Source organism: Cyprinus carpio, chromosome A9 (genome assembly GCF_018340385.1).
Source record: "Cyprinus carpio isolate SPL01 chromosome A9, ASM1834038v1, whole genome shotgun sequence".
Lineage (NCBI taxonomy): Eukaryota > Metazoa > Chordata > Actinopteri > Cypriniformes > Cyprinidae > Cyprinus > Cyprinus carpio.
In genome coordinates this window covers 17,766,099-17,827,877 of record NC_056580.1, presented here as the reverse complement: position 1 = coordinate 17,827,877, position 61,779 = coordinate 17,766,099, and the positions used below count along the sequence as shown (strand labels likewise).

At 39.6% G+C, this 61,779-nt stretch overlaps 3 protein-coding genes and 1 long non-coding RNA gene across 5 annotated transcripts; all 4 read left to right on the top strand.

Moving 5' to 3' along the window:
- The first annotated feature begins 17,940 nt into the window (after positions 1 to 17,940).
- On the top strand, positions 17,941 to 21,918 carry LOC122146197 (paraneoplastic antigen Ma1 homolog). Its single transcript, XM_042764448.1, has 2 exons — positions 17,941 to 20,948; positions 21,505 to 21,918. The coding sequence occupies exons 1-2, from the start codon at positions 19,461 to 19,463 to the stop codon at positions 21,916 to 21,918; spliced, it is 1,902 nt and encodes a 633-aa protein (XP_042620382.1). The 5' UTR covers positions 17,941 to 19,460.
- Positions 21,919 to 24,692: 2,774 nt separating this feature from the next.
- LOC122146137 lies at positions 24,693 to 26,785 on the top strand. Its single transcript, XR_006160838.1, has 2 exons — positions 24,693 to 26,267; positions 26,383 to 26,785. It is a non-coding gene; the product is annotated as an uncharacterized LOC122146137 (long non-coding RNA).
- Positions 26,786 to 37,284: 10,499 nt separating this feature from the next.
- Positions 37,285 to 40,572, top strand: LOC109100091 (G-protein coupled receptor 183-A-like). Its single transcript, XM_042763857.1, has 2 exons — positions 37,285 to 37,435; positions 38,478 to 40,572. The coding sequence occupies exon 2, from the start codon at positions 38,495 to 38,497 to the stop codon at positions 39,608 to 39,610; it is 1,116 nt and encodes a 371-aa protein (XP_042619791.1). The 5' UTR covers positions 37,285 to 37,435; positions 38,478 to 38,494; the 3' UTR covers positions 39,611 to 40,572.
- Positions 40,573 to 48,142: 7,570 nt separating this feature from the next.
- LOC109100092 (N-arachidonyl glycine receptor-like) lies at positions 48,143 to 52,175 on the top strand. Of its 2 annotated transcripts, none has more exons than XM_042763856.1 (2): positions 48,143 to 48,293; positions 50,276 to 52,175. In XM_042763856.1, the coding sequence occupies exon 2, from the start codon at positions 50,286 to 50,288 to the stop codon at positions 51,270 to 51,272; it is 987 nt and encodes a 328-aa protein (XP_042619790.1). In that variant the 5' UTR covers positions 48,143 to 48,293; positions 50,276 to 50,285; the 3' UTR covers positions 51,273 to 52,175. The 2 variants fall into 2 exon arrangements, with proteins under 2 accessions (XP_042619790.1, XP_042619789.1); XM_042763855.1 differs by lacking the exon at positions 48,143 to 48,293 and adding an exon at positions 49,204 to 49,339.
- Positions 52,176 to 61,779: the final 9,604 nt, after the last annotated feature.

Below are 61,779 nucleotides of genomic sequence, written 5' to 3'. Positions count from 1 at the left end.
TGCACCAGAATGAAAATTATGGGCCAAAACAGAAACTGAAAATTCTGGAACGCTTGGCTGAAAACGAAAATGCTTTGTAATGATTATTTATTATTTTATTAAATAATATAAAGTCATTTTGTAAGACTTTTTAAATTATACTGAATGGAAAAAAAGAATAATAATGTATAGTCCTACAAAGCTATTATTATCAGAGCATATGAGCAGAGCGTCACTGAAGGTAGCATCATTTTACCAGCATTGCCCAGTACAGCTGTATACCATGCTACATCACAATAGCGCTGCTGCAAACAGGAGCAAGTATACTGCATAGAAATATCCTGTCCGCATTATTTGAGTGGACTTTGCTTTCCCTGTGAGCATGAGCGGTTCACGAGCACTTCATAGAGCGGAATACAGAGCGGAGCATCAAACCGCGCAGTGATGAGGAGAGTGACACATGTGCGCTGAACACTGCCGGGCAGGGCGTGCGCCATATATATTATTATTAGTATTATTATTATTATTATTATTATGTAGCCTATTTTCAGCCTTTTTTCTCTTTCGGCCGAAACATTTTCGGCTGCCAAATTTTTTTATTTATTTATTTTTGCTGATTTTATTATTCTACCATAGTATAATAAGAGATCGATACCTGGCGTCCGTGTATCGATACAGTACTGCCGCAGAAAATATCGCGATACTATGCTATATCGACCCCCACCCCCACCCTCACGTCCATATTGATAATTTCCAAGTTTTGCGCTGAAACGACCATATGACCAATTTTCTGTTGTACATTCATTTCATAAATGAGGCCCAATGTGTATTATAAATGGACTTAATCCCAAATAATATTCTGATCACATAATGTTAAAAAATCTTTCATTATATTATATCCTACTTATCTGAATACTTATTTTATTGTATTAGATTTTTTTTTTTAAATGTATTACTTGCATTTGAAAATAATGCCAAGTGATTAAAATATTATCATTTCAGTATGTTGAAACATGAAATTGAATTGTATTTGTTTCTACCTCTAAGCTTCAGCAAAGTTCAACTTGCCGCAGGGAAACAATGTGGTTCTTAAAGACTCTGCAAGATTTATTTTTGATGAGGTTGTGAGAACATCTAAGGTGTCCTTCAAAATTTTGGATGGTGATAATGATAAATCAGGTAAGAAACTCAAGACCTGCTGCCATGTTCATAAATGTATCATCTTAAACATCTTTTTTTTCACAATACATAATGATAGCATCTGCCTTTTTAATGTTCATATTGTCTTGTGTGCTGTATGTGATTCAGATAATGTTCCACAAGCTGAGACCGATTTCTCTGAGCCCTCATGCCCTGAGTCATTTTCATCAGTGGATTCAGAAAGTTCAGATTCCACAGTGATTCCACAATCTTCAAAGGCATGCAAAAAGCGATTCTTAGAAGAACCTTCTGACTGCAATGCGTCAAAGATGTCAGTTATTTACCCTCTCTTGCTTAAGTTTTGTCCATAAATTATATACGTTTTCATACCTTATCAATAATCTTACCAACATTAGTATATCAAAGACTGGTTTATTTGCATTCATCCTTTATTTTTCTTTATATATACAGCTAGTTCATGCAGTGCTGCACTCAAAACCAAGAGGCTCTGATATATTGAAGGAGTACGAACAAACAAAGAGCCTGTCTGACAAGACACGAAAGAAGCTGGTAAACATTCTTGTGACTTATATGGTAGAGAAGTATGGGTAAGTGACCAATAGAATAATCATTAGTTTAGTTTATATATTGCACTGGTATTTGATCATAGTTACATTTTAAATGTAATGTTAAAAAAAAAAGAAGAAAAAAAAATCTCTCATGTTGTTGTGTAGGAGGATTCCACTAGTCAGTATCCGTGTAAGCTATGCTCTATGAATCATTACTCTATTCCCCAATTTGAAGGATAAGTGCTCACCGACTGATTATGTAAGTATAGTACATTGAAACTGTACTCTCTTTCTTTATTTCAGCACATATCAAATGCATGAATCAATCAAATTATTTATTATACTGAAATGATTTATCTCAGATGGAATCTGCAGACTTTTCTGGCATTGTCTGCACATTTTCTTCTAGAAAAATAGGCAGAATTCTGTGGAAGGAATGTAAAATTGTCAAATGTGTAAAGCTTAGAATACTGTTATTGGTAGCTGTAAGTATCATTAAGTATAAATATTTTATAGTTTGGGTAGTCCATTGTGTATAGTGGGTCATGCATAGAACTTCTGTAAACAATATATTATTCTCCAAAATTGTGTGCATGCGATACCGCCTGCACTTGATACATTGATGCAGACTTATTGATGCTAAACGTTTGTTAGACAGGAATATTACTATGATCCACGGAGGGACCAGGGTTACATTGCCTACAGATTGAAAACTGTTCAGCGCAACTCTGTAAATAACTTGAAGGGGGCATCAAAGGTGGTTTGCCAAGATGGTCCAAAGACTTTGCGCAAGACATCTTCAGCAACCGAGCAGCTGTCAGGTGACGAATGCACAGAAGCTATATCCATGGTGAAGCATTCAACGGACACACCAGTTATTAAGGGTAAAATGAGGACAACATTCAAGTACAGGCAGAGTTTGATACATTATCCAGACAAATCTTCACTCATCCTTGATTACTTTCCCCGATTTTTGGATACACCAGGCTTGGTAAGAAATATTAAAATGTTGATTTTAATTGTATGTGTAATTGTAATGTTCGTTATTGACATGATTTATTTGTGTGATAAATAGACCAAGACTTTACTATGCTTTTTGGAAATGACATCTCAAGCAAATTTATTGCAAAATAGCCAACATTCTATAAGCAAAGAATAATTGCTGACTGCAAAAACCTGCACCCTGGTGCACATGTGGATGACCTTCTGTCTGCTCTGGAGGAGTCTGATTATGGTAAGTATAAAGGTTTATTTATTTTATTTTATTTTATTTTTATAACTGGTTTAAGGTTTAACTGTATACTCTATTCTGCTAGGATGGGACAGTGATATGGCAGCTATTCTCTTGCTCATTCATCTCTTGCCTCCAACTGTAAAAGGAAGGAAGACTGGGAAAATCAGTGCAACTGAAGCGGCTGATCATATTGTAAAGTTTATAAAGTTACAATAAAGTTGTTGTTAGATTTACTCATTTAGTATTGTAACTTAGTTGGTGTAATCTGTAAGTGTATCTGTGTAGTCGTCATATACAGGTTCAAAAATATAGGACTAGGCAGAAACCTTCATCTCTTCACATCTCACATTAAAATCTTCTTACATCTTTTTTCTACAATTAAAGGGCAAAACAAAGCTTTCATTAACACATTACAATAAGATTTTATTTGTTACTGATGTAATGTAAATACACTGAATAATACTTGCACTTCATTTGTTAATTTTGGTTAATGTAAATCTCTACATAATACATTTTACAAATGTTATTTGTTTGTTTCTCATACGTCACACCTCTGAGCATGAGAATTTTATTTGCGAATTTGAACATGAAAGATCTGTCAGGTGTTATACAAAATATTGTTTAAAATCTCTCATCATATGCTCTTAGGTGGGGACGAATATCAATACATTTCTTGAGCGAGTTGGATCTACACAGTCCTTACTCCTCTGTGTTGAAGAAAAGAGGAGTGTCATTCAGAAGTTTTAAATCATCCATAGCCTTGTGCAACTTCTACACGTTCATTAAAACAACAGTGTATGGCATTGATGAGGGCACTGCCAAGGAAAGTCCAAGGGTCAAGGAAATGACCCTTGGAAATGGTCTCATGCTTCCTTTGCAAGGTACACCTCAGAAGTTGTTCAAGTTTGTTTCAGCATCTGAAGTTTCATCATGGTTTGTACCCAGGGCGTTCATTACGGTTGAAATGTGGCGAACCTGGATGTTCATCTGTGTTTTATACATATTATAGGTTCAAGAAACATATTTTGGGAGTCCACAGAGACTGTGTAGCCTCAGGTACTGCTGAGAATTTTGGCAGTAGTATCAGTGTTCCTGTTTCTGATACCCTAAGTGAGGATCCTCCAGTCACTTTTCAGACTCCTGTTGAAAATCGGCCAGTAACTGATATGTGTAGTGCTATTGTTGCTCAAGTACAAGCAGCTGGAGTCTCTGAAAACACTGTTCAATGTTTAGTTGGTTCAATGGAAGAACTTGTAAGTGATGTTCATGCTCAAGCAAGAGACACTGTTCTAAAATGTCTTTCATCAGAGGTACCTGGGCAAACTCTAGACAAAGTTAAAGACTGTTTTAACCAGCTATAATATCCTTTCTCTTGCCTTAATACTGAAACAAAGAGGTAGAGACACTTTGAGAAAAAATTGAAAATTGTGGAACCAGTGGAATATGTTCTTGGTGTGTGTCATGATGTGTGCAAAGATAAAACTACAGGATTATACAGTCAAGTTCCTGTCAATGACAAATGTATCTATGTGCCCATTTTAGGAACTCCCGAGTCTATGTTTACAAATTCTGAACTTTGCCACTTTTTCCAGCAGGTTAAAAGTCATCAAGATGGTATTTACAAAGACATTAATGATGGTTCTTACTTCAAAAAGCACATGTTATTTGGTCAAAAAGAGCATGCTCTATAAATACAGTTATATTACTGCGATGATCCACTCGGATCCAAAAAAGGAATACACAAACTTGGCTGTGTTTATTTTATTTTAAGAAATTTGCCCCCCAAGATCAAATCTGTTTTAATGAACATCCATCTTGGCCTTTTCCATTCAGAAGACTTGAAAAAATATGGCTTTGAACCAATCTTACAGCCTCTGGTAGATTATCTAAAAATTCTTGAGTTGAAGGGAATAAATGTTCCCTTCTCAGATACTATGTTACAGGGTTCTGTCATTCAGGTTACTGGTGACAATTTCGCTTTACATGGACTGCTTGGCATGGTTGAGTCGTTCAGTGCAACCTACCGTTGTCTGTTTTGCTTAACTGACAAAACAAAGCTGCAGTCTTTAGTGAGGATGATCCAGATTTGATCAAACAAAAAAAGTACACACAATCAAAAAAATTCAATTCACTCTCACAAGATCCCACTCTTGCACTACTGTTTGGCCTTAAGAGAAGTTGTCCACTCAATTCATTACAGTTTTTTCATTCTTCAGAGAATTATGCTGTTGAAATTACGCAGGTTGTGCAGTACGAGTTAAAACTGCTTTTTCAGTACTTTGTTAAAAACTGCATTTCATTGGAAACACTTTCGGAAAGGATTCAGAGCTTCAACTATGGATACAGTAAAAGAAAGAACAGACCAAGTGGAGTTAAAATTGATGATGGCAGCAAGGACCTTGGCCTCAATGCTATTCAATCATTGCCAGTCAGCCTTCTGTGCAATACCCCCTTGATCTTTGGAGATCTAGTTGACACGGACAATAGTTACTGGAATCTGATACTACTTTTGATTCAGATAGTGAACATTGTATTCTCACCAGTTGTAACACAGGGTATGACTTATTTTTTGAAGCATTTCATTTCTGATCATCATAATCTTTTTAAGTCCATGTTTCCTGAAAGAAGATTGATTCCAAAGCACCATCTAATGATCCATTATCCTAGATGCATTAGGAAAGTGGGTCCACTTATACACTTATGTCCACTTATGTGGTGCATGAGGTACGAAGGGAAGCATAACTTTTTCAAGAAGTCCATGAAGAACTTTAAAAACATAACCAAAACATTTGCCAAGAAACATCAACATCAGTTAGCTTTTCATTGGGAAAGTTTTTATTTTAAAAGATTTCAGTTTGGTCCTTTTAATGAAGTCTCTACTTGCACTCTGGAGGGTAATGAGCTTTTAACTGAAACTTGGAATGTACCCACTCTCTCCACTACAACCTGGATAAAAAACTATGGAACTGAATACCAAGTTGGAATGTATATTTGCTCTACTGTTGAAAATGAAATACCTGTTTTTAATAAGATTATCAGTATTATTGCAAAAGATGGGCAAGCTTTTCTTTTGGCCAGTAATGTAATTACAGTGTGTTTGGATGAGCAGGTGCATGCATTCTTTATTGAGGAGGTGGGTAATATTTTCACTCTCATTTGTGTGGATGATTTGATATACTATAGACCTTATGACAGGCAGTTTTGATATGACAGTGATGAGAGAACTTACATTGTTCCCTGTTGTGTTTTTGTTTCAGATTGGAATTAACTGCAAATTGTAAAGATTTTTTAAATGCAGTGAAATGCGGCTGAATAAAGAAAATTATAAATTTTTCAAACATAATAAACACTTTTCTCTCACTTCCGCTGACTGTCATACACTGAAGCAGTTCCAGCGGATGCTGCAGCAACGTATGCGCAGTGCGTGCTCCTCTGAGAAATGCTAGTCTCGCAACTTTAATTATAGAAGCAAAGGAAGCAAAGTTTCCTTACATTAGCAAAGGAAAACCAGTCTCCTCTTGGTTTATATCGGAATCCTCTGACATTTTTCTTTACAAATACTTGGTTTGTAATACTAATTTGTGACAGGCGTTTTGTTTTGTTCACTCTCCGCATTCGTCACTAAACACGCAACGTGGATGTCATACCTCATCCGCTGGAACTGCTTCTCTGGCTGCATCCGAAAACTGAAAAATGCTGCCTTCGGAGGGCACATTCCAAGGTAGGAAGGCATCAAGGCACGTCCAAATTCAATGTTAGTTTCAGTTCCTGTCTCCTGAGATGCCTTCATCTGGCCGATTTTTGAAGGCAGCATAGATGTATTCTTCGCTGCCTTTGATATCCCACAATCCTGTGCGTTCCATTCCGTGACGATGGCATCTGAAAGTTGTGGTTGGTGGTCAGTTTGTGAGTAAATGTTTTTAAATGTTTTTGATCAACGTTTTCCACTTTTTATGTCATTTCTAGCGAGAAATTAACCCTCTGGAGTCGATTAACGCGTATACGCGTTTTGGGGTATTTTCTCCTGATAACCCCAAAAAGAACTTAAATTACACTTTCAGTTTTAATCATACAGATAAGAGCAATACATCAATCGAATCTGTAAAGGGTCTACTTTTTTTTGTATACAGACATAATAACAACAAAACTTTGTGCACTTATAAAATAAAGATAACAAACAAGGTGTGCTGTCTGCATCCTTTGTCTGCGCTGATCTTCAGTTACAAATGCGTCATTAAAATTAACTGTAACTCAGTGAATACTCAACGAAGAGACATGAGAGAGATATCTATTGAAAGCCTGACATGTCTACTTTTAAACTAAACAAGTGCTGCTGAAAACAAATATTCTGTGATAAAGTAATCCATATGAAAACAACGCGATGTCAGTTTTTCACGTCTCCCTTCATTATCTTCTAAAGGCCAATTTATACTTCTGCGTCGGGTGCGCGTAGTAGGTACGGCGTAGCATACGCATTGACGTGTACCATACGTCGTACCCTTCGCCGTACCCTGACGCGCACCTCCTCAAAAATGTAACTACACGTCGCGACGACGCGGACTGCAAGATCTGTGATTGGTCGGCTTGGTAGTATCACGTTTCCTCCTACGCTTTTCCGGAATGATCTTCTGCACTCTGGACCGCCCGCCATTTTTAAATTCCGAAATTCAGTGAAGAGCCAACATGGAAATGGACCAAGTGACCGAGCGATTAATTGAAGAAGTGAGGAAATACAGCCATCTGTATGACTCCTCTTCGGGAGATTACAAAGACTGCCAGATGGCAGCGAATTCGTGGACTGTAAACACAGTGGAACCCGCTCGCGTCAACTAGCGTTTCGGCGGTGTAACTGCAGAGCAAAACAGACATACGCAGAAGTATAAATGCTCACGACGGCGTCGCCTACGTGCATAGCCTACGACGTACACTACGGCGTACACTCAACGCAGAAGTATAAATTGGCCTTAATGCGACCACGCCCCCGCGCCGAGCGTGCTTTTGAGATTCAAATGTTTCACTGAAGCGCGTGGCTTTTGAATACGCCCACACAACAGAAGACAACGCAGCGAGACTGTTCTTCAAGTTTTTTTTTATTTTACTGTTTGCTTCGTGATGAGAGGAATAAGACATAATTCATGTGATGTGGTTGAGGATTTGAGATTTGGATTTCCTCAGAAAAAAAGAATGAAGCACTTTATTCAGCAGAGATCATAAACATGAGTAAGTCTCTTTTTATTTATTTATATACTTGTACTAGTTTTCACATAACAATTAAACACAATACAATAAATACATTTCCAAAACAACAATTCCAAAGGAATTTGTCTTACTAAAAGTATAATTAAGTGAAATATTATGAAGTTTCAATAACAATATACACTACTATCCAATTCAAAAGCTTGATGTAAATAATATAAATGTACCAATAAATGTAACTGTAACAAATGTAAGAAACATTGCTGTTCTTTCAATTTATCCCCCTAAAAAACCTGAAAAAAATATTCTCAGCTCTTTTCAACATTAATAAAAATAATAATAACAATAATAATAATAATAATAATAATAATAATAATAATAACAATAATAACAAATATTTTTTTTTTTTTTTTTTTTTTTTGTAGAAAATCAGATTGTTAAAAGGATTTCTGAAGGATTGTGTGACTGGAGTAATGATGCAAAAAATTCAGTTTGAAAGTCAGCTTTGATTGTTCCTAATAAACTGTTTAACTGCACTCACAAGTGAATATTGAATTATGTTGTGGGATAATTAAATATATTCTAAATAAACTACAAACATAAAATTATATACATTTATTTTCTCCTCACATTCTTTCTTGTAACTCATCCCTCTCAGTGACACAGCTGACTGAATGGCTCATTATGCAGCTCATTATGCAGGCCTTTGTCTTCTCAGGTGTGAATTCATGATAGTTGACGCCTACTCGCATATGACTTTTACCAACAAAAAGTGTCTTAGAAAATTTAAATCAATATATTGTTTTCTGTAAGTGAGTAAACAAGATGATTTTCACATCATTTAGAAAAAAAAAAAAACTAGGCTACAAGCTCCAGTTCTCAAAAGTCCTGTGAACCAATGTTCTGTATGTGTTTTATTGCCTTATTCAAGTGATTTAACATTTTTAGTTTTTCACTAACCACGCATAAAAAATTTTTTTCTCAAAAACACAATCATGTACATACATGCTGCTCACATATTATTATAGCCCAGTTTGTGCTGATTACAGTGAGATTAGACTTTAGCCATTTAGATATTTATAAGAAACTGAAAAAAGCACAAATGTCAGGGCATGACAAAACTTCTCCAGGCCCCAAAAATACCCTTAGACTCCAGAGGGTTAATATTGCAGTAATGAAATATCCCCTTAGTTATCACCAAAGCTCTCTATATTTTGCTGTAGATCATTAAACCGTTACTCTGCCTCAGAAGCCTGTCCAAAATCAGTTTCATGAGGTGCCTTTGTGCAAAAACACTGCCTGCAAAGTAATTGCCTGATATGGCAGCGAGGCAGCAAGTCACCTGCCTAAGTTTTCAGATGCAGCCAGTGTATCACAGTCAGTGGAAGTGAGAGAAAGGTGTTTATTATTTTTGAAATAGGCAGTGGTGTAGTCTACGTGATACGCAGGTAGAAAGGTCAAGGATTTGCAAATACCCACTTAAAAAAAGCATGCGGATACGTAACAACATCGTTTTGACCTTTCACACGTTCATTCATAAATCCACCGTGTCTGTGTGGCTAAGCACAGACTTGTTGATATTCACTCTGTGTTTCTTTTGACGACTATTGCTATTGTGAAACTCTTGCGCAGCATTGAGTGTGCGTGCTTGAAATTAACTAATGTGAATCACTAAATGAGATATGAAATGATTACACTCTTTCAGTGTTTTCGTAAGCCTGCCCCTGAAGCTACTGCTGCTTCGGGTGACACTGCAAACAGATGACAGGAACATTAACATTATAGAAACGACAGAAAATGAGCCAGATAAGGCTGATATTATACTTCTTAGTACAGAAAAAGAGGCTGATGCTATCGTAGCGTTACGTCACAGTAGCATATACGACTGTAACAGCAGAGGATTGTTGGCATATAAGAACAATGAGTGATTTCAACATACAAAAATTTATATTAAGTCAACTATAACAGTATTGCCTGATTTTATTCTATACACATATTTATTGGATGGAAATCCTGCCCTCAATTAAATTGAGTTCATCCAATTAATTAACTTTTTGAGTGTGGGAAGGCTAGTTTTTGTTCAGAAGGGGGGGGGGTTGGGTGGGGGGGGGGGGGGGTGGGGTCTTTTGGGGGCTCAAACCCCTGCCCTTTTTCAAAATTATCCAAAAGTGCCCCTCTCAGACAAATAGCAATGATTTTATGGTCAATAAAACAAAACAAATTTGAATTACAATTAAAATGACAATGTGTGCAAAATGGTAACTAATCGCTCAAAAGTTGGAAAATTCCCATTTATTTTTACATATATGTCAATCTGAGGCATTGCTTTGTCACGTGCGTGTTTTGCTTGACTGTCTGATATTCCACAGTCTGTTCGGAAACCTTCTTTCAGTGAGTGCCTATGGGTCGCCGGAAGGAAAAAACAAACTAAACAATACTTAAACTTTTTTTTTTTCATCAATAATCAAAGCTAGTGTGTCCATCCGGGGAGAGGGATCTGAGCTCGGAGTCCGGCCCAGCCCAAAGTGCTCCCCAAAAAGCAATTAGAACAGGACAGCAGCCAGATACGCACATTTACGACTCCCCAAAAATTGTTGTGGCAGTGTCTAGGAAGAGAATTTGACTTCCGTGGAAGCGTCCAATTGAAAGAGAGAGATGACAACTCCTGCTGGAGATGCGATTATTGCGGCAGTAGGGAAGATAGAAAAGGCTCCTGCGGGAGCTGACACTGCTGTGGTAGTGGGGAAATATGGAAGAGCTCCTGTGGGAGCAGGCACTGCTACGGCAGTGGGGATATATGGATGGAGGCTCCTGCGGGAGCATCTCCTGCTGCGGCAGTGGGAGAGAGAGAGAGAGAGAGATGAAGGGTCCTGCGGGAGCAGACACTGCTGCGGAAGTGAATAAATACAGAAAAGGCTCCTGCGGGAGCGGCTACTGCTGTGGTAGTAGGGAAATACAGAAAAGGCTTCTGCAGAAGCAGGAACTGCTGCGGCATCTGAAAAGAGAAATTGGCTTCTGCGGAAGCAGGTGCTGCTGCGGCATCTGAAAAGAAAACTCCTGTGGGAGTGGGAACTGCTATGGCATCTGAAAAGAGAAAATAGGTTCTGCAGAAGCGAGCACTGCTGCAGCAGATTAAAATATAGACAAAGGCTCCTACTGGAGTAGGAACTGCTGCGGCAGTGGGAAAATAATGGAATAGCTCATGCGGGAGTGGGGACTGCTGCGGCAGTGAAGAAATATGGAAGAGCTCCTGCGGGAGCAGATACTGCTGCAGCATCTGAAAAGAAAACTCCTGTGGGAACTGCTACGGCATCTGAAAAGAGAAATTGGCTTCTGCGGAAGTGGCCGCTGCTGTGGCATTTGAAAAGAAAAAATGGCTTCTGCGGAAGCGAGCACCGCTGCAGATTCAAATAAAGATAAAGGCTCCTGCAAAAGCAGGAACTGCTGCGGCAGTGAGGGAATTTACGCAAGGCTCCTGTGGGAGCGGGAACGGGAACTGCTGTGGCCGTGGGGAAATATGGAAAAGCTCCTGTGGCAGCGGGCACTGCTGCGGCAGTGGGGAAATATGGAAGAGCTCCTGCGGGAGAGCGGGCACTGCTGCGGCGGTGGGGAATATGGGAAGAGCTCCTGTGGGAGCGGGCACTGCTGCGGCAGTGGGGAATACAGAAAAAAAGGACGCCTGTGGGAGCAGACACTGATGCGGCAGTGAGGGAATTTACGCAAGGCTCCTGTGGGAGCGGGAACGGGAACTGCTGTGGCCGTGGGGAAATATGGAAAAGCTCCTGTGGCAGCGGGCACTGCTGCGGCAGTGGGGAAATATGGAAGAGCTCCTGCGGGAGCGGGCACTGCTGCGGCGGTGGGGAAATATGGAAGAGCTCCTGTGGGAGCGGGCACTGCTGCGGCAGTGGGGAATACAGAAAAAAAGGACGCCTGTGGGAGCAGACACTGATGCGGCAGTGGGGAAATACAGGAAAGGCTCCGGTGGGAGCGGATAGTGCTGCGGCAGTGGGGAATACAGAAGAAAAGGGCTCCCGCAGGAGCAGACACTGCTGCGGCAGTGAGGAAATATGGAAGAGCTCCTGTGGGAGCAGGCACTGCTGCGGCGGTGGGGAAATATGGAAGAGCTCCTGCGGGAGCAGGCACTGCTGCGGCAGTGGGAAATACAGAAAGGCTCCTGCGGGAGCGGGCACTGCTGCGGCAGTGGGGAAATATAGAAGAGCTCCTGCAGGAGCAGGAACTGCTGCAGTGGGGAAATGGAGAAAAAGGCTCCTGCGGGAGGGGGAACTGCTGTGGCAGTGTGGGAATTAGGTAAGGCTCCTTCGGGAGTGGGAACTGTGTGGGAATTAGGTAAGGCTCCTTCGGGAGTGGGAGCTGTAGTGGCAGTGGGGAAAATGGAAAAGCTCCTGCTGGAGCGGGCACTGCTGCGGCAGTGTGGGAATTAGGTAAGGATCCTGCGGGAGCTGGAATTGTTGCGGCAGTGTAGGAATTAGGTAAGGCTCCTACAGGAGCAGCATTGGCAGTGGGGAAATCTGGAAAAGCTCCTGCTGGAGCGGGCACTGCTGCGGCAGTGTGGGAATTAAGTAAGGATCCTGCGGGAGCTGGAAGTGCTGCGGCAGCGTGGGAATTAGGCAAGGCTTCTGCGGGAGCTGGAACTGCTGCGGTAGTGGGAAAAATAGGGAAAAGGTTCCTGCAGGAGCAGAGACTGCTGCTGCAGTGGGGAAATATGGAAAAGCTTCTGCAGGAGCGGGGACTGCTGTGGCAGTGGGGAAAACGGAAAGGCTCCTGTGGGAGAGGGCATTGCTGCGGCAGTGTGGAAATTAGGCAAGGCTCCTGCGGGAGTGGGAACTGCTGCGACAGTGTGGGAATTGGCTGGGGCCCCTGCGGGAGTGGGGTGCTGCTGGGACAGCTGGAGTGGGGATGGGACATTATAGATGGATTAGGTGATGTTAAAGGGGGTTAGCTATAGTTGTTCAGGAGTTTGAGTGAACAGGGATGGATTGGCGTTAAAGGGGTCAGCTGATGAGGGTTCGGTAAGCTTCTGATATGGAATCGGTCTGACCGCACGTAGATCTTGAAGGCCTCTGCCTTTTGACAAAATCTGTGTACTGATGTTGCTGGCTACGGGGGGTAGTTTTAAGGCGAGAGTGTTGGGAGGGATGGGTAGGGGCATAGTGGAGAATGGGGAGAAGGAGGGGCGAGCATGCAGTGGGGAGGAGGAAGGATAGCTGCCGGAGCAACTTGCAGGGGCGTGTTCACGCTTGGGATCAGTGTTAATTTAGTCAACGAAGATGAAAAATATTCATTAACTGACATATTTTCATCCCAAGATAAAGACAGACTAAATAAAAAATGCCTGTCAAGATTAGCGCTGCTTGGGATGGCTCCGGGGGCAGGGGGGGTTAAGGAGAGGAGGGATGGTGAGTGTCGGTGCCTGAGCCATTAGCGGAGGCATGCTCACGCTTGGGATGGCTCAGGGAGGGAGAGCTGAGGGGGTGGGGGGGTAGGGGGAGGGGAATAGCGGGCTTCAGGGCCTGCGCCAGGAGAGTTCAGAGGGATAGGTGGGGTGTGGGAGCGGAGAGGGAGGGGGGAGCATGAGAGGAGGAGGTAAGATAACTGCTGGAGCCGCCTGCGGAGGCATGCTCATGCTTGGGATGGCCCCGGGAGTGGAAGAAAGAGTGGAAAAGAGAGGGGAATGGCAGGCATCGGGGGCCTGCGCCATTAGCAGAGGCATGCTCACACATGGGACAGCTCTGGGAGTGGAAGAGAGAGGGAAAAAAGAGAGGGGAATGGCAGGCATCGGGGCCTAAGCCAAGGGTGATCAGAGGGATGGGTAGGGCAGAACATAGAGAAGGAAGGGGAGCATGAGAGGAGGAGGAAAGATAGCTGCTGGAGCTGCCTGCGGAGACGTGCTCACGCTTGGGACGGCTCCGGAAGTGGAAGAAGAGAGGGGGAAAGAGAGGGAAAATGGCGGGCATCGGGGCCTGCACCATTAATGGAGGCGGCCTCACACTGGGGTTAGACTGTGGGGCTGCAGGCCATGAGTAGGGGAGGGGGTTGTCGGAAAAGGGGTGTGGATGGGTCTGCAGCGATATCGGAGGCATGCTCACGCTAGTGTCTGCTGCGGGATCTGGAGGCCACTGAAAAGAAAAAGGGGTAAGTAGCAGCAGAAGGAAGGTCTGAGATGTGAGGGCCTGTGTTGCAAGCGGAAGCAGCCTCACACTTGCTTCACGTCCTGTAGGCCACAGGAAGGGAATCCTGAAGACCCTGTGTGCAGCCTACACTGCTAGCGAAGGCAGCCTCACGCTAGCGTTTACTACGCGAGCTGGAGGCCACTGAACAGAAAAATGGTTATTAGTAGCATGAGGGAGCGGAAGAGACGAGGGCATGTTTACAAATGGAGGCAGCCTCATGTTTGCTTCAGCTCTTGTAGCTGTAGGCCGTGGGAAGGGGTTGGGGTGTGTAATGTCTTGAAGAACCTGTGTAGCCTGCACTGCTAGCAGAGGCAACCTTATGCTTATGTCTGCTACGTGAGCAGGAGGACACTGAAAAGAAAAAAGAGGGTTAGAAGTAACAGGATGGAAATACTGGGATGTGCAGGCCGGTGTTGCAAGTAGAAGCAGCTTCATGCTTGCTTCAGCTGCTGTAGTTGTTGGCTGTGGGAAAGTAGAAGGGTTAGTAACATTTGACGGGGCAAGCTAAAAATGCCTGGGTAGCCTACTGTGTTGCCGGTTTAGCAATTGGTTGCCTGATTTGATAATTCCTCCACATTAATACGTTCCTGTTGAAAAGCATATGTTCCTCTTGTTTTGGCCTTCCGGCCTTTTTAAACGCTCTCCAGAGTGGATAAATTTGAGAATGCTGTTTTCACGTTGTAGTATGGACTGTGGAAACAGAGGCTTTTGAAAACGATGAAGCATGTTTAGTCTTGTAACATATTGTACCAATAGACATGTTTATAGCAGTAACGTTAATTTGCAGTTATGTGCTATTCACTTTCACACTGTTTCTAAAGATATTTACTTTGTACTCTTTTCATATTACAGTCCTAAAAAGACAACAGAAAATTTACTCACAATTGTTATCCTGCGGAAAACACGAGGGCAGTTGCGTTTTAGATCAATTCTGAGTGAGCACGCCAGTAAATGTTGAAATATTTCCATAAATAAATTGATCCTGCCAGAAGAATTGCATGAAACTTATGTCTGTATCATCTCGGTGAGGTTTATACATGCACAGTAAGGCAAATGTAATGCCTTCAGACATTTCAGTGTGGATGACGACTCTGAAAATTATTAAATTGCAACACACGGTCTGCGCCGCTAGTGGAGGCTGGCTCAAACTGCAGGAAGCGAGTGAGGCTTTACTGCAGTGAGATCTGGAGCGCGGCCCGGGCTCGTTGAATGCCTGCTGCTGCCGCAAGCGCTCGAGGAGAGCAGGGTCTTTGAGCGGGACAATGGTGGTGTCGAGTGTGGCGAGCTCGGGGCTTTGCACGGTCTATTGGCCACAGCGTGTGGCTGGTCGAGAAGAGCAGCTGTCGCGATAACGCCTGGTGCTCGGCAACCATGTTTGGCGGGGTAGGAGTTATCATGGGGCCAGCAAATGCGGCAGATCTAAAAAATCCCCGGTATAGATCTCTTCGATGGACGGAATATTGGGTCTGTGATAACATGGCAACAGAGCGAACCAAATGCTGAAAGTCGAGAGATAACGCAGAAAGGACATACTTGATTATTTATAGGTGTTTCCTCTTGAGCTGATTGGTAAATGGTGTAATCACTAATGATGAACTGGCCATGTTAATTATCCATGCATGCTCCTCCCGAAATTGGTTTATGAAACATCACTTATTCATAAATCAGTTGAAAATTACATGGACAGACAAGCTTACATTGTGAAGCGATCTGGATCTGCGATTTGTCTCATTTTATAAATCAAATAACATTGCTGAAAAATTGATGCTAAATGAATACAATAGCACTGCACAAAACTGTGCAGCGCCAAAAGTCGCAATAATGGTAATCAGTATTCAATTCCCTTATATTTACGTATGGTAGACCGTTTACTACAAACCCGATTCCAAAAAAGTTGGGACACTGTACAAATTGTGAGTAAAAAAGGAATGGAATAATTTGCAAATCTCATAAACTTATATTTTATTCACAATAGAATATAGATAACATATCAAATGTTGAAAGTGAGACATTTTGAAATGTCATGCCAAATATTGGCTCATTTTGGATTTCATGAGAGCTACACATTCCAAAAAAGTTGGGACAGGTTGCAATAAGAAGCCGGAAAAGTTAAATGTACATATAAGGAACATCTGGAGGACAAATTTGCAACTTATTAGGTCAATTGGCAACATGATTGGGTATAAAAAGAGCCTCTCAGAGTGGCAGTGTCTCTCAGAAGTCAAGATGGGCAGAGGATCACCAATTCCCCCAATGCTGCGGCGAAAAATATTGGAGCAATATCAGAAAGGAGTTCCTCAGAGAAAAATTGCAAAGAGTGTGAAGTTATTATCATCTACAGTGCATAATATCATCCAAAGATTCAGAGAATCTGGAACAATCTCTGTGCGTAATGTTCAAGGCCGGAAAACCATACTGGATGCCCGTGATCTTCGGGCCCTTAGACGGCACTGCATCACATACAGGAATGCTACTGTAATGAAAATCACAACATGGGCTCAGGAATACTTCCAGAAAACATTGTCGGTGAACACAATCCACCGTGCCATTCGCCGTTGCCAGCTAAAACTCTATAGGTCAAAAAAGAAGCCATATCTAAATATGATCCAGAAGCGCAGGCGTTTTCTCTGAGCCAAGGCTCATTTAAAATGGACTGTGGCAAAGTGAAAAACTGTTCTGTGGTCAGACGAATCAAAATTTGGGACTGGGGCGCCATGTCATCCGGACTAAAGAGGACAAGGACAACCCAAGTTGTTATCAGCGCTCAGTTCAGAAGCCTGCATCTCTGATGGTATGGGGTTGCATGAGTGCGTGTGGCATGGGCAGCTTACACATCTGGAAAGGCACCATCAATGCTGAAAGGTATATCCAAGTTCTAGAACAACATATGCTCCCATCCAGACGTCGTCTCTTTCAGGGAAGACCTTGCATTTTCCAACATGACAATGCCAGACCACATACTGCATCAATTGCAACATCATGGCTGCGTAGAAAAAGGATCTGGGTACTGAAATGGCCAGCCTGCAGTCCAGATCTTTCACCCATAGAAAACATTTGGTGCATCATAAAGAGGAAGATGCGACCAAGATGACCTAAGACAGTTGAGCAACTAGAAGCCTGTACTAGACAAGAATGGGACAACATTCCTATTCCTAAACTTGAGCAACTTGTCTCCTCAGTCCCCAGACGTTTGCAGACTGTTATAAAAAGAAGAGGGGATGCCACACAGTGGTAAACATGGCCTTCTCCCAACTTTTCTGAGAAGTGTTGATGCCATGAAATTTAAAATCAACTTTTTTTTCGCTTAAAATTATACATTTTCTCAGTTTAAACATTTGATATGTCATCTACAGTATGTTGTATTTTGAATAAAATATTGAAATTTGAAACTTCCACATCATTTGAAGTGAAGATAATGGGTAGACGCTCAGTCTATGCTAATTCTGGGTTTATCACCAGGTTCACTCAGGTGTGTCGGCCAGAACACCACTTAAGGCAAAATATTCCAGAGTATGAAATGAAGAGCGGAGAGATAATTCTTATTATTCTGTTTATTCCTTAAACATTCAAGTATGAGTGAGGTTAAAGGTGAGTGTAATTTCGAGTGTGGTTTCTATAAAGAGAGAACAAATATGTAACCCAGTTAGGGTTATTATTTTGAGTTAATAACAGAATGGGTTAATGATGGATAAAATAAGCAAGTTATTATTGAGTAAATAATATCTAAATGCATGAGAAGGGTTAATTTGGAATACATAAGATGGGAGTACATAATTTATGCTTATGTACATGTGTTATTTTGTGTTTCAGTTGAGAACTACATTTTAAAGCACTGTTTCTTTAAGAAATACGGTGATTCTTAAAGTTTGTATGTAATGCACTTGCAGAAAATGTGCTTTTGCCTAGCAAGTTAGTATTATTTTTTGCTGATAGGTTGTTGTTTTGTTTGTTCCCACCCTCACGTGTGAGAGTGTGATTCTGATTGGACGAGATGAAAAAAAGGTGAACAGAGAGGGACGCACGAGAGTGTTGTTCAGAGGGTGGAGAAGAAAATGTACATGTAAACGCTGGATAAGTCGTTGAAACTTACATTTCTTCATATCGGAGAGTCTAAGGACATTCATGAAAGTGTATGCACGTTACTCTGCACGAGTATAAGCCGGTTTTCTTTTGTAGTGTTGAGTTCAGTCGTTATTGTGAGAATACACGATAGATAATCGGACATTCAGGTACACTGGACTGCATTAAAGTTTATTTTGTTTCATCTAACGAGTCTTGCTGGATCAACAAAGACCCAGATAGCATTCTAAATCCCCGAGTGATTTAGAATACCTCTGGCGCCGTGGGACGTGATCAGCTCAACAGCGTCATGTGAGAGAGAGAGAGAGAGAGAGAGAGAGAGAGAGCGCGTGTTCGAGCTTCGGAGGAGTCTAACGAGAACGCTGAGTAATCAAGGAATTCAGGTGATCTTATTTAATTTTATTTGCTCATTAGAGTGAAGTGGCCATTTGTTGTTTCAAGGCCTCAACGATCTCTAGCAACGTCCAGGCCTGCAACGGGGAGGGGTTGGGACTTGTGAGGTGTGTATGTATGTGCGCGCACGTGTCTATGTGAGTGGCCACTCAAACGTTAAAACTGGTACTGTTTCAACTATTGTTTGTGAAACGAGTATTTATTGATATTATGTTTATTTGAGATATTAAGGAAGTGTTGAACTGTCATAATTGGTTATTTAAAGTGATTGCATATTTTCTTCAAAGGGAAAAAAAGACACAAGACAAGTGTATGGTTTAATTTGAAGTTTATTGAACATTTGACATTTAAACATATATTTTCACATTTATTTATTTTGTTTTACTGTGTATAAATAAACCTAAAGGTTAATTTTGTTATACTTACCCATTTGTGTTGATTGAAGTCATTATACAGTGACATTTCCTAGCTGACATAGGGGAGGATAGCATTAGTGCATAGTCGAGAGACACTTTAAGAACCCGGTGCGCTGCTCTGGTTATAATCAGAGCATAGGGGCGCTACACAATTTGGGGGCTCGTCCGGGATCATTATTCTCTCCCTAAAATCCTGAATATTAAGATTAAGCATTCAGTAGAAGAAAAGGGGACTTACTGACTATTCTTTCAAAGAATCAAAATGGCGTTCAAGAGTGATTCACTTTTGTCTGTTGAACTTTCAAACTGGTGCAAGGAAGCTGTAATTGAGGAAAGCCATGCTATCATGTTAATGGGAGTACCTGCAACAACTGATGTGGCATGTATAGAAGAAGCTGTCGAAACTATAAAAGCAGTAGGCAGAGTGAGAGTTAGAGACTCTAAAAAGGGACAAAGCCCAGATACTGTGTTGATATTGTGTGAATGCCGTGAAGTAATAGATCCTACCCGCATTCCAGCTGAGTTGCTAAGAGCCGAAGGGGGAGAGACGTGGAGGGTCATTGTAGCACCTGTTGATGTACCTGCATTCGGGTTTTCTGAGAAATTGGCAAAATTTCTGCATCAGGAAGGAAAATCCATGACTGACTTGGAATCTTTATTCCATTCAACCAGTTCCAGTGCTGGTTCACCCGAGTCCATTATACGTGCAGTCGGGGACCTCCTGGAAAAAACAAAGCCTTCTGGAGACTCAAATGCTTATAGGCGATTGCGTATGTTTTCTGGTACTATTCCTACCCCGTCGGGAGAAGAAAATCTTGAGAATTGGATGGAACAGGCCAGATTAATGACAGCTGAATGTGAGTGTTCGGAAAAAGAAAAGCGGCGACGGATAATGGAGAGTTTGAAAGGCCCTGCTCTTGACATAGTGAAGGCGGTAAGGTTTTCAAGTCCTGAGGCTAGTGCTTCACAGTACCTTGAGGCTCTAGAAAATACCTTTGGAACCTCTGAATCAGGGGAAGACCTTTACTTTGCTTTTAGGTTACTGAGACAATTCCCTAGAGAATCTCTGTCTGACTTCCTGAGACGAATAGAGAAATCATTGACAAAGGTGGTGCAAAAAGGCGGGTTGATGTCTCACATGATGGATAAGGCGAGGATTGAACAGCTAATCAGAGGTGCTGCTTTCGACTCAGACCTGATGTTATTACAGCTGAGGCTACGAGAACGGAAAGACCACCCTCCGACTTTCTTGGAGTTATTGAATGAGTTGAAGACAGCTGAAGAGAATGAACTTGCACGTCGTAGAATCGGAACGTCAGTGAAATCAATAAATCTGAAAACCGATGATAATCCGGAATCGGAAGTAGTAAAGCAACTCCGAGCTGAACTGCAGGAGCTAAAAGCCAATATGAGAGATGATTCAGCTAAAGTTCCTGTTGCATCCATGAGGATAGATACTAAAGAAAAACTGGAAAAACAAAGAGTGGATACTCATGGGGAGTCTGAAGTGAAAGAGTTAAAGAAACAAATTCACAAGTTGAATAAACAATTAGAGGTGATGAGTATCAGTTCAACTGCTAATGCTGTTCAAACTAAAACTAGGCTGGATTACAGAGCAATGCCTTCGCGACACAATGAGAAACAGATGAAGCCTAAGGAGGATTTCTTCTGTTACCGTTGCGGGGAAGATGGACATATAGCCACTAAGTGTAACGCACCAGAGAATACTGGCAAAGTTATAAAAAAGCTGGTGAGATCCCCTCCGAAGGGCTAAAACAGAAGGGAGCAGAGCAAAGGAAGACCCTGCTGCTTCTCGTGGTCCAGATTGTTTCTCCAAGAAGGGACTAACTGATGTCAGAGAGAAGGAATGTGTGCCTATGGGTCTAGTGGGACCAGTCTCAACCATTTCAGCGGAATTGAATGGATGTCCATGCAGTGCTTTACTTGACAGTGGTTCTCAAGTTACCATTGTTTTTGAACAGTGGCATGCCAAGTACTTACCACAGATTCCCATTCAACCTTTGACTGGATTGTCTATCTGGGGACTAAGTGCCTGTAACTATCCATATAAGGGATACATTCTAGTGGATGTATCATTTCCTGAGTCACTTATTGGAGTGAAAGAAACAGTACCTGTCTTAGCATTGGTGTGTCCAGAACCACAAGGTCCTCAACAGGTTCCTGTAATCATTGGAACCAATGCAAGTTTTTTTCAAAGACTGATTTCACTTGGCAAGGAGTCAGGAGTATCGGATTCTGCACATTCTCTAAGAATTCAGTCAACTGTTTCAATACCTTGCGTCCAGCATAAGAAATGGAAAGAGGAAGTGACCGACTCAGTTGAAGGGATTGTTACATGGATGGGACCTGGATTCCTAACAATACCTCAGAAGGGTGAAAAGTATGCTGACTGTAAAGTTGGACTCAAGGAACAGGTGAGAGAAGATATTCTCCTAGTAGAAGCCACGGATGAGAACTTATTACCTGCTGGAGTATTTGTCCCATCGTCTGTCCTGTATTCATCTGATATAGACGTGGATAACTTCAAATTGCTTGTGTGCAATGAGACTGCAAAAGATAAAAGCATTCCTCCAGTGACCGTGATGGCAAATGTTTTCCATACCGACATAGTTACGGTTGCGCAGGGAGATCAGACCGCTGTCAGGAAGCTGAATCCGAATATCTTTAACTTTGACGATTCTCCAATACCGCGTAATTAGGAGGAAAGATTAAGAAAAAAGCTGTCTGAGCAAGGAAACGTGTTTTCTATATCAGAATGGGATGTGGGAAAAGCAAAAGATGTGACTCATACTATCAGGCTGAATGATTGCACGCCTTTCAGGGAGAGGTCTAGGCGTATTGCCCCAGCAGACATCGATGATGTGCGCCGTCATCTGAAGGATTTGCTTGCTGCCGGTATAATAAAGGAATCAAGGAGTCCCTATGCATCACCCATAGTCATAGCTCGTAAGAAGAGTGGTGCTATTAGAATGTGCATTGATTATAGAACTCTGAATTCCAGAACCGTACCGGATCAATATACAACTCCCAGGATAGAGGACGCTCTGGATTGTTTGTCGAGGAGCAAGTGGTTTTCCGTCTTGGACTTAAGGAGTGGTTACTATCAAATTGAAATGGCTGCTGAAGATAAGGAAAAGACGGCATTCATTTGTCCTCTTGGATTCTACCAATTCGAGCGGATGCCGCAAGGGATATCTGGAGCTCCAGCAATGTTCCAACGACTGATGGAGAGGGCAGTTGGAGATATGCACTTGCTACAAGTTATAGTGTATCTAGATGATCTTATTGTTTTCGAAAGAACGCTGGAGGAGCATGAAGAAAGGTTGATGAAAGTGCTGGATCGATTGGAAGAGTTCGGGCTCAAAGTGTCTGTTGACAAGTGTCAATTTTGCCAGCCGGCTGTAAAGTATGTGGGGCATATTGTGTCTGCAGATGGCGTAACCCCAGACCCGGAAAAAGTGAAGGCTGTAAATGAATGGAAGATACCTCATGATCTAAAGTCATTGAGATCGTTTCTTGGATTCTGTGGATTCTATCGCAGATTCATTAAGAATTACTCCAAGATAGTACGGCCATTAACGGAACTGACCAAAGGGTATGCACCAGTGAGGAGTAAACAGAAAGTGGCAACTAAAGTCAAATATTACCAAGAGCTGGAACCCTTTGGAGAGCGGTGGACTGAGGAGTGTACAGAAGCCTTCCATACCATTATCCATTGTCTTACTCATACACCAGTGCTAGCCTACGCAGATCCATCTAAGCAGTACATATTGCACGTGGATGCCAGCTTACAAGGTCTGGGTGCCGTGTTAAATCAGGAGTACCCTGAGGGGTTGAGACCAATTGCATTTGCCAGTAGGAAGTTGAGTACCGCTGAGCAAGCAACGATATCCCATTCATCAGTTGGAGTTCCTGGCTCTGAAATGGGGCTGTCGTTGACAAATTCCATGACTACCTGTATGGAACAAAATTCACAGTAAGGACGGACAACAACCCCCTTACATATGTTCTATCAAGTGCAAAGCTCAATGCTACTGGACATAGGTGGTTGGCGTCCTTAGCCACTTATGATTTCAGCCTCCAGTATAAACCTGGTAGTCAGAATACGGATGCTGATGTACTGTCACGTTATCCTTTGGATGCTGGTCAGACCACAGAATGGATAGATATTCCTAGATCGGGAGTAAAAGCTATCTGTACACGTGCTACTAGTACTTATCTGTCTGATGAGTCAACTGATAGATTGGTAGACCAGCTGGGGGTCGATTCTGAAAGTATTCCTGATTTGTATGTTTGCCCAATACACTTGGGTACGAACAGTCAATCTTCATTGTCTAACTCTGATTTGAGGTTAGCGCAAGAACAAGATCCTGTCATTGGTCCAGTGATCCTAGATGTAATGAAAGGGAAACTTCCCAATGCTTCAAAGAGTTCTAATGTTTTGGAGACATTATTGAGGCAACAGGGTAAGAAGTTGGCCATTCGTCATCAGCTCTTGTACAGAGTAACAAAGAACTCTTTTGGGAAAGAGAAAGAGCAGTTAGTCTTACCGGACAAATACCGAAATGAGGTCTTGAATTCTCTTCACGATGAGTCAGGTCACCTAGGGATTGAGCGAACCACTGAATTGTGTAAAGACAGATTCTATTGGCCACATATGACTAGGGAAGTGGAGAAATATGTGAAGAATTGTGGAAGATGTATTGTGAGGAAAACTCTGCCACAAAAATCAGCCTACCTGAATCATATTACAAGTAGTGGGCCAATGGACCTTGTTTGCATTGACTTCCTGTCAATTGAACCAGATTCAAAGGGAGTTGCCAATGTTCTTGTAGTGACCGACCACTTTACCCGTTATGCGCAAGCGTATCCTGCTAGAGATCAGAAGGCATTAACGGTTGCCAAAATTTTAGTAGAGAAGTTCTTTGTACATTACGGTTTGCCTGCCAGAATTCACTCTGACCAGGGCCGTGATTTTGAGAGCCGACTAATCAAGGAGTTACTTGGAATCCTTGGGATCCGAAAGACGAGAACGTCACCCTACCATCCTCAAGGAGATCCCCAACCAGAGCGCTTCAACCGCACTCTTCTCTCCATGTTGGGTACGCTGGATACTGCCAAGAAAGAAAGGTGGAGCCAGAGTGTGAGTCAGTTAGTACATGTATATAACTGTACTAGAAGTGAAGTAACGGGATATTCTCCTTACTATCTCATGTTTGGAAGAGAAGCTCGTCTACCGATAGATGTGCACTTTGGAAATCCTGCAGATGGAAAGAGAGAAGCAAATCATCAAAAGTATGTGGAGAGGATGAAAGAGGACTTAAGACATGCATATAAGTTATCTTTGCAAAATGCACAGAAAACTCAGCAGAGGAACAAAAGACTCTATGATCAGAGAGTGAAGTTTAGAGTGCTTGAAAAAGGAGATTGTGTGCTGGTCAAGAATCTTGCAACGACTGGGAAACAAAAAAGTTACAAGATCGATGGAACTCTCTACCTTACCTTGTCCTGGAGAAGTTGCAGAATCTGCCTGTGTACAGGGTGAAGCCAAAATCAGGAACAGGAGGTGTGAGAACTTTGCACCGGGATCACTTGTTGCCAATTGGAGAAGAAGTGAGGATAAACTTACCTGCTGAAAGGGAAGAAGTTCCACGTCACATGGTGACCAGATCCAAAACTGTCAAAAGGACACAGAAAAAAGCAATAAGACATGAAGTGGACCCAGAAAGTTGTAAATGTGTGGATATAACTTCTGACAGTGACGACAGTAGTCATTGTGCATATTACCCAGTTGAACAAACAGTAGACCTTGGAACACTATCTTTTCCATCATATGAGAGGGAGAAAGTGAAGAGCCCTACTAGGTCTCAAAAGGATCCTGCTCAGGTGGAAGTGACTGGAGGAGATTTGTCACATGATGATGATGTGGAAAGTGTTTCAGCCCAGATGCTGGAGAACTTGGGGGATTCAGTTTCTGATAAAGAAGTCAATGAATCAGTGAATGTTACAAGAGAAGAAGAAGAGGGAAGAGTTGAAAATCGTCCAAAGAGGATGACAAAACCAGTTCAGAAACTAAGTTATGATGCACTTGGGAAATCTACTGATAGACCCTTAACAATCATATATAGGGGTATGGTAGTGAAAATTCAAGAGTCTTCTAAGGTGAAGAGTGCTTGCAATACATTGTGGTGTCACCCAATGGCCACATGTGAACATTGTGTTAATGTGCATCCAAACCTGAAGTCTGAAGTTATGCTACAGTTGTAGTTAAGAACCTCATGGGGACATGAGTATTTCAGTAGGGGGAGAGTGTAACCCAGTTAGGGTTATTATTTTGAGTTAATAACAGAATGGGTTAATGATGGATAAAATAAGCAAGTTATTATTGAGTAAATAATATCTAATGCATGAGAAGGGTTAATTTGGAATACATAAGATGGGAGTACATAATTTATGCTTATGTACATGTGTTATTTTGTGTTTCAGTTGAGAACTACATTTTAAAGCACTGTTTCTTTAAGAAATACGGTGATTCTTAAAGTTTGTATGTAATGCACTTGCAGAAAATGTGCTTTTGCCTAGCAAGTTAGTATTATTTTTTGCTGATAGGTTGTTGTTTTGTTTGTTCCCACCCTCACGTGTGAGAGTGTGATTCTGATTGGACGAGATGGAAAAAAAGGTGAACAGAGAGGGACGCACGAGAGTGTTGTTCAGATGGTGGAGAAGAAAATGTACATGTAAACGCTGTATAAGTCGTTGAAACTTACATTTCTTCATATCGGAGAGTCTAAGGACATTCATGAAAGTGTATGCACGTTACTCTGCACGAGTATAAGCCGGTTTTCTTTTGTAGTGTTGAGTTCAGTCGTTATTGTGAGAATACACGATAGATAATCGGACATTCAGGTACACTGGACTGCATTAAAGTTTATTTTGTTTCATCTAACGAGTCTTGCTGGATCAACAAAGACCCAGATAGCATTCTAAATCCCCGAGTGATTTAGAATACCTCTGGCGCCGTGGGACGTGATCAGCTCAACAGCGTCATGTGAGAGAGAGAGAGAGAGAGAGAGAGCGCGTGTTTCGAGCTTCGGAGGAGTCTAACGAGAACGCTGATAATCAAGGAATTCAGGTGATCTTATTTAATTTTATTTGCTCATTAGAGTGAAGTGGCCATTTGTTGTTTCACGGCCTCAACGATCTCTAGCAACGTCCAGGCCTGCAACGGGGAGGGGTTGGGACTTGCGAGGTGTGTATGTATGTGCGCGCACGTGTCTATGTGAGTGGCCACTCAAACGTTAAAACTGGTACTGTTTCAACTATTGTTTGTGAAACGAGTATTTATTGATATTATGTTTATTTGAGATATTAAGGAAGTGTTGAACTGTCATAATTGGTTATTTAAAGTGATTGCATATTTTCTTAAAAGGGAAAAAAGACACAAGACAAGTGTATGGTTTAATTTGAAGTTTATTGAACATTTGACATTTAAACACATATTTTCACATTTATTTATTTTGTTTTACTGTGTATAAATAAACCTAAAGGTTAATTTTGTTATACTTACCCATTTGTGTTGATTGAAGTCATTATACAGTGACATTTCCTAGCTGACATAGGGGAGGATAGCATTAGTGCATAGTCGAGAGACACTTTAAGAACCCGGTGCGCTGCTCTGGTTATAATCAGAGCATAGGGGCGCTACAAATACAAATGAATAAAGGAAACATATGCATACACTCATTCCTCCTTAAGCACTAATACACATTACAAACATAAAATAAACAGTAGTTAGAATATGACTATATCTTTAAACTCTAAAATGTAAGCAGAGAGAAAGGATTCAAACACTTCTCAGATTTTCTACCATGCATTACGTTATCAATTACGTAGATAGAACTTACTGTCATCTATGATATACTTTAAAGCATCAATAGCGGTCCAGATAATGATATTTAACACCACTTCATATTTTACTCAGCCACAGAGTACTTAACATTCATAACAACAAGTACTGAATAAAGTATAAACATGTCTAAACACGATGTGACCCATTTAACCCGACGTACTGAGTCAGGTGGACCGAAGCTAGAAAGTAACGTACGAACGTGGAAATAATTAACACAACGGTCGTGTAGCGACCCTTAAACTCCTAACTCTCATCCATATCGAATATCAGAAATAACAGCTGTCAAAGAAATACAATATCACGAGTAATGCAGCAGATTTACTTACCTTTCTCATTCACGCACACGCTGAGGAAAGTCACTCACAATTATAATCTAACCGACCGATGCTCTCTATCATCCTGAATACTAACTGCGTGACAACCGACTGACCATCTCTATCGTACTGCATACTACTGCGTGACGACAGATATAATATACAAACCAGCGCACGCTTTTGCTACCCTATTACAAGCACTGAATAAATGGGAGTAAAAGTAAAACATAAAGCACATTATGGTCAACTGTACTAAATAATAGCAACTCTAACATAACTTTGGGGCCTTTTCTACATCATTGCATTCTGTTTTTATTCACAATTTGTACAGTGTCCCAACTTTTTTGGAATCGGGTTTGTATTTCATGAACCTATCATAAATATTTAAGCCCAAGTGCCACCTACAGGTCTATTATGGGAAGTGTAGGCTGGCGAAATGGTGACGTGAAATGACTTATTATATTACCATTTTTGATAATTATGTAGCATTATGAAAGTGTCTTATGCTCATCAAGCCTGCATTTATCTCATCAAAAATAGGCTACAGAAAAAAAAAACATATTTAAAAAGAATATTTAAATTGTACTCAATCGAAAATAATGTTTTTATTTTTATTATTTTTTATATATATACTTATTTATCATTTATATCTGTGATGCAAAGCTGAATTTTAAGCATCATTACTCCAGTCTTCGTTGTCACATGATCCTTAAGAAATCATTCTAAAGCCCTATTGGCACGGGATTAGTACCTAATGACCTCCAGTCATTTGTAATAATTACGGAGGTTGTCTGTGATATTAATCCCGTGCAAATCGGCCATGACTGTAATATGTAGCCTAAAGTTAAAATTCCCCCGCAAATGACCTACCATATTTCGCCGAACACTGACATCCTGTGATAATATTAGTCCCGTGCGAATCGCCATCACAGTGATTTGGTCAGCATTTGGCAAGTCGTAGGCCTATATCATTTTTTTGAGGTTAATTTTAAATCACACAAGGTCCCCAGATAATACTAATCCCGTGCGAATACAGCTTTATGCTGATTTATTATCAATGTTGGAAAGAGCTGCTTAATTTTTTGTTTTGTTTTTTATAACCTGTGATATTTTTGGGGTTCAGTGATAAATGTAAGTTAATAAAAAGAACAGCATTTATTTAAAATAGACATGTTTTCTAACAATATCAATATTAACTATTACTGTTTCTATCAATTTAACAAATCCTTGCTGAATAAAAACGAACGTCTTTCAAAAAATAAATAAATAAAATATACTGACCTCAAGCTTTTGAACATAGCATATATTGTTACAAAAGTTATATTTTAAATAAATGCTGTTCTTTATAAACTTTTTATTTATCAAAAAAAAAAAAAATCTCAGGTGAAAAGTATCATAGGTTTCCAACATTGGTAATAAATCAGCATTGCATAAAATGTATTTTAAAGTATATTACATTTTTGATCAAATAAATGCAGGCTTGATGACCATAAGTGACTTCTTGCAAAATATAAAATACTTAATGTATCCAAACTTTTGACCTATATATATATTTTTTTTCTTACATTGCCCCTATTTTACATTTGAGCCCCTGCCCCTGAGGAACTCTCTGCACATCCCTGTAAAACACAGTCTAACCCTTTAGAGGGATAGTTCACCCAAAAATGAGCATTTGCTGTAAATTTACTCACCCTCAGGCCATCCAAGATGCAGCTTGTCACTTCACAAGATATTAACTGATGGACTGGGGTTGTGTGGATTGCTTGTGGATTATTATGATGTTTTTATCAATTGTTTAAACTCTCATTCTGACAGCGCTCATTCACTGCAGAGGATCTACTGGTGAGCAAGTGATGTAATGCTACATTTCTCCAAATCTGTTCCAATGAAGAAACAAACTTATCTACATCTTGGATGGCCCAAGGGTGCGTAATTTTTCATTTTTTCAAATTTTAATTTTTGGTGAATTATTCCTTTAAAGTCCTCTTCCATCCTATTTTCAACTCCTATTAGTTCAGTATGCCATACAGTCTCTGGTAACCTTTATAGTTCTATACGCACATATGAAAAAAAACTATACAATGTATAGTTACAGCAATACAATGTGTGGAATTATATCATGGCTGTCTGTGCAAATTAATGTTCACACTAAATATACTTTCAGGCTCATGCTAAGGACAGCATAACAAGACTGAATTCTATTGATTCCTAAAAATTGCACTATTGAAGCATTACTGCCATCTTGTGACTAAACACAGAAAACCTTGGGTACCAGTTATCGTGGACAAAGTCACTTTAGATTAATATGGAAATTAGGACCTGTTCAAATCAAATAAACTAAACAAAACAAAATGAATTTTAAATATTTTTATTATTATTCAAAATAACTGAAAACTTTTGTGAAATGTAAAATTTCTTTGTAACAGGTACTGTTATTTGCAATATTTTATTAATAAACTACATAAGGATTACATCAATAGATGCATCCTTGATTTGTTCTTAAATGGCTGCAAAGTAAGGCCTTTCAAATCAAAAAGTTCCATATCACTTCCCAAATTACCAGAGTCAACAGTTTTGCATTAATTGATCCATCTGTCAGGGAAACAGCAAGCAAAATATCTTTTAATTTATTTGTATATTACGTTGTTCAATTCAAAGTATATGGGAATTGCTTTTCACAACACATTTTATTCCAAAGTAGCTTTACAAAACTTTACAAACCCCCAGTGAGCAAGCCAAAACAGACTGTGCCAAAGAAAACTCAAGTTAGATATTTAAGCTCCTCCTCTAGGAAGAAACCAAGAGGAGGAGCCAAAACTGAAAAAGCAAGAGTAGTATGCTTTCCTGAATTCAGCCCAAGACTCAAGCCCAAGAAGCCCTCCTCGTGGGGAATGGAGAACGCACATACTAGTTTGTTTTGCAGGAAGCAACAAAAACAACAACACTCTGTTATACATTTCCTGAATATATATAGCAAGATGAAAAGAACTCCCTGCAACCACAGTAACCCATGTCAAACAATGGCGATGCTGCAAATCCATATCTAGCAAAATTTAACTCATGACCACCTTGACCAAACTTTCATTTAACTGTGTTTCCCAAATATGAAAAGCAAAACTCAATTCAGGGGAGATATGTAATCATTTAAAAATATATTTCCAACAACACTAGCATAAACAAGCAACTTTATCTTCCAGGATATCTGTGAAGTACACCAAAAGTTCCAGTTCTCAGTTTCCACTAAATGGTACCACTGTAGTAACTGGATACTGTGATAAACATGTTTTTTGTTTGCCAGATAACCCAACACCCAGTTGTTTGAAGTCAGCAAGAACATCCTTACCACAAGCTCTAACTTCCTTCTGGTGTGCTGCAATCTAATATTTGCCATCATGCACATGTATTGTGTTTTAATGTACAATAAAATAAAATAAAATAAATAAATACACCTACCATTTTGCTGAATAAGCTTTATTTAAAAAGTTAATTCAATTGATCTAATGTAAAAAACAAAACAAAAAACTATAGCCAAGATTAGTCCATTTAATATTCATAAGCAACATGACATTTTTGGTTGTGAAGACAGCACTGACAGGCTGTTGAGCTTGCTAGTTTGATCACTAATGTGCAAGCCTGAGAAAGTTATTAGTGTTAGAAAAATGCTTATTATTGCCACTAGTGGCGCTAACACAGCACAACAACATGGTGTGTTATTTTAATGATTCATATTTTATTATTAAATATGGAACATATTTACAGTGTATAAATAAAATAATACAAATGAAAAGCATTATTAGCTCTTGGGTAGCATTGTGCTCAAGGGTTTACCCACTATTTACATTTAGAATAGTTTATAGTATATACAGTATATGAAAAAATGTATTCATATATATGTATTCAAATGTAGTTATGTAGCCTATGTTATGTTATCCATATACTTTTTTATCTATAGCATTCATATCCCTTTAAGTGCACTCAAATCACATCGGTCAGAGAAAAATGGTGGCACACTGTACAAATTGTGAGTAAAAAAGGAATGGAATAATTTACAAATCTCATAAACTTATATTTTATTCACAATAGAATATAGATAACATATCAAATTTTGAAAGTGAGACATTTTGAAATGTCATGCCAAATATTGGCTCATTTTGGATTTCATGAGAGCTACACATTCCAAAAAAGTTGGGACAGGTAGCAATAAGAGGCCGGAAAAGTTAAATGTACGTATAAGGAATAGGGCTGGGCGATATATCTAACGATAGGATCATGCGCATCTAGTCAGTAAATCTGGTTCCGTGATTACCGCTAAATCGCCATCACCTGCTTTCAAATGGCGCGGCATTTAATAGACAGAGCCGTAGTTCACTGACAAGGTACGCAATATCGCGTTGATTATCGAAGGCGATTCATCTAATAAGATAATAATAGGGCGATTCCCTAATAAGAAGTAGTAGCTAATAAAAATGTTGTGAATCTACTAAAATATGTTGAGTTGTCAACCGTTTACAGTAAAAAAAAAAAAAAAAAAAAGTGTGAAAACCCACAAACTTACATCAGCAGAAGGCATCAGTCTAAAGCACCTTAACATTTATACACCATTCTGTCTCTTAAACTATGGTTATGAAGCAAGAATTTCCATTTCAAAACATGTACTGCACTACAAATAAAGATAAATACTGTTTTTCAACATGCAAGTCATCTACACTCACTGGCTACTTATACCTGTTCAACTGCCTGTCAATGCAAATATCTATTCAGCCAATCACATGGCAGCAACTCAGTGCGTTTAGGCATGTAGACATGGTCACGACAATCTGCTTAAGTTCAAACTGAGCATAGGAATGTGGAACACCCAACAAAGTTGAATTAAGTGACTTTGAAGATAAAGCATGGTTGTTGGTGCCAAATGGGCAGGTCTGAGTATTTCAGAAACTGTTGACGAAAAAAAGAAAATATGTGTGAGCTGCAGTTCTGTGAACAAAAATGATTTGCTGATCCCAGAAGTGAGAGGAGAATGGTCAGACTGTTTGAGCTGATAGAAAAGCAACAGTAACCTCAGTAACTGAGGTATGCAGAAGAGCACATGCTCACCAAAACTGGATGATAGAAGATTGGAAAATGGTTGCCTGATCCAATAAGTCCGATAGATGTACAGCTGACAAATTTGCAGCAAAGGTGTGATGCTATCATGTTAATATGGACCGAAATCCCAGAGGAATGTTTCCAGCACTTCGTTGAATCTGTGCCAAAAAGAATTAAGGCATTTCTGCAAGTCCAACCTGGTACTAGCAATATGTACCTAATAAAGTTTCTGATGAGTGTATTTCATGTGGGCTGTTGTTCAGCTGGGCTGTTGACACCACTATTACTGTCTGCTTCACGCTTTTACTTACCAACAAGAAAAAAAGTCAGACTCAGCTGCCAGTCAGTTAACCTTTAACTCAGATATACTGAAAGTAGACCATTTGTGTCACATTTGATTATAACCTGTTTTGCATTTCAAGAAAAGAATCATCATCGTCTGTATTATCTTGTTGAAAGATTTCAGTATGATGTGATGGTCTTTTAAAGCGAAAGATTCAGTGATGGTAAGTCTGGTTAAAACTTTCAAGTGTATTGCTGACACTTAAAACAACTGAGCTCTTTTGTTATGAGTCAAAACTGAAACTTCTGTCTAGTATGCTTAAGAAATGAAACAAAATCCGCTAGCATTCAGCCAGTGTCTGTGGTGTTTGTGGCCCAAATGATACTGGTATGTCAAAATTGCAGCAAGGAATTGATTATAAAATATCTGTATTGGCATTTTGTTAAACATATGACCCTAATAGAACAAATCACCGTCTGCGTGATTTTAAAAGCACCAGGTCTCAGTTTAGAAGCCAAGCAGACACATTCAATCTGTGTTTTCATATGTTTTTGACTCATCAAGTCATCCACTTTCTTCATTCAGACACAGACAGAGTCATGAAACATGATATACGTGATATAAGTAGAGTGCTATATCCAAAGTGAATTTACAGGATATTTTTGATATATTCAATCTTCCAGCAGTAATGTATGGTGTAGATTAACACTCAAGCGGCTCATGGATCAAGTCACTGACACTCTGTAAGTTTAACAGTTTAAGAGAGTTCTGGAGGCCACAGCGGGTGTGAAAACCACCCTTAGCTGTGTGAAAAACACCACCGGGAAATAGCTATATATGCCATGCCCTAGACGTGAGATGTTATTGCTTGCACGTTTGAAAAATTTGTTTTTCTTGCATGTGCAGAAGCAGCAGGTGTGTTTGCCAAAGTGCTATTGGAACAGGGGTCAATCTGTAGAGAGCAGAAACTGAAGCCATTACTTAATTTTAGGTTTCCTGTTTATCACACTCATTTTCGCAGAAAACAGGGTTAACTAGAGAAACAAGCATCTCACCTTTATAATGCTTTTAGAAGGTTTTGTTTAAATTTAGAATTAAAAAAAAAATAGAAGCGCAGGAGGGCGTGTGGTGTGAGAGCATTCAAAATATGCTAAAGATCAAGCTGACCTCCGTAAGACAAAGACAAATGACTTGGATGATTTTTAATTGGATATTAAATAAATTGCCAGTGATTTTGTACAGAGCACATTCAGGTGCATCTCAATAAATTAGAATGTCATGAAAAAGTTCATTTATTTCAGCAATTCAACTCAAATTGTGAAACACATGTATTAAATAAATTCAGTGCACACAGACTGAAGTAGTTTAAGTCTTTGGTTCTTTTAATTGTGATGATTTTGGCTCACATTTAACAAAAACCCACCAATTCACTATCTCAACAAATTAGAATCTTCATAAGACCAATAAAAAAAAAAAAATAAAAAAAAAAAAAAAAACATTTTTAGTGAATTGTTGGCCTTCTGGAAAGTATGTTCATTTACTGTACATGTATTCAATACTTGGTAAGGGCTTCTTTTGCTTTAATTACTGCCTCAATTTGGTGTGGCATGGAGGTGATCAGTTTGTGGCACTGCTGAGGTGGTATGGAAGCCCAGGTTTCTTTGACAGTGGCCTTCAGCTCTTCTGCATTTTTTTGGTCTCGTTTCTCATTTTCCTTTTGACAAAACCCCCATAGATTTTCTGTGGGGTTCAGGTCTGGTGAGTTTGCTGGCCAGTCAAGCACACCAACACCATGGTCATTTAACCAACTTTTGGTGCTTTTGGTAGTGTGGGCAGGTGCCAAATCCTGCTGGAAAATTAAATCAGCATCTTCAAAAGCTGGTCCAGCAGAAGGAAGCATGAAGTGCTCCAAAATTTCTTGGTAAACGGGTGCAGTGACTTTGGTTTTCAAAAAACACAATGGACCAACACCAGCAGATGACATTGCACCCCAAATTATCACAGACGGTGGAAACTTAACACTTGACTTCAAGCAAATTGGGCTATGAGCTTCTCCACCCTTCCTCCAGACTCTAGGACCTTGGTTTCCAAATGAAATACAAAACTTGCTCTCATCTGAAAAGAGGACTTTGGACCACTGGGCAACAGTCCAGTTCTTCTTCTCCTTAGCCCAGATAAGACGCCTCTGACATTGTCTGTGGTTCAGGAGTGGCTTAACAAGAGGAATATGACAACTGTAGCCAAATTCCTTGGTGGTTCTTGATGCCTTGACCCCAGCCTCAGTCCATTCCTTGTGAAGTTTACTCAAATTCTTGAATCGATTTTGCTTGACAATCCTCATAAGTCCGCAGTTCTCTCAGTTGGTTGTGCATCTTTTTCTTCCATACTTTTTCCTTCCACTCAACTTTCCTCTTAACATGCTTGGATACAGCACTCTGTGAACAGCCAGCTTCTTTGGCAATGAATGTTTGTAGCTTACCCTCCTTGTGAAGGGTGTCAATGATTGTCTTCTGGACAACTGTCAGATCAGCAGTCTTCCCCATGATTGTGTAGCCTAGTGAACCAAACTGAGAGACCATTTGAAGGCTCAGGAAACCTTTGCAGGTGTGTTGAGTTGATTAGCTGATTGGCATGTCACCATATTCTAATTTGTTGGGATAGTGAATTGGTGGGTTTTTGTTAAATGTGAGCCAAAATCATCACAATTAAAAGAACCAAAGACTTAAACTACTTCAGTCTGTGTGCATTAAATTTATTTAATACACGAGTTTCACAATTTGAGTTGAATTACTGAAATGAACTTTTCCACGACATTCTAATTTATTGAGATGCACCTGTATAATTTAGAGACTTTCATGCTCTTATATACCTAAATATACACTGACATTTAGCCTACACGCAAACACAAAAAAATAGGACTTATCGTATTAGAGGATCTCAGTTATTTTGGAAAGTTCTGAACATTGTCTCACCACATGGAGAGGAAAAAAAAAAAGATGTTTCAGGTTTAGGTAATAGGCGAAATCGCAGGAATAAATTTGTCATTGTTTTTAATGCTATAGAGTGATTGCACATATGGAATGAAGGTTACAAATTTTAATTGCAAACATTTAAAGGGTGTTGAGCAGAAGATGGAAAGATTTCTCAAAAGCCACATCCTCTCAAAAGTTAATAGAACTGTTGCTTTGGAGACAGACAGTAGACGGAAATAACCTTTACGTTTCTGTTTAGTGAAAGTAGAAAGGATCTGAAAGTATTTTAAAAAACACAAATTCAAAAGAAATTCATTTTTGTGGATGTCTCTGTGTGTTGTCATCAACGTCATACATATTAATGGGAATACACAACCTCAACACTAAGGAATCGGTAACACTTTAGAGTAAGGTTCCATTAGTTAATGTTAGTTAACTACTTTAGTTAACATGAACTAAGCAAGAACAGTCCTTCTACAGCATTTATTAATCTTAGTTAATGTTAATTTCAACATTTACTAATGCATTATTCAAATCAAAAGTTGTGCTTGTTAACATTAGTTAATGCACTGTGAATTAGCATGAACTAACAATGAATAACTGTATTTTCATTAACATTAACGAAGACTAATAAATACAGTAATAAATGTATTGTTCATTGTTTGTTCATGTTAATTAATACATTAACTAACATTAACTAATGGAACCTTATTCTAAAGTGTTACCAAGAAATCTAAAGGACATTTACCAAAAAAAAAAAAAAAAAAAAAACAGCCAGACATTGTTTCATTAGAAAACAGACGTTGTGAAGAACAAAATTGTGTATTCTGGTAAAACTGTATTCTCAAATTTTATGACAAATCAGCTGCTGTAGTTATGTAATTAATTTATCAAAACTTTATTTTAAGTGGTTGTAATGTAAGCCCACAGGTGCCAATAGGATGTTTCAGACTAAACAGCGATGTCTTTCTGAAGCTTTCAGATGTAATTTTCAACTTCTAACAATAGAACGAAGAACTGCTCACTTTCATATCTACCGTCACACCCAATAACACCAAGAGAACCACGCGATAAAGAATCAAAATAACACATTTTATTAAAACTGAAGAAAAATCAAAAGTGCATTTTAAAAACCACTGAAATTCTATCCTACTAATTCATAAATAAAACTATAATAAATGAAGCTGCTGATTCTTTTCTCCTCATTATGAACATAAATATGTCAAATAAATAAATACATCTCATTTTTCTCTACTTATGATATTGTCAGTTGTGTCACAAATTTTACAAATTCAATAACCAAATTACATTTTCAAAGTAAACCTTAACAAGGGTTATAAAGTCATGATGTGTTTCATCCTTTCATCCGCAGTTACCGCAGAGAACACGTGCAGGATTGCAATTAACATGTGACAGCGAAAGGTCCTCGCTCAAGAGAGAACTACTTAACTGGGCAGATCTTAGTGACAAATACAGGAAATTATGTCATCGTCATGGTAACAAAAGCAAAGTGGAAACAGTATTTCATTGCTCAGTCAGGGTGTGTAAGAAAACGTGGTTAATGCTGGACCAGGACGTGTCAATTTTGACACGGCAATGATCAGACCACTTGACACAAAAAAGGGACAAAAACTGCAGCACAAGAAAGTGTTGGTACGTACATTTATTTTTTTTTGTAATAATGTTTGTGAAAATGTTTTTTTTTTTTTTTTTTTATGGATAACAGATATAATATAATAATATAATATAAAATAACAAAAATACTTAAATTATATATATATATATATATATATATATATATATATATATATATATAGATAGATAGATAGATAGATAGATAGATAGATAGATGCTGTTTTGACCAGTTCTTGCTTCAGATAATATTTTTGAATTGATGTTCAAGCTGGATTTTTCTATTAATAATTATTTATTTACAATTCTGTGAATTCAAATGAATATAAACTGAAATATCCATTCTAGTTTGTTGTATTGCATCAGAGCATGTGCAATGTGTACTGTGTGTACTGGCACATGGATGATTCATTATCATACTACAAATCCATGTATAGCATGGTTGCTAAATTGCAGTGAAACAATTATGAATGATTGCAAGATGCTAAAGCAGCTTATTAAAAAATCTCTTTCAAATCAGAATAGTCTAGTCCCTGGAAAAGAAAAAGTGGATATAAGCTTTGCAGAAGTATACTAACCACTACACAATCATTGTTACCCCATCACAGAGAACTGTATTCTACTCTATTGTATTCTAGACATGTTTTTCTAGTAGTCAAGGTCTTTGTGAGGGTGCAGAATTCGGGTAGTTGTAGGACTGACAGGAAACACCTTTTGCTGCTCCAGCGGAGCACGGTGCTCGCCTGGACCTCCTGTCTTTGCATTTGCACTGATGATTGACATAAAACTTCCTTGCCAATCACAGTGGTATCACAAACTTCCGTATGCACATGAAAAAATTATTTGACATGCTCATAAAAACATTTCTGTAGTAAGTTGGGGGGGGGGGGACTTTGAAACCACAGGTGGCTTATGCGATTTCCTTTGCCTGCAATGTATGCTCGTTACAAAAAAGGACGCACACTTGTTGCACTTCCTTAGTGAAACAGCACAGTGTGACCTGATACAAGCATGGATTGATTTTCTCAGTTCTGTAGTAAAGTATCTGTTTTCCTTTTTCCAGATTTCATAACTGACCCCATGGAGATGGTAGTAGCTACAAACGCCACCAACAATGACTCTTGTACCAACCTGTATGATCATCGTGGTTGGGCACAGTATTTTTTGCCTGCAATATATTCTCTGATTTGCATTGTGGGACTGCTGGGCAATGCGTTGGCTTTGCATGTCATTTGGCCTAATTTAAAAAAAATCAACTCCACAACAATGTATTCAGCCAACCTGGTGGTGTCGGACATCTTATTTTCATTTGCTCTGCCCTTGCGTGCAGTTTACTATGGCAAGGGGTTCCATTGGCCAATGGGGGAGGGTTTATGTAAGGCCGTGGCGCTGCTGTTCTACATCAACATGTATGCCAGCGTCAACTTCATGACTTGTTTGAGCGTGGACCGTTTCATTGCAGTGGTACTGCCGCTGCGCTTTTCCCGATTCCGAAAGGTTCAGAAGGTGCGGTACATCTGTGCTGCTGTATGGGTCGTTGTGTTGATGCAGACCCTGCCTTTGCTGTCAATGCCCATGACGAACGAGGAGGAAAGTGGACATATAACATGTATGGAGTATCCCAACTTCGAGAAGACTGACAACCTGCCTGTCATTCTCATCGGAGCTGTGTTGATTGGCTTCGGCATCCCTGTGATCACCATCCTGATGTGTTATTCGGCACTGTGCTCCAAGCTCCGCCTCCTGGCCAAGTCTAATAAACTGACAGAGAAGTCGGGTCGTAGTCGTAAAGCCATCGGCGTGATTTGTGCCGTCATTCTCGTATTTGTGGTGTGCTACACCCCATATCACGTCGACCTCCTGCAGTACATGATCAGAAAGCTGCGGTACAAGCCAGACTGTTCAGAACTGCATGACTTTCAGATCTCCCTTCACATCACCGTCTGCCTGATGAACCTCAACTCATGCCCGGATCCCTTTATCTACTTCTTTGCTTGCAAGGGATACAAGAAAAAGGTACTCAAACTGCTCAGGAAGCAAGTCAGCAATGTCCCACTCTCGAGTGTGGTCAGGACCTCACCTGAAGGCTCCTCCAAAGATGTGTTTGGGAATGATAAAATCCATATGAGCTCCAGAAGCAATCAGAAAGAGAGGAGCAGCATGCTGTTGAGCAACAGCGATGGTTATGAACTATAAGCAACAACAAGAAACGCAGTTCACTGACTATATGCGACTTTCCTAAATTTCTCACCTCTGGATTATTTTACAGTGTTTCAAGCTATTGGTTCAGATGGTGGTTAATATTTTGTTACGCTGTTCAAAGAATATTGCACATTTGTCTTACATACTGTAGTTCATCTGAGTGCTAGAATTTGTTTTTCAGTTTTTTTTATTGATCTTTTGAATAATAATAATAATAATAATAATAATAATAATAATAATAATAATAATAATAATAATAATAATAATAAATAGCCAAAATGACAAATTTTTATATGCAGTGACATGATGAGCTACAGCAGTCTAGTACCAAGAAACGATGCTTGTGGTGATTTTAATGTAGCCTAATGACTCAAATCTTCTGATTCCACTCACAAGAAAAAAATTCAATCACTGATTCTTCAGTGAGCCTTTTGATCCTTAATCATTACAACACTGGGATATGACCAGAGAGTCACTAAATTAATCTTTTTGTTTTAACTGAAGTCGCTCCCTTTATACTGTAGGTATGTTAAGGGTTTGCTATTTTTACCTGCCCTCAAAGAGTGTAGCACAAGCAAGTGGCATTATAATGTGTGTTAAGATGATCATGCCCAAAACCCCCTTAAGAAACTGTAGCGAGCTGTCTTACTGGAAAGAGTCACTCTTTTATCTCGATGGCTCCTTATGCATCATAGTAGTGTCTCAGGATGATAAACTTAACAATCATACTGACAATCAACTGTGTCATCATTCATTTAAATCGTCCAGATGAGCTTTCACGGCACACAAGACTTAAATTGATAATTTCTAATTTGGAGCTATTTTACAGCAACATAATTATCAAGTTGGACAAATGAGTATTTAAATGATGCTATTTGATTTTGACCAACAACTAGCTATGTTTACATGGACACTTTTTGTTTCAGCTGGAAAGAATAAAATAAAAAAAAATTAAATAAAGTGATTGAGTTTATGTGTTATCCAATTTAGCTCAAACGTTCCGTTTCAGTGGCTATTACCAAATGATAATCTTTCTGCAACAAACAAGTTGAGAACATGTACTAGATAATGGAGGAGTTACAAAATGTACCTTGATTGAAACGGAATGTTACATTTTGTATGGGTGTGTGTGTTTGTTTTTTTTTTGGCTGGTTGACCTCTTTTAAATGTAAAACATTCTGCTTTCAAAAACAGCACAAGTTAGTTTGTGGGTCCTAGATACTCAACCTGGGGCCAGTTGCATAAGCCTGTGTCTTGAGAACTAATCTGACCAACTAGTAGTTAGCCAGGTGGTAATAAGTCTTATTTTTTGGATTCAACGTAGACTAATCTACATTTTTATGTAACCGACTTAAAAAAGTTATAGAGAAAAAAAAAAAAAAAGAAGCTTTTTCAGCAGAGTGGAATTTAAAAATAAATAAATAAATCTCTCAGTCATATACCATAGAGCACATATAAAATCCTGGAGGGAAAGAGTTCATAAAATTCACAATGACTGGTCCAAAATTTTATTTTAGTCTTGACCAAGATCATAAAGCCAGGCAAATTTTGAATTCAGTGCAATTACAACAAAATAGCCAGAAGAGGGAGGCCACAAAGCCAAAAGTGAAAGATTATGAATAGTACAACAGATGTCGCTTCTTCCCCTTTACATGGGAAACTTTTTGCGTGCTTATATTGACATTTTAGTGTTCCATCAGTTCATAATGAAAAACAGGTGTGCTAATTTGGCTTAGAGAGGTTGGGAAATTAATTTGCTTATTATCATAAACTGAATTAAAATGAAAACTTAAATGTATATAAAAGGTTTACTGCAAACTCATTGTGTTTGGTTAGCTGATTTAAAATACCTAGTTTCTGAATTGCATTCAAATAATTACTATAAAACTGGCCAAATAGTAAATCTTCTGAAGAGAAGTGAAATTATGTATCAGTGACACTTCAGACAAAAATAAGAAAAAGGTCAAGACCAATACGAGGAGCCTTAACCAAGACTCCAGAGAAGCAGAACAGAAGATGCATGGGGAGTTGTGGTTTGGAAAAATGGAAGGAAGTTGCTGTGTTGCTTCAAACCTCCTTGAACTGTTCCTTTTTAGGAGAAAAGGGACATAGGCTGTAACCTTTTACACTGTAGACTTAGAGATTCACTGCTTGGAACAGTAAAAAAGTCTGACACCAACTAACTCTTCACTGTAAGCACCGCCTGACAAACAAACAAACAACAGTAGCATTTACATCTCAGTAAAAATATGGTTTCTGATAAAAAAAAAAAAAAAAAAAAAAACCTACAATACTGCTCGTTGATTTTTCTGAAAGTTTAGATTATATAGTAGGCCTACTTTTCACATTATATAGCCAAAGCTACAGATGGTGAAATAACCATTTCCTTTTTTTTTTAGTTCAGTTTTTTGCTTCAGCTAGCTTGTGGTTCGGATAATAAGATAAAAAGCCACTCAAGATAATACACATAAAATCTTCAATGTCATGGTAATACCATTTTTCTTTTTGAAACCTACAGTATTATTATATTCATTTTAGGAAGTTATATTCAATAAAGTATACAGACAAATTATATTTTATTTTATGTCATCTACACTGAGGCAGTGTTTAATAAGGACTAATTTCCCTTTCAGTTGGTCACTCTCGACGTCACGTCGGTGATGACTGACGAATTGGGATCTCGCCAGAGAGACCAATCCCATTTGATTGTAACTAAACGAGCCAATGCACATTGGCATGCGATTATTGCATCCAGCTGCCGCTAATCACAGCGTGAGCGTGAGGCAGCATGTACACTGCATTCATTCATCCTTTCGCTTCGGAGCCGAGCGGTAGTGTATCACTACTGCTCTCTACTTCGGCGTTGCAAAGCAGAGAGCCAGCAAGTGTGGGCATTACGGCACGGCACGGCAGCGGTGGTCATGGTCGCACGGCGAGAACAGAAAAAATCATCTTCATGCAGACAGCCACACCAGGAGTGTGCGGTGGCCAGCTCCCCCCTGTGCTTCAGCACAAAAGAGCATTTCTTTAAAAGAGCAACACGGGTGATCACATGACCATCTCGGATTTGCATGAAAGACTCCATTATGTCAACCGTGGCGGGCTCCCTCTCCCTCTGCTGTGATCCCGTGTTCATCTCAGCAATCGGGGCGGGGCTGCATCCGGTGGACCCGGAGTTGATTTGAGGATCACGGTGACGGCTTCCTCAGAGGGAGTTCATCACCCCCTCAAGCACACTGCAGCCAGTCGTGTGGTCCGAGGAATGTGCTGGCCCCTCTACACTGTGGAGGAAGCTGGCCGTTTCCTTCAATTCGCCCCCTCGATACCAGATGTCAATCGGTGCATCGGAGGGCTCTCTCTCTCTGGGGATGACGACCCAGCTGTGTTGCCCCCTTCGGGTGTGACAGCGTTGTCCGAGACAGACCTAGAGATGACAGCTATCCTCCACCGTGTGGAATTCTCCACCGCATCCTGATTCTTTGAGGCTGGATGAGTGGTTTCTCTGTGGAAGTCGCGCTGGTTCTCAGTGCCCCACTATGGTGCCATTCTTCCCGGAGATGCATGAGGAGCTTACAAGTTTGTGGAAGGCACCTTTTACTGCCCAAAACCAATCTTGTAGTTCCTCCGCTCTCACCACCCTCGTTAGTAAAGACGCTTTGTTGTACATGGGCATTCCCTCGGTGGAGCGGTCTGTGGCCATGCAACTATGTCCAACAGCTGCTACCACTCTGTTGGGTGACCTGTGTCTCCCCTCACATGCCTGTAAGTATTCGTCAGGTCTAACTGGCAGAGCTTACAGAGCTTGTGGGGAGGCAGCTTCTGCCCTTCACACCATGGCGTTTCTGCAGGTCCATCAGGCCAAAGCCCTGAGAGACCTGCACGAGGGTAGCCACGACCTGACGGTTCTGCATGAACTTCGTACTTGAAGGACCTCGCGCTTTGAGCAACAAAGGTGACCGCACAGTCTCTAGGTCATGCGACGTCCACGCCAGTGGTCCAGGAGCACCTTCTGTGGCTGTGTCTGGCCGACAAGAAGGAGCATGATAAGGTGCAGTTCCTGAATGCCTCCTGTACCACGGACCAGCCTTTTCGGTGACACTGTCAAGAGCTTTGTCCAGCAGTTCTCGGTGGCACAGAAGCAGACTGAGGCATTCAAACACATCCTGTGCCAGAGGAAACCTGCTGCTTTCACCCTTGCTGCAGCCCCTCAGCCTGCTCGTCGCTGTGGGCGCCCCCCGCGGCTATTTCCGCTCCCACGTAGCAGCAGCACAAGCAGCATTGTGGAGCCGGTTGCAGGCAGGACGCCTAGCCCATCCAGGTCCCCGCCACACACAAGCGCAAGTGCAAGAGGCCCTGGGACGGGTGACCCGGAGATGGAGGATACTGCTTGTCGGGAGATGCTGACTGCACACCACTCCCTCCCCCGAAGGAGGGTCAGGTGGAGAATCTTTGTTTTATTTATGTTCAACCGCTGGCCCAGCAACCAGCTGTACCTAAAACTTTAACAATAAAAGAACTGTTTCCTCAGTCTCTGGGTCACAAGAGGAGAAGAGTTGTGAACTGTGCATCACTGGGTCACTTCCCTCCTCCTGAAGTGGAACCTGTTTGTCGAATGGTGTTCCTCCCACCAGGAGGACCCCCAGAGATGTTCGATTAGAGCCATGCTTTCCTTCTTGCAGCAAGGGTTGGAGTGTAGGCTTTCCCCCTCCACCCTTAAGGTTTACATTGCTGCTATTTTGGCCCATCACGACCCCATAGAGGGGAAGCACGTTCTGGTCGTCAGGTTTCTGAGGAGGGCCAGTTCAGTTTGGGCCAGCTGATTCCAGTGCAACACTGAGACCCCGGCCCGGGTATGTGCCCAAGGTTTCTATCACTCTCTACAGGGACCAGGTGGTGAACCTGCAAGTTCTGCCCCTGGAGGAGGCAGACCCAGCCCTCGCTTTGCTCTGTCCAGTACGTGCACTGCGACAGTACGTGGATAGAACTCAGAGCTCTAGGACCTCAGAACAGCTCTCTGTCTGTTATGGGGGACAGCAGAAAGGGAAGGCTGTCTCCAAGCAGAGGATGGCCCACTGGATAGTGGATGCCATCACCTTGGCCTACGAAGCACAAGGTGTTCCCTGTACGCTCAGTCCACTAGGGGTGTCGCATTGTCCTGGGTGCTGGCTCGCAGTGCCTCGCTAGCAGACATTTGTAGAGCTGCAGGCTGGGCGACTCCTAACACGTTCGCTATGTTCTATAGCCTGCGTGTTGAACCGGTTTCCTACTGTCTTCTCACCTCAAACGGGTAGTGGCATTGAGAGGCCCTGTTCAGAGTTGGCTTGCACCATCCTAGATGCCTAGATCTCCAGAAAGTCCCCTAACCAGGCAGACCCTGTCAAGTCCTCCAGCACTCCGGTGGCCAGACGTTGCGGAGCGTCCGGCACCAGGCCTTTCAACCAATGAATTCCTGAAAACTTGTATGAGGCTATTGCCCATATGAGTATCCCAGTTGGGATCCCATATGTGTATTTCCACAGTACACCTACTAAGGCCGTGTTTCACCTGGGAGACCACGTTCTGCCATCTCTAAGTGATGCAGCCATGAACCATCTCAGAGATTTCCATGTGCAGTAGGGCCCCTCGGGGTTACTCCACGTGAGTAAATGTCACTAAACCCCCTCTGGGAGGAGGTGACTCTGCAGTGTGTCCTCTTCCAAATGGAAGGGCATGCTTTCCCAGTGTTATCCAAGTCCTACTGTTGGGTTGCGAGGAACAACTGTAGTCGGCCTTCTCTGTGTAGAGCCCAGTCCTATCGTCCACCTTATAGGAAGGTTTAGGAGGCCTACACAGGGCACTGGAGGGGGCAGCACCTGTGGCATGTTGGTAGGGATCCCAATTTGTTGGTCATCACCGACGTGACGTCGAGAGTGACCAACTGAAAGGGAACATCTTGGTTATGTAAGTAACCCTCATTCCCTGAAGGACGGAACGGAGACGTCACATCCCGTCGCCACAGTTGATGTACCACCGCTGAGCTGCTTGGCTCCTCAGCAAAAGCATGAATGAATGCGGTGCACCTGCTGCCTCTTATACTCACGCTGTGATCAGTGACAGCTGGATGCAATGATCGCATGCCAATGTGAATTGGCTCATTTAGTTACACTCAAAATAGATTGGTCTCTCTGGCGAGATCCCAGTTTCGTCGGTCTTCTGACGTGACGTCTCCATTCCCTCCTTCAGGGACAGAGGGTTACCATACGTAACCGAGACGATTACAGGAATGTACAAACCCATTGAAAAAATAACTTCATATGTTCATATGTATCACAGTGTCTCAGTTTTGGACTCAGTCTCAAGTCTGTCACTATCGCCTCTATCTTATTTCCATATAAGTCTACAAAAACAATGAGATTAAGTCATTATTCTGGTGTCCCTTGTCTAGAACTATAATATTCACTTCTCTTAGAATCTATAATACTATGTATGGCATTGGTAATGAAGTCATTTATATATATGTGTGTGTGTGTGTATATATATATATATATATATATACATATATATATATATATATATGTATATGTATACACAAACCCGATTACAAAAAAGTTGGGACACTGTACAAATTGTGAATAAAAACAGAATGCAATGATGTGGGAGTTTCAAATTTCAATATTTTATTCAGAATACAACATAGATGACATATCAAATGTTTAAACTGAGAAAATGTATCATTTTAAGGGAAAAATAAGTTGATTTTAAATTTCATGGCATCAACACATGTCAAAAAAGTTGGGACAAGGCCATGTTTACCACTGTGTGGCATCCCCTCTTCTTTTTATAACAGTCTGCAAACGTCTGGGGACTGAGGAGACAAGTTGCTCAAGTTTAGGAATAGGAATGTTGTCCCATTCTTGTCTAATACAGGCTTCTAGTTGCTCAACTGTCTTAGGTCTTCTTTGTTGCATCTTCCTCTTTATGATGCGCCAAATATTTTCTATGGGTGAAAGATCTGGACTGCAGGCTGGCCATTTCAGTACACGGATCCTTCTTCTACGAAGCCATGATGTTGTAATTGATGCAGTATGTGGTCTGGCATTGTCATGCTGGAAAATGCAAGGTCTTCCCTGAAAGAGATGACATCTGGATGGGAGCATATATTGTTCTAGAACTTGGATATGCCTTTCAGCATTGATTGTGCCTTTCCAGATGTGTACGCTGCCCATGCCACACGCACTCATGCAACCACATACCATAAGAGATGCAGGCTTCTGAACTGAGCGCTGATAACAACTTGGGTTGTCCTTGTCCTCTTTAGTCCAGATGACATGGCGTCCCAGTTTTCCAAAAAGAATTTCAAATTTTGATTCGTCTGACCACAGAACAGTTTTCCACTTTGCCACAGTCCATTTTAAATTAGCCTTGGCCCAGAGAAAACACCTGGATCATGTTTAGATATGGCTTCTTTTTTGACCTGTAGAGTTTTAGCCGGCAACGGCGAATGGCACGGTGGAGTGTGTTAACCGACAATGTTTTCTGGAAGTATTCCTGAACCCATGTTGTGATTTCCATTACAGTAGCATTCCTGTATGTGATGCAGTGCTGTCTAAGGGCCCAAAGATCACGTGCATCCAGTATGGTTTTCCGGCCTTGACCCTTACGCACAGAGATTTTTCCAGATTCTCTGAATCTTTGGATGATATTATGCACTGTAGATGATGATAACTTCAAACTCTTTGCAATTTTTCTCTGAGAAACTCCTTTCTGATATTGCTCCACTATTTTTCGCCACAGCATTGGGGGAATTGGTCATCCTCTGCCCATCTTGACTTCTGAGAGACACTGCCTTTCTGAGAGGCTCTTTTTATACCCAATCATGTTGCCAATTGACCTAATAAGTTGCAAAATGGTCCGCCAGCTGTTCCTTATCTGTACATTTAACTTTTCCGGCCTCTTATTGCTACCTGTCCCAACTTTTTTGGAATGTGTAGCTCTCATGTGTAGCTCTCATTTCAAAATGTCTCAATTTCAACATTTGATATGTTATCTATATTATATTATGAATAAAATATACGTTTATGAGATTTGTAAATTATTCCATTCCCTTTTTACTCACAATTTGTACAGTGTCCCAACTTTCTTCGAATCGAGTTTATATATATATATATATATATATATATATATATATATATATATATAAACAATGACTCATTTATTAATGATTTGGAGGAAAAATGACTGGCTTATGAGGCATGCTGGGAGTCTAATTTGCATTGCCAAGACTTTATTGATTCATTTGTATTGCCCAAGTTCTAAGTGATACAAGTATACTTATAATGGAAAGAGTGCTTCATAACTTAATAAAAAAATATGAAAATATTTGCAATATAAATTATTTTGTATATTATTTAAATTATGGTTGTTTATAGGACTACCCTTCCTTCCCCTTTTTCTAATATGGAGGAACTGAAAAAAAAAATGACTACATGCACTCAAAGACCAAGCAGATGTTCCTCTTTTTACAGTTCATTTCTCTATACTTTTACAAGAATCTCCACCAAAAACAAAAATCCCCAGGTTTCTACTATAGCTCTGTTAAGAGAATGATGTTTGTGTGTCAGTAATCCACATATGGGTAATTTAAAACTACAGTGACTTCCTGATGTGGGTGACTGTTGAAGAGAGGAAATTTAAGAGGGTGAGTAAATCAGTCGATGCAGAGTCTATTAGAGGAAACAGTTCACAATGGAACACAATGATGGAGAATATGAATGTACTACATATATTACAGTGTTTTAGTGTTGATGTTTTTAAAGTACCTTCTTACTTGCGGCTGAATTGTGGCTGCTGGAACACTCCACTCGTGCGGGTTTTTTTTTTTTTTTTTACCACAGGTAAGTCACAGAACAACAACAGCATTAATTAAAGGGATAGTTCACCCAAAAATCGTAATTTAATCATATTCCAAAGATATCATGACAAAATATGATATTTTGTGTTCCTCAGAGGACAGAAAGTAATACAGGTTTGGATGGGAATGACATGGTGACGGAATTTATATATACATACATACATGCATACTTTATGTATTTGTGTGTGTGTGTGCGCGCATATATATAGAGAGAGAGAGGGGGGGAGGGGGAGAGAGAGAGCGAGAGAGAGAGAGAGAGAGAGAAAGAGAGAAATGTGGCATAGACAACAATCAAAAGTTAATCTTAGTTTTCAGTTACGTGACCTCAGATTGTTGTGTCTAAACATGCTTGGTCAGGATAGCTTTTTCTTTTTGCCCTCTGATTTTAAGATAAGCTGCCATCTCAAACCCACATTACAAAGATTTCATTTCCTGTTTATACACTACCAGCCTCAGCATCCTGTGTTTAATTAAAACTCTTCAACACCAGATGCCTTCTGTTGCCACCTGCTGTATGCTGTTCCCAAGAGAGCTAATGCTGTGTGACAAACCCTATTTTCCCAATCAATAACCAGCACCCAAACTTGTCACATTTTTTACTTTTCCACTGCTCTCAAACTGCGTTATGACATAGAGTTTGCCCTTTGAGATATTCTCCACCAGTACATGCATTACAGGAAGTGAAGGGTCTTAACAGAAACCAAAAGAGAAAATCTAAATAAAGACAAAAGCTTCATGACTTCCTCTGTTAGATCGAAGCTCGGCAGCAAGGGCACATTATAGTCATCAAACGTACAGTCCTCACAACAGATACGATGCCAACAATCTCTGAGGTTGGTACCTTTACATTTTTTACTTTGTAATCTTGTAGAACAAAATTTGGCCGTTGAAAACCCATAGTTGTTACGAATAGCCAACCTTATCAGAAGACAATGTTGTACTGTAGGTCAAATGTGGTTTCTATAGTAAGTAGACCATTCATTAACAGTATATATTCAAAAACTTCTGTAGAGTGATTTTTTTAAGGTACAGGATGACTGTTGATGAATATAAATTAATTCTGCACAGACAAAGACAAGTCAAAACAATAAATAAAGAACTGTAGTGAAAGTAGCATTATTCTTTTTTATGATGTGTTGGTATACTGACTCATATTCAACATTTTGTTAGTTTTTTCTTCTTCTTCTTCTTCTTGTTTTTGTACCTTAACACTCATATTTGAGAAGGGTTGTCTTTCACTTTTATTTTTTAAAACCTTTTTGGTGTCTTATTTTTTTTTTACTAAAATGTAAAATTGGTAGTGTAAGTAAAAATAAATAAATAAATAAAACCCATTGCATCACACTTGCAAGAAACTACAAAAAGTACTAGAGTTATTAGTAATAAAGTTGCAGCTGTAAGATATGTAAAGTTTCAATCAACGTTACGCAGGGGTAAAGGCCATATTGAATTTTAACATGGATGAAAATGAGCTGTCAGTCTTTACAGTCTGTACAGTCTTTACAATGCGCACAATGTATAAAGTTCCCAGAACTTTCAAATTTCAAAACTACTACTTTGTCTACTTTGAAAGGATGAACAATCGGCACAATCCAGTGAACAAGCTGTATTTCTATTACATCCTCATTTTCATTCCTGTCAAAAATTAAATATAGTGCTACTCTGACTAAGGTCTATTACCTTTTTCAAAACTATGAAACAGGCTTCCATAGTTTTAATTGAAAAACTACTGTTTTAAATTGGTTTCTCTTTTTTTATGGTCAAATCAGGCAAACCATCATGGATCATAACACATCGCCCGTCATCAAGGAGGGTCACGTCCCCCAAGAGTACCGGACTGCTAGCCTAGTGTTTTACAGCATTATCTTCATCATAGGCACAGTGGTCAACCTGACCGCCCTCTGGGTCTTTGCCTTGACCACTAAAAGACGGAACTCCATCACTGTTTACATGATCAATGTCGCTTTAGTGGACTTGATATTTATCTTACTGCTGCCTTTTCGAATGGTCTACTACAGTCAAGACTACTGGCCCTTTGGAGACATGTTCTGCAGGATTAACGCCGCACTGACGGTGCTCTATCCCTGCCTGGCCTTGTGGCTCTTCGCACTCATTAGCACAGATCGCTATGTGGCCATAGTGCAGCCGCGACACACCCGAGAACTAAAAAGCGTCCGTAAAGCCTTGCTGTCCTGTGCGGGAGTCTGGATCATGACCCTGGGCAGCACAGCTCCGCTTGTTCTCCTGGAAGAAGACCCTGACCGGAAGACAAACCATACCACGTGCATCAAGATGCACGACATCATCTACTTGCGCCGAGACAATCCTGTCCACTTTGCACGTATTGTCTTCTTCTTCTTGGTGCCGGTGTGCATCATGGTGGGCTGTTATATTGTTATCGTGGACAACCTTATCCATGGACGCACATCCAAACTGAAGCCCAAAGTCAAGCAGAAGTCCATCCGGATCATCATCACACTGATCGTTCAGGTGCTGGTGTGCTTTGTGCCTTTCCACATCTGTTTTGTTTCCATGCTGCTGGCCAGCAGTGAGAGGGGTTACAACACCTGGGGGGCCTTCACCACCTTCCTGATGAATGCGAGCACAGTGTTGGACATCATACTCTTCTACATTGTGTCAAAACAGTTTCAGGACCGTGTGATCAGCGTGATCTTGTACAGAAACTACCTGAGGAGCGTTCGGAGGAAGAGTCTTCACACCAACAGCATTCGCTCGCTCAGCAACCTGACCAGTGCCATGATCTGAGGAATAACACAGCTGACGGGAGCAATTTAAACTAAATACAAACATATAAATTTTTGTAATTAAGTAACAGAATAAGATAGTAATTGCAGAAAAAAAATAATGATCATACTAATTAGTGAAACTGCTCGCAGTAAGTACGCAGTCAACTTAGGAGATGGATCACATGTGCTCCAGCGTCTTCATTGGTAGCTGCTGCATTGCATCACTGCTCATTTGCATAAAGTTAAACTTTTATCAGTTTTGCCACACACTGCACAATTACTTATGCTGCAAATCATAAGTAAGACAAACTGTTTGTTTTTCAGTTGTTGTGTTTCATGCTGCAAGTAAAGTAAAAATTTAGAGTTTTTTAAAACTGAGAAAGATTCAAATTGTAAATTGGCATGCTATAGTTAGAGCCACATATAATGTAGGATTAATAAAAGGTTTAGTTTTCTCGTATACATATAAAAATTAGGCCAGTGTGGGGATGCACTGTAAACCCTAACTTTCAAAATAATGAATTGGTATGAACAGGGCAAACTTAAATTAAACAAACTGCTTTTAACAAATGTACTTTTTCTTTTGAGTTCATGAAACCGACATATTTTAAGTAATCTGAATTGTTTAACTGGTTTTAATTTAATGAACTTTCTTTTTATTTAGACAAACTTAAATTTGAACTAAAACTGGGCTGGGATTTCAATTTCCCAGCATACTGCCTTTCAATGTGGCATGTAATGCACATTAAATGTCCCAGAAAGTGAAAAGGTAATTAAATTACATAATTACCTCTAATAACTTTATCTCTAATATTTTTGATATTTAATGACAATGAAAACAAATAGAAGTACTGAATGATAGAATACATATGTTTTTTATATATACATTCCAAACATTGCTGGGTTGTTTCAACTTAAATTTAGCAACATTTTTTTAAGTATATATATATATATATATATTAATTAAAAATATTCTGCACCATTTTGTTTAATACAATTAAAATTAAACAATTAAAACTAAACTGAAACAGTATTTTGGTACAGCACGACTGTATACTCGAGTATACAAGAAGCCAACAGATGGCGCTACTGACCAGGGCACATTTATTATACTCATACAGTGTTTTGTCCCAATATCACCATCAGGTGGTGTCATGTAATGTTAGCAAACTACTTGAAAGAGGCATTATATCTGCTCATAGTTGTACATTGTTTTCAGTGAAAAATTTATCTTGGGTTTTTTAACTTTCCATAAAATATGTGACTGCTGACAGATGGACTGATTTCTTCTTTGGGAAGCTGACACATCTTGTGGCTATATCTAAGTGTCTCTTTTCTCATTCTGTTATAATTACTTTTCATGTTTTGCAGCTATTGTGAACTAATAATTACTGAGAGACTGTATGTAATATTTGCAATTTTTAAATTTATGCCACACTGCAGGACCATTTATATGAAAAACTGAAGCAAAAAAAAAAAAAAAAAAAAAAAAAGGACAAATTGTGACATTTTGACTAGTGGTGACTGGTTATAAGACCATTTAAAATAATTTTAAACTTAAAAAATTATGTTGTGTAAAAAAAATAATAATCCATGAATCTGTGATGCATCAAATACCTAATGTATACCCTGCACTTTAAATGATTAAGCTTAATTAAAAATTGATATATTTCTTCAAAACTGTCTTCAATCCAAGTTTGCTATTCTGAAACAAGCAGTTACTCTTCCTGAAGAGTGTAAACACTGTGGTGCTTTTAAAACATTGCTTCTTGAGCGGTCTAACAAGTCAACTTGATGGCGAGGAAGTGTTTAAAAATCTAGCCCCACTCTGTTTATTCCCTTTCATTATTCCATTTCACTTGGTAATATGTCACAATACTGAAGTAAATTCAGTAGCAGCTTCTGTTTCAAACGGTCTTAAATATGAATACACCAGCTGGGAACTTGAGGGGAACTAACATTATACAAAAAAAATGACCTTGAGACCTGTTAAAAACTTGAAAAACTGAAGTTAATTCTGAGGAAACTAACATAAATTCTTTGCAGATACCATCTGGTTCGATATTTTGCAACAAATGCAAAATTATTTTTAGGACTTTTTTAATGTGACTTAAATGTCCAAACACTTTTTGGCCCCACTGTATACATACATTCAGCAAAATGATGCTTCAGTTCCTTATGGACAGATAAATTTGCCTGAACCACTGTATAATGCTATTGTAAGTTGTCCATTGCAAATGTTAATGCACACACACACACACACACACATCTGTCATCCCACCTGATACACATCACAGCAAGTTAATGGAGACAGACACTCTCTGAGCAACTGCAGTCTTCTGTCCGGCCCATATGATGAATTATCTGGAAGCTTTTTCAGTAATTTCGAATCTTCATAACAAGTGCTTTTGCCACCGGAAAAAATTAATGGAAACAAGATTGTCTTTCATTTGAGTTGATTTAGCCGCCTCGGCAGCCAGATGTCTCTCTCTGGGAATAAAACAGTCGGTGCTTAAACAAAGCCCAGCAAAAACTACCTTTTTTCTGCAGCTCATGTTACAAACAAATCAGCCGGCGCACAATGGCCATCTGGTTGTTATTTGATATGTGTGAATACATGTTGTAATGACTTTGTTTGTGAATCAGTCAGTGCACTGGAACACACGAGAGCTCTCCAAGTGGCGGAGTGTTTGGAGCTAATCATATAATTGGACACAATAGTCAATGACAAATGGAGTTGCACGGAGGCAGCCAGCTGGGAAGTGAATATGTAATCATTGTAAAATCATATCATTTTGCATATTTGAAGACAGCTTAATAGAGTTTGCTTGTCAGCACACTATCAAGTGATGATCAGAGTGGGCCCGCGGTATCTGTTTTGGTGTGATATTGCTCTGCGGCGTCTCCGGTGACTTCAATGGAGTTGGTATGGTGTTGTTGTTTATTTATGCCTCAGCTGTTGCAGTTTTATATTGTGATATGGGAATTATAATGGGATTCTAGTGTTCGTGAGCACTTATACCAGAGCCAAATTCACAAATCATATAAAAAACATGACTAGAACGGCTAGTGTCTGACTGGCTTCCTCAGACCATTTAAGGGGAATGTGATTAATGTGAACAGCTTTACAGTGAGCATGTCTTGCTTAGGACATTTGTTTGAACTCTAGATATGTACTACTAAATATCTCAGACAGAATCCACAGACACAAAAAAATATTACCACAGAGCTCTTAAAGTTTTAAAAATAGACACCATTTCATTAGACATCTTAGATTTGCTTGCACAGAAGTTCATAGTAATAGAAGAATTATACTGTGCGGCTTTAAGACTGAAATGCAATTCATGTGACTACAAAACAAAATCGAAATACTTAAAAGTCTGCGATATAATGGAAGTGGCAAAAGATCTTTCCTGCCATATTGTGATGTACATCCGAATGAAATGCATTATCAAAAACAAAAAAAAAAAATGTAGGGCTGGGACTTGGAGGCGGATCTTAATGCAAGCTTGCAGTTGACTGTAAGAAAGGGGCGGGGCTTACAGGAACACAGTGATTGGACATCAAATGTCACCAGTGAGAAGTCATTTCACTAGGAGATCCAGTTACAACATTTTGATTAAACAATTAGGTCCAATAAATAAATAAATTAAATAAAAACAAATGAAACATATATATGGCTGAATCGTTAACCAAAAGTTAAACAGCATTCATATAGGAAATACATTTTCACTTGATTATTCAACCTTTATATACAGTAATGCTTTAATTTCAAGAAGAAAAAAATCATCTTCATAAGTATCTATTTAAATGTTAGCCTACTCAAAATTGTATTCTATAAGGTGGACACAATACTGACTTTGAGGTGTCTTAGAGCCATTTTTAATATAATTTTATATTTTTCTTTTACCATTTTCCTAAATTCGGTCAATCAGTATTCAATAATAATAATAAAAATAAATGATCATAAACCCATTGTTAGTCCAGTTGCACCCCTAATATTCAAAACACCCATAATTCCTTTCACGCATAGTCGACAAAAATAAAGATTTGCCATTGCAGGTTAGTCTCATAAGCACTTATGTAGGGTCATCTCTGTTTTGTGCCATGTGGTAAAACTTTCAAGAATCTGGTCTTGAAATTCCAGGCATCCCCAAGCAGAGAAAAATCTTATCCAAAACCATGCCAAAAGTGGCATATTGGCCTAATAAACTGAGGTGGATAATGGTGTTTAAAAAACGATTGGATGGTGCCCTTCATTATCTCTACAGCCACAGAAATCATGTGGTTCCAAGCGGTGCCTGTATTAACCCTTGCTGGCTTATGCATTAGGATCTTATCTGGTCAGAGGTGGGGAGAAAGACCTTGTGCTCTTTAATCTATATCATAAGGTGTGATCTCCCAGAAAGAATGCGCTCAATGCAAAGACAAGTCCACTGACCCATCAGTTAGAGGAGGAGAGGTGAGGAAAACATATGGCTTTGATTACAGCGGTGGCTATTTTAGTGGACGAGCCCGTTGCTGATTCACACACAGAGAATAGCAGCACCATTAGAGGGCATAAATAATGTACAGTCCTTTTTCTACACTACTCAGCTAAGTGCCTTGAAACCTTGGGCTCCACTTGTCAGGTTTTTCAATAGATTAGGGCGAGATTTATTTTAAGTCTGTAAAGTAGCATGTTCCTGACAGCGTTCAGCGGGGATCGAGTGTCGCACGCGCAAGCACGGCACCCTAGTTTAATTGTAGCGCTGTAGAGGAGACAGGCCTCAAGTCGGATCGGTTAAATATTTAATTCAGTCTCACTTATACTTCCCCATGATCCTCCGTATCTCACCAGCGGAACACACGAGGCGGAATTACAACAGGGATAAGAGACATGAAAGTTGTAATTCCAAACATGGCCCTAGCTAGAGCTTACAAATGAGAGATTTGTGTTAAGAAACAGATCAGAGACCTTTTCTGTCTGTCTCCCTCGCTTGTTGAATTCATCTTTCTCCCACCCACTTCTCGCTATCCGTTCCCTCTTTCTTCCTCTCTCAATCCATCCCCCTCTGTCTCTGTTATCCGACTGAAGTTACAACCGAGAAAACAATTAAATCCTATTTAAAATTCGACTACATGTCTGTGTCATGCCTCATTATGGGGAGGTTTTTGGTATTCAAAATAATTGAAACCTGATGCGTTAAGTGCGCAGGCGGACTCCCACTGCAGGGCCCAGGGAGCCGCAGACACAAGAATGATTGTGAGAGAGAGAAAAGGAGACCACTTCAGTGTGACAGCGCAGGGCATCCGCGTGTAGGGATCTGACAGCGGGAAGGGGTTCTTGTGTGTGCGCGTCACGTAGACTACGAGAGCTCAATTACAAGATTGATACTCAGAGAGGAAACTTCATTTTGCTTTACAGATGTCGACACTGCCAGAGAAAAGCAAGGTTGTTGTTTAACATAAGACGGGTTTGTGCGATGAGAATAAGCCCATGTGAAACCAAGAGGTCTCTTATTTTCCTCAAATATCAGAATTAAGTCTTTTAGGTCAATTTAGTCTCACAAACCAGACTTTCAACTAATAACATAAAGTCTTGACTTCACTACAGCTTAATCTGGACAAAAATAGACTGTCTAACTGATATTCAAAGTGACCAACCACAGCTCATTCTGTTTTTATGTGGCTCCAAGGGCAGTATTACCTGAAATAAATAATACAACAATAACAGACTGGCATGGAACACATTAAAATAATTTACACAACAGAAAAGCATGTAAAATAGGGCTAAATGTGTAAAAATTGTAAAATTTCTAATTAATTTTAGACAGAATATTTGATAAAAAGTCAATATGATGACATAGTCACATATGATAATGTTTGGATTATTAAATCACTATCAAATAAGAAAAACAAATAAATTATAACATTTGCATCACTTTTACATAACCTAATTGATTTTTATGCATGGCATCTATAAAATGAATTAAATTTTTCATTTATTTAGTAAAAAGCGTGAGTAATTAACTTGATATTGACCATATGAGGTCAAAAAATTTGCTGCAGAGCTGCTTTTCACAGTCTTCCATGGAAACATGTCATAATGCGAGTATCATAAACAATTATGAGTTCCTCACTGGTAAATATGACAACACTTGGTTGTTAATGTCCACATAGCTCATAATTACGATATTTCTGACTCTACTTGAAGGCCACATAAGGTCTACTGAAGTCTTGTGCTGATTATGATGTTCAGAAGAAAGCAGTGCCAGTCCACATTTGCGTTTGAGCATGGGCCAACACTTGATGAAGTTCTGAGAACATCTCTGTTTCATTTCAAAAGACCAAAGGGCCATCTCTATATTTTCATCTTAATTTGATTACGCGCCATCCTGTCTCCGTGAATGATCTGTTTTGCCTCAAGAGGATCTTTTAATCACTTTTCTCTCATAGCGTTGTTCCAAACGTGCTGCAACTGTCTTGGACTGTTCCCAACCATGCTTGATTGAAAGGTAAAAAGACATTTGGGAGAAACTCTGTGTGTATATGTGTTTGTGTATGCGGCAGGCTTGTGCATCGTTAAAAAAACTGACAATTAGTTTACAGTGGCGCTACAGAAATGCTCACCGCCTGCCTGGTGGCTGAGATGCTTTTGTCTCCTGTCCTCCATTAAGAGAGCCATAAAGGTAGAGAGAACAGATGGCTGCTGGCCTGCTCTGTCCTGCATCTCCCCGCAACTGCCACCAATCCTTTGCATCCATTAATCTTCTCCTCCGTATTCCTGTGACACAACTATATTAAACAACTCAGGGAAGAGAAAAAGAAAAAGAAATAGGGGAGAGAGCCAAACAAGCCAACACAGCTGTCAGGAAGCCGAGAGTGAACCATCAGTCCACAAAAACCTCTCTAAACACTTCTGTAAAGCAGTGCGAAGAAAATCATTCTGCCTTGAACCTGACCCTATAAAAGTGGTATCCATGGCCAGCGAAACAATAAATGCTCATTAAAAGGCAGCTGCCAGAGCTGTTGAGGACTTCACAGGCCTGGCTGGAAAACACAAGCACATCTGATTCCAATTGTAATTGAAGAAGACAACTGTTTCCGCCCAGGCTGAAGCTGGGGAAATTTACAGAGCTGATGGCAGGGCTTGTTAGAGGCTGGACTACACAGTAGTCAAGCCTGTAAAACACACAAGTTTGGCCGGTGTTTTTTTTTTTTATTTTTTATTTTTTTTTAAGCTACAAGCTTAAGCTATTCAAGTACAAATATTCCAGTGCTGTATATTCTCTCTCATATTTTACATTTGTGCATTTGGTTTATTCTAAAGAACATGTGCTAGAAACAGATTCTACATAAATACATGAAACGGGTGTCGCTAGATCCTGGGAAAATACCATTATGCTCCAGTAAAATATTTTTGATAAACACTTATACATCAATGAAGATATACCGCATACCAACTTCAGAATGTTTTTTTTCTGAATATATTTCAGAGATCAGTTTCAGAGAATATATTTCAGAGATCAATATATCTCTGAATATATTTTCAGAGAAAGTCACATGTTTAGAATTAGAACTAGTGATGCCAGATTTGCAAATTAATTATACTCTTTTGATTGGTCAAACAGGTTTGCAAAAAGGTTTGAATTTTTTTTTTTATTCGGTTTGATTTATCAGGACAGATCATTCCTAATGAATTAATGATCACTCTGGATCATTTGCAGTGGTTTCTCACACCACAGTAGTAACGGGATATTTTATAAAACAGAAAAAGAACAAAAAAAAAGAGGTTGGATATGGTGGATATTTGCCAACAATCCATTGTAGGAAACAAAACTTGCAAATGTCCTTCTTTTGTCAACAACAGAGCAGATTTTTATTGCGTGTGCAACGTGTGAACAACTCTCTACTGCAGACAAAGACCATTTCTATTTTTTTTTTTTTTTGCTGGTGGGCTCCAGTAAAAGGCTAAAAATGCCCCTAACATGAATGCTACACTTAAGCAATTTCAGGGTCTATGGCATTGTTCAGATATTATGCATCTCCTTCTACAGCCAGATTCTCATGTGTCTTATGTTCTCTCAGTTGTTCTTCTTTTATCTTACTGTGAACAAATGAAGCCTGAGATCAAGTTCATCACCCAAGAGACAAATGTAAACAATTTAACATAAGGATACTTTAAATAAAATGTATAAAATCATGTTAGATGCTTAAAAAAAAAGAAAAAAAAAAATCCTTTTTCTTTTACTGTGAACTAGTTAAACTGGAGATGAAATCTGTAGTAGGGCTCATCACCTGAAATGGCAAAATATGAATGTGAAATATTTAACATAGGAATATGATTAGAATAACATGTATAAAATCATTATACATGAGTTTATTCATTCATTTATTTTATAAAAATTTAAAAAGTTAATTATGACTGTCATTAGTGGTCAACTTGTATTCAGACAACACAGTGAAAAAATATTATTATTTTTTTAATTTTTTAACTTTTTTTCCTAGTGCAAGGGCAAAAAGATGCTTTTACCTGTTAGAAATATTATCAGGTCCACATTATAAACAATATCAGCCTGGCTCATGAATATTAATAAATTGATATAATGTTTACTCAGTAGTTCTAAATGATTTGTCAAAAAGCAGGGGTTAGTCATTTTGCTTGAGATATGTGACCCTGGACCACAAAACCAGTCTTAAGTCGCTGTGGTATATTTTTAGCAATAGCCAAAAAAAAAAAAAAAAAAAAAAAAAAACATTGCATGGGTCAAAATTATCAATTTTTCTTTTATCAAATCAATAGGATGTTAAGTAAAGATCATGTTCCATGAAGATATTTTGTAAATCTCCCTACAGTAAATATATCAAAATTACATTTTTGATTAGTAATATGCATTGCTAAGAATTCATTTGGACAACTTCAAAAGTGATTTTCTCAGTATTTAGATGTTTTTGCACCCTCAGATTCCAGATTTTCAAATAGTTGTATATTGGCCAAATATGGTCCTATCCTAAGAAACCATACATCAATGGAAAGCTTATTTATTCAGCTTTCAGAAGTAAACTAAACATGGCGAAAAGATCTTTCTATAGAGAATTAAAACATTCCCAAATGCACCTTTAATGTGAGCCAACAGAAGTAAACTACATATTTTATTACCAGACAGTGAACAGACAGTGGGGGACTGGCCTGCCCCACCGCCCTCAAGGTTTCAATACCTCTGATCAACATATTACACTCCTGATCACTACTTATTAAATGAGTCAGATTATTTACATGTGCACAATGTAACAGCTGCCTTGGCCTTACAAGAAAAATAAACCTAATAATACTCTGCTAGAAAAAAAAAAAAAAAAAAAAAACCCTCAGGCACCAGTTCAGTGCTCTGCAGCGTGAGGGAGGTGGCCACTCTTGATGGGCTTTCTCTCCATCAGCATGCTGAGCTAAAATCTGTTGTCTGTGGCAGTGGCGTGCAAAACACATTAATGTGTTCGGGGCCACCATGACTTTATGAGGGACAAATATTTCAGAACACAGCTCTATTTGGCCCCCTCTGCTGCATGTCCAGAGCAGTCAGTGGCTAAATTGAAAAATCAATTCCAATTTAAATGATTGGAATAAAGAACTCCTGGAGTCAGAGATAAAAAGGCTGTCTTCTCCTAGATCCTCTTTAATTGGAAAGTCATTTCTTCAGGGTATTCTAATGGTTCTGAGGGAAGATTGCAAAAGCAAAGTTGATGAGCTGGAGGAGGGTTAATAGCTTCTGTATGTGTTTCTGTGTGTCTGCATGGCTGCATGTTCGGAGGGTTTGCGTTTTGTCCTCATGCACCCAAGCCTTCCTTTTGACAATCGGACAAAATAAGGAAAATCCCTGGATCAAGCCACTTGATGGTGGCTTTGCTCTTGTCGTACAGGTGTTGTTCAAAGAGACTGCCAATGTGCAAATCTAATTGGAACAAAATTTTCATTTGTTTCTAGTAGATCAGATCAGAATAAATATGCCTAATGAAATCCTTTTAATATAAATAACATGTCAGTTGTTATCTAACCTGCCTGTGCATGTAGATAAAGGTCTTTAGTGACATTTATAATATGGAAATTTTCTCAACATACTTTTGTGCCCTCTCCGCCCCATAGTACATCTTTAAAATATTGAATAATGAAATTTAAATTCATTTAAATTTATGAACTCATTTACTATAAAATGTAATTAATAAAACATGAGCCTACACTATTAACAATTATGTTACAAGTTTGGAAATGGTAAAAACTGTAATGAAAAATAAATAATCTCAAACTTTTCTGTAAGTAGGCTTACATTGTTCTATTATTTTCTGTATATGATGAAAACATACATATTCCTTACATATTGTTTACAAAGCAAAAAAACATAAAATGACTTACAATGGCTTTCACAATATCCCAAAATAAATTAGTAATTAAAGAGTGATACTGCTTTGACTGGACTGGAGCAATATGAATGGAGTGGTTTGCCCCCCCCCCCCCCCCAAAAAAAAATGATGTCAGGTACTCACGTTTGTTG

What these genes read in the sequence shown, in the direction of transcription:
- LOC122146197 (XM_042764448.1), top strand. Translation starts at nt 19,461, where the DNA reads ATGGCGTTCAAGAGTGATTCACTTTTGTCTGTTGAACTTTCAAACTGG. An exon ending in GCAAAGTTATAAAAAAGCTG is followed by an intron (nt 20,949 to 21,504) that starts GTGAGATCCCCT and finishes CCTTGCGTCCAG; the next exon opens with CATAAGAAATGGAAAGAGGA.
- LOC109100091 (XM_042763857.1), top strand. Translation starts at nt 38,495, where the DNA reads ATGGAGATGGTAGTAGCTACAAACGCCACCAACAATGACTCTTGTACC.
- LOC109100092 (XM_042763856.1), top strand. Translation starts at nt 50,286, where the DNA reads ATGGATCATAACACATCGCCCGTCATCAAGGAGGGTCACGTCCCCCAA.